This window comes from Pseudochaenichthys georgianus, unplaced genomic scaffold, assembly GCF_902827115.2.
Source record: "Pseudochaenichthys georgianus unplaced genomic scaffold, fPseGeo1.2 scaffold_308_arrow_ctg1, whole genome shotgun sequence".
Classification (NCBI taxonomy): domain Eukaryota; kingdom Metazoa; phylum Chordata; class Actinopteri; order Perciformes; family Channichthyidae; genus Pseudochaenichthys; species Pseudochaenichthys georgianus.
In genome coordinates this window covers 257,717-328,047 of record NW_027262958.1, presented here as the reverse complement: position 1 = coordinate 328,047, position 70,331 = coordinate 257,717, and the positions used below count along the sequence as shown (strand labels likewise).

General features: G+C 42.5%; 12 protein-coding genes across 12 annotated transcripts; 10 read left to right on the top strand and 2 right to left on the bottom strand.

Moving 5' to 3' along the window:
• The first annotated feature begins 21,012 nt into the window (after positions 1-21,012).
• LOC117442127 (histone H1-like) lies at positions 21,013-22,120 on the top strand. The gene has a single exon (XM_034078132.1). The coding sequence runs from the start codon at positions 21,336-21,338 to the stop codon at positions 22,008-22,010; it is 675 nt and encodes a 224-aa protein (XP_033934023.1). The 5' UTR covers positions 21,013-21,335; the 3' UTR covers positions 22,011-22,120.
• A 4,387-nt stretch (positions 22,121-26,507) lies between these two features.
• Positions 26,508-26,906, top strand: LOC117442148 (histone H2A-like). The gene has a single exon (XM_034078151.2). The coding sequence runs from the start codon at positions 26,514-26,516 to the stop codon at positions 26,895-26,897; it is 384 nt and encodes a 127-aa protein (XP_033934042.1). The 5' UTR covers positions 26,508-26,513; the 3' UTR covers positions 26,898-26,906.
• A 3,779-nt stretch (positions 26,907-30,685) lies between these two features.
• LOC117442188 (histone H4) lies at positions 30,686-31,015 on the top strand. The gene has a single exon (XM_034078189.2). The coding sequence runs from the start codon at positions 30,693-30,695 to the stop codon at positions 31,002-31,004; it is 312 nt and encodes a 103-aa protein (XP_033934080.1). The 5' UTR covers positions 30,686-30,692; the 3' UTR covers positions 31,005-31,015.
• Positions 31,016-33,806: 2,791 nt separating this feature from the next.
• On the top strand, positions 33,807-34,190 carry LOC117442160 (histone H2A-like). Its single transcript, XM_034078163.2, has one exon. It carries the CDS (start codon positions 33,807-33,809, stop codon positions 34,188-34,190), a length of 384 nt encoding a protein of 127 aa, XP_033934054.1.
• Positions 34,191-39,593: 5,403 nt separating this feature from the next.
• Positions 39,594-44,157, top strand: LOC117442125 (histone H1-like). Its single transcript, XM_034078129.2, has 2 exons — positions 39,594-40,659; positions 44,081-44,157. The coding sequence occupies exons 1-2, from the start codon at positions 40,007-40,009 to the stop codon at positions 44,121-44,123; spliced, it is 696 nt and encodes a 231-aa protein (XP_033934020.1). The 5' UTR covers positions 39,594-40,006; the 3' UTR covers positions 44,124-44,157.
• LOC117442156 (histone H2A-like) lies at positions 41,455-41,977 on the top strand. Its single transcript, XM_034078158.2, has one exon. It carries the CDS (start codon positions 41,513-41,515, stop codon positions 41,894-41,896), a length of 384 nt encoding a protein of 127 aa, XP_033934049.1. The 5' UTR covers positions 41,455-41,512; the 3' UTR covers positions 41,897-41,977.
• Positions 44,158-44,258: 101 nt separating the features above from the next.
• On the top strand, positions 44,259-44,611 carry LOC117442183 (histone H4). Its single transcript, XM_034078184.2, has one exon. The coding sequence runs from the start codon at positions 44,260-44,262 to the stop codon at positions 44,569-44,571; it is 312 nt and encodes a 103-aa protein (XP_033934075.1). The 5' UTR covers position 44,259; the 3' UTR covers positions 44,572-44,611.
• A 1,995-nt stretch (positions 44,612-46,606) lies between these two features.
• LOC117442164 (histone H2B 1.2-like) lies at positions 46,607-47,225 on the top strand. The gene has a single exon (XM_034078167.2). It carries the CDS (start codon positions 46,632-46,634, stop codon positions 47,007-47,009), a length of 378 nt encoding a protein of 125 aa, XP_033934058.1. The 5' UTR covers positions 46,607-46,631; the 3' UTR covers positions 47,010-47,225.
• An 872-nt stretch (positions 47,226-48,097) lies between these two features.
• On the top strand, positions 48,098-48,494 carry LOC117442147 (late histone H2A.L3). The gene has a single exon (XM_034078149.2). The coding sequence runs from the start codon at positions 48,111-48,113 to the stop codon at positions 48,492-48,494; it is 384 nt and encodes a 127-aa protein (XP_033934040.1). The 5' UTR covers positions 48,098-48,110.
• A 4,295-nt stretch (positions 48,495-52,789) lies between these two features.
• Positions 52,790-53,282, top strand: LOC117442142 (histone H3). The gene has a single exon (XM_034078146.2). The coding sequence runs from the start codon at positions 52,808-52,810 to the stop codon at positions 53,216-53,218; it is 411 nt and encodes a 136-aa protein (XP_033934037.1). The 5' UTR covers positions 52,790-52,807; the 3' UTR covers positions 53,219-53,282.
• A 3,013-nt stretch (positions 53,283-56,295) lies between these two features.
• LOC117442186 (histone H4) lies at positions 56,296-56,608 on the bottom strand. The gene has a single exon (XM_034078187.2). It carries the CDS (start codon positions 56,606-56,608, stop codon positions 56,297-56,299), a length of 312 nt encoding a protein of 103 aa, XP_033934078.1. The 3' UTR covers position 56,296.
• A 102-nt stretch (positions 56,609-56,710) lies between these two features.
• Positions 56,711-59,931, bottom strand: LOC117442124 (histone H1-like). Its single transcript, XM_034078128.2, has 2 exons — positions 58,984-59,931; positions 56,711-56,787 (listed from the first exon to the last, which is right to left on the bottom strand). The coding sequence occupies exons 1-2, from the start codon at positions 59,637-59,639 to the stop codon at positions 56,745-56,747; spliced, it is 699 nt and encodes a 232-aa protein (XP_033934019.1). The 5' UTR covers positions 59,640-59,931; the 3' UTR covers positions 56,711-56,744.
• Positions 59,932-70,331: the final 10,400 nt, after the last annotated feature.

The following is a 70,331-nucleotide window of genomic DNA, read 5'->3' as shown; positions in this document are numbered from 1 at the left end:
AAACATGTTTGCCTGCCATTATAGAGCTTTTTCGTTAGCGTTCTTGAGGGAAAGAGCTGCCGCAAAATCGGCGGGCGGTAAACTGGCCGTGGGTGTGTCACTGACACACCCCCAGCTCGCCGCGGGGTCACGAGCCTGATGACTAATCATAATTCTTTAAGGAAATCGTTTTTATTTTTTATTATAATTACTGTGAAATGTATTATGTTTTTGTCATTATTACAACAAATACACACTTGCAACTGATAAGACAATGGCAATGATTTTATATTTATTAGACTATTACAAAAAAGATCATGCTCCAAATAAGTGGGGGTACGGCGTACCCCCGCGTCCAACGCCCACTACACCACTGGTGCTGAGAATGAACGCACTTTTGAACGCCGTTATACAGCGCTGAGAATGAACGCGTTCTCAATTACGTTCATCTAGCGGAAATACAGTACGTTCAGTTCACGTTCGCACAAAATATGAACGCGTTCATGAACGATCGTTCATTGAACGCGTTCAGGTACATCACTGACCACTCTAGGGCCCTTTCTCATTTCTCTAACTCCCCTCCTCGACTCCTATCCTCGAGACTTAGTCCCACCAACAGGAGATGCGAGCGGAGGAGCCGAGGAGGGGAACCGAGGAGAGAGGAGGGGAAGCAGCAGGCGGTTAGAGAAATGAGAACTCCTCTCCTCTGAGCGGTCATCTTAAAGAGACGTCCAGTGATGATGACAGGAGGCACAGCAGCCTCTGTCTGATGGACAGATGTGTTCATGATTACTTATATATTTACTTTGATTCATTCACAGTGCGGTGTCATGAGACAATAACAGGCTGCAGATGCGGGGACACACACATATATATATAATATGTTTATCTCTGGTCGCTACAATGAGGAAAATAAATTACGGGCCAAAAGTTTTATTTACAAGTATTAAAAGTAAGCAGAGGACACCAAACCAACTGAGACCTGTCTGTCCACTGCATCTACGCACACACTGTACCACACACACACACACACACACACACACACACACACACACACACACACACACACACACACACACACACACACACACACACACACACACACACACACACACACACACACACACACACACACACACACACACACACACACACACACACACACACACACACACACACACACACACACACTGTACCACACACACCTACACATAATTAGGTTACAGCTGTTGTGTATTTTATTATGTGAAGCACTGGATGGTTTTAGAAAAATATTGACTCTTTGTTTGTAGATATCTACTAAACTAAAGCAAATAAAGAGAGTAGGCCTGTTATTCTGAGTGATATATATTATACACTCTGCTCTGCTTTCTGCACGGGCCTCACAGCTGTTCTCTCTGTAAACATCGCGTGGCGATGAGAGCAGTTACTAAAATAATATCCAGGGGATGCATGCAGAGCTGTCATTGGCCCTTTCTCATTTCATCAAATCCCCCTCCTCGACTCCTCGACTCCTCGGTCCTCCGGTAGTGACCCGGAAATGAATTTTAGTGCGCCATGTTGAAGGACATCTAATTTCTCTAAATGCACGTCGAGGACCGAGCGTCGAGGAGCTCTAACCGAGGATACACTGATGGGTCCTCCACGGCTCCTTCGCGAATTTATTTCCGGGAACAGAGATGTTTCAAAGAGTCGAGACGCATGGCCGGACTTATCTCAGCCAATGGCCCTTTCTCATTTCACGAACTCCCCTCCTCGACTCCTATCCTCGATACTTAGTCCCGCCCACAGGAGATGCGAGCGGAGGAGCCGAGGAGGGGAACCGAGGAGAGAGGAGGGGAAGCAGCAGGCGGTTAGAGAAATGAGAACTCCTCTCCTCTGAGCGGTCATTTTAAAGAGACGTCCATTAATGATGACAGGAGGCAGCAGCCTCTGTCTGATGGACAGATGTGTTCATGACCACTTATATATTTACTTTGATTCATTCACAGTGCGGTGTCATGAGACAATAATGGCTACAGATGCGGACACGCACACACACATATATATGTATATATTTATATAAATATATACAATTTCAGAATCAAACAGAGCACTCTCATAATAACGTAACACTATCAGAGACTGGATATCCCCCCCCCCCTCTCTGGTCGCTACAATGAGGAAAATAAATTACGGGCCAAAAGTAAGCAGAGGACACCAAACCAACAGAGACCTGTCTGTCCACTGCATCTACGCACACACTGTACCACACACACCTACAGCTCCTAAAACAGGCTACAGCCGTTGTGTATTTTATTGTTTATTTTATTGTACTAAATGGTTTTAGAAAAATATGCAAAAATAGCAAATAAAGAGAGTAGGCCTGTTATACTGAGTGATATATATTCTACACACTGCTCTGCTTTCTGCAAGGGCCTCACAGCTGTTCTCACTGTAAACATCGCGTCGCGATGAAAGCAGTTAATAAAATAATATCCAGGGGATGCATGCAGAGCTGTCATTGGCTGAGATAAGTCCGGCCGTGCGTCACGACTCTTTGAAACATCTCTGTTGCCGGAAATGCATCCACGAAGGAGCCGTGGAGGACCATGGAGGACCCATCAGTGTATCCTCGGTTATAGCCAGGCCCGCCTTAACCTGCCATCAGGCCCTGGGGCTAATGGTTTTGTAGGCCCCCTATTTAAACAACAAATCAAAGTCATTTATAGCCTCGGCAGGCTCTGTGATCGCACTTCTCCACTCTGCTCTACGCGCACCTGGTCCTCTCCTCCAGATGAGTGACGTATCGGGCCTCCCTCATGTATTTGTCCGGTTGCCGTTGGCTCCCCTCCACGTAGCAAGTCCTCGTCGTCTTCTCATCTCCTCCAACAGATAATGTCCCTCCTGTCTGTTTTTCCTCTCCCGCTACTCCATCGCTATCAGAACCAGACGGCCTACTTGGCTCCGAGGCCCCGCGGCCGGCACTGCTGCCGCTCGGTACAGAACTAATCTGTCCTTCCTCCTCATCCTGGTTTACAGGTTTAAAATAACCTGGAAGCTTCGGCATGTTTTGTAATAGCTGCTTGTCTCCAAACTCCTTTTCCCTCAACAATTTCCTTTCCCGAGCGCCACTCTCAAACTTTTTCTTCTCAAACTTTTTCTCCTAAACAACCTTCATCTGTCACTCAATCACTCGCAATTTGAATAAGTCACATGTGAAATATTCTCATTCTGATTGGCTGTTAAGTGGTGCCCACTGACTGTTTCGGAGTCATCATGTTTGAGAAAAATCTCTGGAATCCATCGATCTGATTGATTAGCGGAGCAAATGATCAAAATACTACGGAGGGAAGATATTTTCGTTTGGATTACTGGTCTGGGGGAAGCTCGCGAGTGTGTGTGTTTGTGTATTTTTGCGTTTGTGTGTATTGTGTTTGTTTCCCGGGGAACGAGAAACACAGGCTGTTGTTATGCCTGCTGTGAGGTCAAGTTACTCCGTTCTCCGCTTGTAATTATGCCGTTACAAACTTCAACGTTGTATTTATCATCTGAATTTGCCGAAACAATTTTAATATTCTGAAAGCCAAGACTTTGTTTATTTGAAACCAGATGAAAACAAACTGTAACGGACCCTGCCGTGTTATCTATGATTACTATACGCCTTACATTCATAATGTCAGCCGGAGGGAGGGGGAGTGAGTAGCAAGTGAGAGCTGTCATCTTCCCTTTACAAGCTTCAAAAATGTATTTATCGTGTGATTTTGGAAATAAAAGTTTCATATTCTGAAAGCCAAGACTTTGTTTATTTAAATGTTTTTTAAAAACATCCGAAATAAAAAACTTTTTTTTTTTAATTAATTTTTTTAAACTTTTTTATTGGCTCATGATAGGCCCCTGATCTCCGTAGGCCCCTGGGCTTCAGCCCACGTCAGCCCGTGCATTAAGGCGGCCCTGGTTATAGCTCCTCCAGAGAGACTCCTCGACACTCGGTCCTCGGTCCTCGAAGTGCATTTAGAGAAATGAGATGTCCTTCAACATGGCGCGCTACAATTCATTTCCGGGTCACTACCGGAGGACCGAGGAGTCGAGGAGTTGAGGAGGGGGATTTGATGAAATGAGAAAGGGCCAATGACAGCTCTGCATGCATCCCCTGGATATTATTTAGTAACTGCTTTCATAGCGAAGCAATGTTTACATTGAGAACAGCTGTGAGGTCCGTGCAGAAAGCAGAGCAGAGTGTAGAATATATATCACTCAGTATAACAGGCCTACTCTCTGTATTTGCTTTAGTTTAGTAGATATCTACAAACAAAGAGTCGATATTTTTCTAAAACCATTCAGTGCTTCACATAATAAAATACACAACAGCTGTAGCCTAATGATGTGTAGGTGTGTGTGGTACAGTGTGTGTGTGTGTGTGTGTGTGTGTGTGTGTGTGTGTGTGTGTGTGTGTGTGTGTGTGTGTGTGTGTGTGTGTGTGTGTGTGTGTGTGTGTGTGTGTGTGTGTGTGTGTGTGTGTGTGTGTGTGTGTGTGTGTGTGTGTGTGTGTGGTACAGTGTGTGTGTAGATGCAGCGGACAGACAGGTCTCAGTTGGTTTGGTGTCCTCTGCTTACTTGTAATACTTGTAAATAAAACTTTTGGCCCGTAATTTTTTTTTTTCATTGTAGCAACCAGAGGGGGGGGGGGGTATATCCAGTCCAATCTGATCTCACCAGAATGCGTGACTCAACCACGACTCCTTAACACCACATTGCGGAGTCACGCATTCTGCTACATTCACGTGTCAGCACCACGCAAACAACACCAATGTAAATGAGGCTCCTTTGTCGTGGTGCACACACGCATTTCCACAACGTCCCGCAGTGAGCTTGTATTCTATAAAACGTTTTTTAAATCTACTTTATAGCTTGTAGTAACTCACGGGAGGCTTCTTTTATTTTATTTGTATTCAGAATCATTTTATTTTTCGTCAGAATGTAAAAATTACATTTGTTACGAATTTTTGTTCTCAAAAAACAGTGCATTGTGTGTAATGCAATTGTGATTTTTATTAAATTAGTTAGTTTTTAAGGAAGGCCAGAGCTTCAGCTGTGTCAAATAGATTGTTCCCTTTAGTTAACGTTATTTAAAAGATAATTATCATATCCCCTGTATTGTATTACGAGCGTCCATTCCCATTGGATAGCGGAGGATTTTTCACCCGGAAGTAAGTATTCTCCTTGCTGTCGATTGATTTTACAGTGATATCTGCACTACTCATCGACTAAAAAACACCAGATTATCCTTGTTAATTACACAACATTGATTGGTTTAAATTGTGTACAATGCTTTTGTATTTTCCCCCTTCGATTCGGAGAAACGAATATTTTTTCGGAGTTTTTGGATGGCAGAAGACACTACACTACCCAGAATCCTCAGCTATCATTTGGGACTACACCATGTGCTTAGCTTGACAAACCCCGTGATCAGTCCTCAAGCTCTGTGATTGGATGATGGAGTGGCAGTGTGCAAAGTTTACACAGAGCGCCAAAAAGCACCTTGAAATGGAATGAAACCCATCGACGGCACACTATTCAAAACAGGAATCGAACGTGTCCTATCCCCCTCCCCCCTTTGGTCGCAGGGTCCTCCAGCAGTGCAACACAATAAAACAGATACACAGAAAAAATAGTGCAATAAGAGTCTATATACAAGTGATTGGAATCTTTTTTTATTTGTATTGAACCTTTATTTAACAAGATAAAAGCATTGAGATACAATCTCATTTTCAATGCTGACCTGGCCAAGAAGGCAGCAACGTTACACATAACACATAACACACACATATAAAAGAGAACATAACTAAGAAAACAAAAGACAAAAAAGCAGTCACTACATTGTGAATATGATATATTAGATAAATAATTTCTAAGTAGCAGCCAGATTAATGTTATGGATGTTGTTTCTAAGTGCAGGTGTTTAATAGTCTTCTGGCCTGTGGGATGAAGCTGTCTCTGTCTCTGGTGGTTTTAGTCCGGATGCTGCGGTACCGCCTGCCAGACTGCAGCAGACAGAACAGTTTGTGGCTGGGGTGATGGGGTCTTTTATAATCCTGAGGGCTTTCTTTAAGGTTAATGTGGTATTTTTACTCCACTACATTTATTTTAGTTACTTTACAGATTTGGATTAATGATGTGAAATATAAACAACCCTTAAATCAGACTTTAGTTACACCTGAGTGAAATTCAGGGAAGGTGATCGTCAAGTGCCAACAATCAGTAGAGATATTTGATAGTTGGTGCTTGAGAAGACTAAACATTTATCTGCAGATCCGTATAAAGCATATTCCTTACTTGTTATTCTCTAATCGTTCATTAAAGACTGTATATAATTGATATTTTGCACATCCCTTTCAAGATTTCAAGATTTTCTCAGGTTTATTGACATAATTATCATATACACAACTATGGTGTAGTTATGCAATGAATGTAAAACTTGGGTCACAGGTTCCTCAACAGTGCATTACAAGACATCTATCAATATGTGTGTACCTCCACCATTAAACTCTCATATTCTGCACATTTCTTATTCTATCTAACATCTTATAAGAGTATAATAAATATGTATAATATCTGTTAAAATAAGTTCTTCAACATAGTTAACATTGCAGGAAAGTTGATTGTCAAGTTCCAAAACAAACCATGCAATATATTAGATGTACTTTGTCAGGCTTAATATGTATCTGTAGATAGATACCCCCAAAGCTTTTCTCTTATTTAAAAGAAGACCTTAGCCTAAAGTATTCTTTAATGTTTAAATAAAGCCTTATTAGTTTGTCTGTTTTGCACATCCTCCTATCAGGCACTAAACTGTTGTAGATATTATTTACAGTATCTTCTTGATATTTTCTATTCTATATTTATATAATTGACCTTCTACTTTCCCACTATTTTGTATGTAATCTTAATATTATATATATATATATAATATATTATAAAACGGACTAGTCAAATCAAGCAATCTGATTGGTTCTTAGCCGTGATATACTGAGCGTATACCACGGGTAGAATTGTAAGTTACTTTTCACAACAAGTCAGTATCCCTTCGCGCCTGAGAAAAACAGTATACAGTTGGGCTGAAAAGCAAACTATAGGTTACTTACGTAACCCCAGTCCTCAGAGTAACATGAAGTGAGATGTCTCACTATGGGATGCGCCTCATCGCGGAGCAAACAGAAGCATCAATCTCATTACGCCAATCCTGATTGGCTGGTGATCTTGACGTCAACGTCAGGGGAAATCACCCCCTATAAGTAGCCTGCGCCACGACGCATGCGTCATTCAAAATAAGCACCTATTCTCGCTTCACCATAGCAAGGAGGGTCGTCTGGTGAGACATCTCACTTCATGTTACTCTGAGGACTGGGGTTACGTAAGTAACCTATAGTTCTCATTCATAACACTCTGTTCGATGTCTCACTATGGGATATTGTAGCTCCCGTATTGCCAGACGAGCTTATCTCGAAGATCACCGATCAACCAGAATTTAACAGGTGGAGTCCCGACTCAACAAGGTGCCCAGCACTGCTCGGGCCACGCTTGGAGCGGAGACGTCCAGTCTGTAAAAGCGGACAAAAGTGAGCGGCGAAGACCAGCTTGCCGCTGCACAGATATCCTGGATGGAAACACCCTTGAACAAAGCCCAGGATGTAGCCAGGCCCCGAGTCGAGTGAGCCCGCAGACCCGAAGGTGCTTGCAGATTCTGACTCATATAGGCCAAAGCAATCGCCTCCACGATCCAGTGGGATAGTCGTTGCTTAGTAACAGGCTTACCCTTGTGAGGTTTAGCCCAGGACACGAAGAGTTGGTCATTAAGACGAAGCTCTTTTGATCTGTCCATATATGTGTGCAAAGCCCGGACTGGACACAATAGATCCTGCTGCTGCTCCCCGGAGGAAACCAGCTGCGGAGGAAATGCCTCAATGTCAATCGGGGTACACGAACCAACCACCTTTGGTGTAAAGGCAGGGTTGGGCTTCAACAACACTCTTGTTTGCCCTGGGGCGAACTGAGTGCATGAGGGATGTACAGAGAGCGCATGGATATCACTGACCCGCTTGGCAGATGCCAGAGCCAGTAACAGCACTGTCTTGAGTGACAGATGTTTCATGTCAGCTCCCTCCAGGGGTTCAAATGGGGTCATTTTGAGCCCATTTAAAATCACTGCCAGGTCCCATAAGGGCACCAGCGACCTGGAGACAGGGAGGAGCCTGCGCGCTCCCTTCATAAAACGGCAAACCAAAGGATGTTGGCTAGCCGTCTTACCCTCAAAGCCCACATGGCATGCAGCAATAGCAGCCAGGTATACCTTGATCGTGGAGAAAGCTCTGTGTTTATCGATCAAGTTCTGTAGAAATGATAAAATCACCCCGACAGGACATTGAAAAGAGATGTGTCCTTCTTGAAGGCACCACTCCTCAAACACCCTCCACTTACAGTCATAGAGAGACCTGGTGGAGGAAGCTCTCGCACTCTGAATAGTGTTTATCACCTTCTGAGGGAGTCCCACTGTATTCAGATTGTACCACTCACGGGTCAGGCCCATAGTGCCCCGTGCTCTGGGCGTGGGTGAAGGATCGCCCCCCCCGCCTGAGATAATCTGTCCCTGCGTGGTGGGGGCTGCCATGGCTGCCCACACAACAGCCGATATATCTCTGCCAGCCCGTATATTGCGGGCTAGGGTGGAAACATCAGAGTAAGTGTGTGGCGTTGCTCTTTCACTCTGGCCGGAGTTAAGGGGGACAGAGCCAGGGGTGGGAACGTGTACAGAGGACCCGGAGGTCAATCGTGTACGAGTGGGTCCCCGCCTAACGGTGCGTTTAAATCGTGCATTAAAGAGAACAGCTGTCATTGAGCATTTTCTCCCCTTGCGAACAGACTTAACGCGGCTCCGCCGTAACGCACCCACAGCGGACTCTCGATCCTTGGATGAGGAGTCCAGTCTGCATAGAGTGGTGCACCCTTTGACAGTAATTCTGTCCCGAGGTGCATAACACCCGGTACTTGTGTCGTTCTCAGAGAGAGGAGACGTCTGCCGCTCCAAGGGATCAGTTTGTGTGCCAGTGTGTGTGACTGGAGACAACGCAATTTCCCCTGGCGGTTCATACACGATATCGTGTTGTCTATCCTCACAGGGACATGAAGTCCTCTGAGAGAAGGCAGGAAGCATTTTTGGGTGGGGAACACCGCTAAAAGCTCCGGGTAATTTACGCGTGCCCGCTGGAAGTCTCTGTTCTAGAGACCTCTCACCGGGCGACCTTCGTAAGTCCCCTGTCAGCCCGTCTGACCTGCGTCCGTGGTGACCACCTTCCGTGAAAGGACTGCACCCGTAGGCGCGTCCCGCACTGGAAAAGTCGGGTGTAGTGCCACTACGCATTTCATAATCACCAAAACTCTCCGTAAGCCGTGGCGTTCGGAGTTTAGTTTTATTATGAGGCCCATGTTGAGCGGGTGCTTTACGAGGACATTTTCCTCCGTAATCTGACTCCGCTCGGTGGGCTTTATAGATAAAACCCTTCTTTCTAGGAGAGAGAGAACCTTTCTCTCCAGAATGTGGGTTGACTCTCTCTGGGTTTGTGAAAACAGATAAATTATAACTGTTTTGAGAAGCCCAGGCAGACATCGTGAGTATCTCCTGCTGTATGCTCCTTAGAGCCAGCTGGGATGTCACTCTTGTGGCTCCGACCGGCACTGCGCATGTGCGTGACGGAGGTGCCTTTACAGCTCCAGCCGGTACTGCGCATGTGTGTGCCGGTGGTGCCCTCACGGCTCCAGTCGGCACTGCGCCTGCGCGTGCCGGTGGTGCCCTTAAAGCCCCGGCCGGCACTGCGCATGTGTGTGGCGGTGGCTTCACGGACCCGTCAATAATCCGTCCTTTGAGAGATGCCGTAGCTGCTCTTGAAAGGGGAAGGATTGACGGGCCATTCTTTACAGCTCTAGCCGGCACTGCGTACGCACGTGGCGGTAGTGCCCTTAAAGCCCCAACCGGCACTGCGCATGCGCGTGGCGCCTTCACAGACCCGTTTATTATCCGCCTTTTGAGAGAGGCCGTAGCTGCTCTCAGAAGGGGATTTATGGTTAACGGACTGTTTATTGTCTTTCTTTTCATTTTTTTTTGAGCTGCGCCCTTGGCCGGAGCCTGGATGCGTCAGCGGAAAATGTTTTATTCAGACAGAAAGATGTGACATGTGTTTTATGCGGACTTGAGGATGACGTTGAGGCATCTCTCGAGGCGGCGGGAACACATTTACGGAGGGGAGAAGGAGGGGCTGTCATGCCGCTCGCTTCTTCTTCCTCGACTGCTGGCCGAAATTCTGGGTTGGCTGAGCCTGAGTTGCAGCCGGAACCGGAGATTTTCTCGGCCAGCTTGCCCTCGTCTCCAGCCTGGGCTGGGGGCTCGGGATGGGCTGCAACCTCTGCGTCTTCGGTGTTTTAAACCGAGCAGAGTTCGAGGCAGCTTGGGTGTCGTGAGTATCTCCTGCTGCATGCTCCTTAGAGCCAGCTGAGATGTCACGCTGACAGCTCCAGCCGGCACTGCGCGTGGCGGTGGTGCCTTCACAGACCCGTCAATAATCCGCCTTTTGAGAGATGCCGTTGCTGCTCTCAAAAGGGGAGAAAATTGGTTTTATTGATTTTCTATTCATTTTTTTGAGCTGCGCCCTCGGCCCTCGGCCTGGATGCGTCAGTGGCAAATGTTTAATGACAGAGGAATCAACCAACGTGTGACATGTGTTTGTGCGGACTTGAGGATGGCGTTTAGGCATCTCTCGAGGCGGCGGGAACACATTCACGGAGGGGAGAAGGAGGGGCTGTCATGCCGCTCGCTTCTTCTTCCTCGACTGCTGGCCGAAATTCTTGGTTGGCTGAGCCTGAGCTGCAGCCGGAACCGGAGATTTTCTCGGCCAACTTGTCTAGTCTGGCCGCAGCACGCTGACACACGGCTTGTAGGTCCATACTGAGACAGGGCGAAGCTGGTGTGCTATCGCCGAGAGAGCAGCCATCGCTCCCGGCTTTGCAGCCTGAGCTGGTGACACGAAGACGTCGTCTTCTTGCTCATCCGAGTCAGACAGGAGGAACTCAGAGGTGTACTCTTCGTCCTCCATGTAGTCTAACTCCAGGACATCTTCCGCGGGTGAAACCATGGTGAGGTCCAGTCGGGAGCCCCAGCTTCGTGGGGCCCCGTTCCCGCGTTTCTTGCCGCCACCGGATCTCGGCCTGATATGGCGCGGGATTCCGGTTCTGCGGGTGCCGCTGTCGGTGAGCCCCAGACCGCAGTGAGGGGCTCCATCTCTGCGGCAGACGCCCCCGTGTCTTGATTGCCGGTCGGCAGATCAGTGGACATGAGGGGGGTCCCGTCCCGACAGGTTAGCTTGTTGCGCTAACCTTCGGTGGAGGCTCTTCACGGTGAGGCGGGCACAATGTCCGCACGAGCCGGGGTTGTCGGTGGCCTCCTGGGCGTGTTCCAGCCCGAGGCAGGACGAACAGATCTGGTGTGAGTCTGTGCCTGACACTTTCAACCCGCAACCGCAGCGCCGAGCCTCCGAGTTCCTGACTCCTCTGGTGTGAGGGGGAGAGGCATCCATCTCGTTCGCCGTGAGGCGTGGAGAGGGTCCGCTCATGACAGGTACGTTCGAGAAAAAAGTATTTACAGATCTGTCTTTAATCCGGGGGAAAAAAGGACAGCGTGGGTCTTTTTCTCTCAAGGATATTACCTGGTATGGTAATATTCCTGTAATCCTTTTCTCCTCCGTGGAAGAGAGAAGAAAAAAGTGTCCTCGCTACCGTGGTGTCGGTAGTGAGGGGAAAAAACACAAGTTAGCAACTGGTGTGTTGCTAACTTGAAGTCAAAACCTTACCTTACTCCAGAGGAAGAACGGCGAGGTTGACTATAATACTCCTTTGTGAGAGAATAGGGTAGCCAGCTAACGCCCGTCGACCGAAAATTAGCTTTGGGTTCAGTCTGTGGACTGTTAAGTAGTGATGGGTCGTTCGCGAACGATTCGTTCTTTTTGAACGAATCTTTGAAGTGAACGAGATTAACTGATTCCTCCCACAAAACGATTCGTTTGTTTGAGTCGCCGCTAAAGAGAAGCTGTTCGCGAACGACGAACTTAAAGAACTGGCGGAAACAGTTCAGAACTGTTTCCTACAGTGTAGCTACTGTAATCAGAGCCTGAGCTCCGACACACACACACACACACACACACACACACACACACACACACACACACACACACACACACACACACACACACACACACACACACAGAAGCGGGACATCCTCCTCAACCTGTCCGCAATAAAGAGGACGGATACCTGAACCGTAGCGTCCAGCTAGCTTAGCGATAAATACACACATCTTTGTATTCTCCTCCCCCTGTCGGCCCTAAAAGCTTCAGATGGTGGATACCTGAGCTCCATAGTGTCCCGCTAATGTGAAAAACACACCCAGCGTTAGCGGGACATTCTCCTCCCCCTGTCGGCACTAAAAGCTTCCGAGGGCGGATAGCTGGGCTCCGTAGTGTCCAGCTAGCTTAGCCGCTAGCTTAGCAATAAATACACACAGCGTTGTATTCTCCTCCCCCTGTCGGCCCTAAAAGCTTCAGATGGCGGATACCTGAGCTCCATAGCGTCCCGCTAATGTGAAACACACACACAGCGTTAGCGGGACATTCTCCTCCCCCTGTCGGCCCTAAAAGCTTCAGAGGGCGGATAGCTGGGCTCCGTAGCGTCCCACTAGCTTAGCCGCTAGCTAAAGGTAAACATAGATGGGTACATACTATAGAATATGAATAAATCGTCACCGATGTAGAGGATATATTTTTGTATTCACTTTGAACTCGCCCAAATGGAGTTTAATGCTTTGGGATTTAAGCACATAGTCTATGCATGGGTTTGAAAGTATAACGTGCTAGCCTGCTGTAATACATCGTATAGTCAGGCACACATTTATGAGAGATTTTAACAATGGCCAATTATATTTCTTAAATAATATGTAGCCTATTCCCAGAGCATAATTCATGGGGCAACAAGGTGAGGTGTAAAATGTGTTTTAATATCATAAATGTTACGCCAGCAAACTTCTTGTACGGACTTCGGCAGTAGTGAAGACTCACTGAACGAATTAAGTACAAAGACGAATCGTTCGCGAACGTGCAAATCACCAGAAGTCGTTCGCGAACCGGTGAACGAATCAGTGAACGAATCTTTCAAGTGAACTGAATCAAAAGATTCGTGTCCCCGAAGGGAATCGGAATTCCCATCACTACTGTTAAGCTAGCCCGGCTACTGTTCGAGATGTGCTCTGAAGCGAGAAGAGGTGTTTGAATGACGCATGCGTCGTGGCGCAGGCTACTTATAGGGGGTGATTTCCCCTGACGTTGACGTCAAGATCACCAGCCAATCAGGATTGGCGTAATGAGATTGATGCTTCTGTTTGCTCCGCGATGAGGCGCATCCCATAGTGAGACATCGAACGGAGTGTTATGAATGAGAACTGCAAACAGTTTGCTTTTCAAACTGGAACTAGAAAGCAGCGGAGAAGTAACGGGGCAGAAACCCTCCTTCTTACGCAGCGGTACAGACATACACATCAAACGGCAACACATATTCAGTGTGCAGTTCCTTTGGCATTAGGGCAGGGATATCTAGATACTTCCCAAGGTTTGACATAATGAATTGTTGCTACTTTTTAAGCAAGCAACGATGTTTTCAAATCTGTAATCAAAGAGGTCCGCAAAAAAACGCTATCGACCAATCAGATTGCTTGATTTGACTTGTCAGTTTTATAAATATATTTAAATTTCTTCCGTTACGAAACAAACTTACAAGGCATAAGATGGAAACATTTAAGATTAACTTTGACCTCCGGGGGGGGGGTCTCGCTATGGAGGAGTGGATTGAGGAGTGCCTATCTCCAGAACCTAAACGACGACATGCAGAGCTAAGTGAAGAGCAGGTAGACCAGCTGGAAAAGTACCACCATTCAAAAGCTTTCTGATGCAGGTCTTGAAACAAAGCAGAGAAATTATGACCGTTAATAGCCACAGGTGCGAAAGCTCTCTCCAGAGCTACTGGAAGCCCAATCTTGGGGACCGGAGAAAGTGGAGCAATATTCTCGCCACGCCAAGCAACAGCCTAGAACAACCTCAACAAGTAACCACGTAAGCCACACTGTAAAAAAAATCTGTAATCTAGGCAGTAAATTACTGTATTACCCACAGTAATTTACTTTGAATTTGTAATACAGTGTAATACTGTACATTATGCTGCATTGTGGGAATATTATCCTTAGGCGGGAAATGTATACAGCACTTTAAAACCATACTGTAATATTACTGCAATACTGTAATATTACTGTACAATGTACAGTGACATTACAGTATTGCAGCACTATGTACATAGTGCTGCTGCATTGTGGGAATATGATCCTTAGGCGGGAAATGTAGCAAAACCATACTATAATATTACAGCAATACTGTAATGTTACTGTAAAATGTACAACAACATTACAACAATACTGTAAATAGTGCTGTAATGTTACAGTAACTTTTGTTATTACTGTACAATACTTTGGGGTGTCATATCAGGAGCAAGAGGAGAGAACCGCTGTGTCCTTTAACGGATTATTTAGATCTATTCACGTTATTATTGCCGTTTTTTTCCCTCAAAAGTCCGTATTTTATTTCGAGATAGAGTTGTATCATTATTTGGCCAAACAGCTGTTGAGGTAAGTCCCATTCATGAATTAATTGTTTAGAGAGCAAGCCAACTGACTCTACAAAATGCACTGACTGTTTAGATTAGTAATGTAACGTTGGTGTCCGGTAGCCTATTGTTAATTATTTTGAAAACTGTGTCTGTTCAGCGGGGGATAATGTTACTGCACGCAGCGGGAGTGAATGATCGTTTAGCTGCAGATGAAGGCTCAGACCTCGGAATTGTTGTGATATTAGGGTAATGCAGAATCAGATCGCTATCCCTTTGAGAGAGAGAGAGAGAGAGAGAGAGAGAGAGAGAGAGAGAGAGAGAGAGAGAGAGAGTGTGTTTTCTGATTCGTTATTGCGTTATTTTACAAAAGTGGGTTAATGCATTGTGTACTTACAGTTCGTACTTTTAGATTTACTTTTGAGGTGTAAAGCTGAACATGTATTTTAATTCCACATTTTAAATTGTTCAGTTTTGAAGTAGCAAGCAGTTTTGCCTTTTCCATTTTGTCCACTTCTCTTGACCCCTTTTATTTTCAGGAGGGCTCAGCCTCTTTAATGTTCAGGAAATGTGACAAGATATTCAATATATTTCAGGAAATTCCATTTTGGGAACTTCGAAATGGATGGTGTCGCTTGAAGGTAGAGTAATCTGCACTCTGCCGAACGAGGCCAACTTTGTGGATGCATTCACGGTCTTCTTTGGGTTCTTCTTTGTACTCAACATCCAGGACCAAGAGGAGGCCTCAGCAATCCTGGAGTTCATTCAGAGGCAAGTTCTAAACTCACGATAACATGGAACTTAGGAACTGTCTTTCTCCAGTAATACTGGTAGTTGAAAGAATGAACTTGTTTAGGCTGATTCTGTGAGCTGCAGCTGACCACGCCCCCCTGCAGGAGAGGGGAGCGTGCTTTGAGATCAGCTGCTGGGCTGTCAGAAGAGGTGGAGGAAAAGAGATCTCCATCCTCCGTGTTTTATTCTTATATGATTAGAGTCATTATTCATTTGTTTTAAAGCTCAATAAATAACAAAGAAGACCTTTGACCGGCAGTTTTCTAATTTTGTCCGGAAGATTTAAACTTTAACGGACATGTTGACCAGGCGGAAAAAAATCGAACTGAAACTCTGCCGCACGGTCAGAGTTGGGTGTTACTGTAATAATATTACTTTATCGGTAACGGAGTAGTGTAACGCGCTACTTTTATAATTCAGTAATCACACTACAGTTACTAACATTGCCCCGACACGCGTTACTTCGTTACTTACTAAAATCAGTCATAATCAAACCTCAACAAACACCTGCAAAGAACACATGCTAAGGTGAAGCTAACGCACATAGCTGTTGTTTATTTATATCACACACGTAGTCTGTTCTTCTTCTCTGTTTTCCGGTTGTTGCCTGTTTTGAATGACGAATACACACTACCGCCGCCTGCTGGTAAGGAGAGTTATTGCCACTTACGCATGCGCAGTTCGTACGTGCTCGGCTGAAGTCTTTGCGGTGTGCTCCAGTCTGGTTCCAGTGCAACACATGGCCAACACGCAGGAGAACACGCTGACGCAACAGCGTGAGCAGAGATAGACTGCGCAAAATATACAGATAGCAGGAGACAGAGGACAGCCATGGTCAGATAGCAGGAGACATAGGACAGCCACGGTCAGATAGGAAAACATTCAGGAGCTATCTGGATCAGTCTTATGCGACAATGGAAACTGAACTAAAGAGAACATTTGAAACTTTAGCAGTCTGCGTGATCTGCCTGTAGGGAGGGGCGGGCCGGCCCTGCGAGTAAAGTAACGAGTAAAGTAACAAATTACTTTATGTAGAGAGTAACGAAGTAGTGTAATATATTACTTTTTTTTTAAAGTAATATGTAATATATTACTTTTTTTTAGTAACGACCCCATCTCTGCGCACGGTCCCCTCGTTCATAGAAGTGTTCAAATCTGGATCAGTCTGTATCAGATCCGTTGCAGCCCCGTTTTTAGAGATTTGGGTATGGAGGAAAAGAGAGAGGGTTGTTTTTTCTGAGACTTGGTGAGCTCCCCTTTAAATGAATAATTATAATTTGTTCACATTCATTTTATTAAGTATGCAAAAGTAAAAATGTCTTACAAAAACGACGCCAGATGTCACTGTAGCGTATATTTCTCTATATTTTTTTGAAAATCTAGTGTATACATAATTTTCACTGGGGTCTCTAACCTGCAAGTTGCTCTTTAAGTGGTCGTTTGGCTTTTCTTATTCATTTCTCACCAGGCCATCTGCATACAAGTACAGAATGCTGAAATCACTGGATGGGTTAACTAAATATAATTCAAATTTATCTACAGATTCCTGGATCTGACGGAGTTTGAATGGAAGACAACAAATTGAAATCCAGAATCTGCCAGAGAGAGAGAGAGAGAGAGAGAGAGAGAGAGAGAGACTACATAATGCATACTTCTTTTCTAAAGCACCTCGTTTAATGTTAAATGTTCTAACTAAAATATCGCCTCCAGGATCCGTTTTGTTTCTTTTACTTTCATATAATTACAGAAGATGTACTGTTGTGATTTTGTATTTGAATTGGTCTGTATTGGAATCTGTTAGGAACTGTTGTATATCTTTTATGAACTGTTGTATTGTAATCTGTTTTTTTATATTGAATTTAACATTGAAATCAAATCAATAAACATATTTTATTTAAATTGTATCCCGGTTTTTGTTTATCGTTTCAGGTACAGTAGCATGAGACAAGGATCTAAAAGTTTTCAAGTTTGTATCTTCCTGGTCGAATGCACTTATTGTAAGTCGCTTTGGATAAAAACGTCAGCTAAATGTAATGCAATGTAAAAGTGGGTAAAGATAAAACTGCAGTAAGATACTGTTTTAATGCATACACTACTGTAAAGTTATACTGTATAAACTACAGTAATGTATTTTTTTCACAATACAAGTATTGTATAATCACAGTAAAATATTGTTTTTGAGATTACAACAACCTACAAAATTACAGTAATATATAGTAAAAGAAAAATACAGCACTGATTTTATTACTGTAAAATAAAAATACAGTACTGATTTTATTACTGTAAACTAAATACAGGATCGTTACTGTAAAGTAAAAATACAGTAACTTGTTGGCAACTTTGCTGCCAGTAATTTACTGTAAAATCCCCTGTATTTTTTTTAACAGTGCATGCTACTGATGCTGGACAGGTTTCAGTGGGTGCACAATAAACGGCAACAAACAAATGAATGTAAATAAATAGCCAAATAATGGATCTACGCTCTCTGTCTAATATGTTCGCTAGCTGTTAGTGTTGTTGCATAGCAACCACCTCGCACTATGTTTCGCGTAGAAGGCAACGGAGGGACTATTTTATTTTGAACGTCATTATTTACTAATACAAACTATTTAAATTAGAGTGTGTATTTTTCTTTCATATTGCCACACTTGGTAACCGTTTTATAAAAGCAATAGCTCACTTCAGGCCGTGATATATGCTCATATATTGCTTAAATATATTTCTGTCACATCATTGTTAAGCCTCAACTCAGCTCCTATACGTCTCAAAGAAAACCCATCATTCAGGGCTCGTTACATTTATTTGTATTGTGAGAATAATCAATATACAGGACCCTATACCCTAAAGTGGACAGCAGTTCAGTCGTTTATTGTTAAGTTTATTGTTTATTGTTAAGTGGTGTGTGTTCAAATTCCAGGTTCCATGATATCATCATACAGAAAATTATTGTTGTAGTTTTCTTTAGCTGTATGACTTGTTAATTGTTCATCTGCAATGTTTAATAAATGGAAAATTGTTTGAATGTGTGTCCATGGTATGTTTAATTATGTTTCTAAACACAGGCAAATAGCTGCATACGTAAGGCAATACAATCAAACACTAGTATTTTATCATCCTCGCATTAACAGAACATTTGGAAATCAAACATTAATCAGAGGTTGTCGAAGTACTCAGATCTTGTACTTGAGTAAAAGTAGAAGTACTCAGATCTTGTACTTGAGTAAAAGTAGAAGTAATCAGATCTTGGACTTGAGTAAAAGTAGAAGTAATCAGATCTTGTACTTGAGTGAAAGTAGAAGTACTCAGATCTTGGACTTGAGTAAAAGTAGAAGTAATCAGATCTTGTACTTGAGTGAAAGTAGAAGTACTCAGATCTTGTAATTGAGTAAAAGTAGAACTACTCAGATCGTGTACTTGAGTAAAAGTACCAGAGTGTAGGAATACTCTGTTAGTAAAAGTCCTGCATTCAAAATGTTCCTCAAGTGAAAGTAGAAAGTATTCTCATCTAAATATAGTGAAAGACAGTGAAAGTAGTCGTTGTGCAGATTGGTCCATTTCAGAATAATATATATGATATGTTTTATAATGATTGATCATGAAAGTGTTCTCAGAGCTGGTGAAGGTGCAGCTAGTCTGAATGGCTTTGTATTCTGCAGGGTAGCTGGTGGATTTACTCCAGGTGGAACTAAAGTCTGATTTAAGTGTTGATTATATTTCACATAATTAATCCAAATCTGTAAAGTTACTAAAGGTTTTAAATATATGTTGTGGAGTAAAAGTGGCTACGCTTTAAACTCTAAAATATAGTTACAGAAAGACAGACAGACAGACATCGAGATAGAAAGACATCGAGACAGACATATACATAGAAAGACAGACATACGGACAGACTGTCTTCTGTACTTGTATGTATGGATATAATAATATACGTATATTTGTAACGCAGTCTAAAGGCAAAGACGTAGAACCTTTATTTTGAAGAGTACAGCGCAAGCATAGGGCACACTAGCCAATCAGAAGCAAGGAGACGCTGGAGACACACCCACTTATGGAAACGAAAGTGGTATACTTGTTTTAACAGTAACGGAGCGTCCACACTACAGCTCCAAAAATAGCTTGGAGCTGGGCGTGTCTGGAGCTTGGGGATTTTATTCAAGCAACACGACCAACAACCAATCACATGAATCTCCCGCCCCCGACATACAAAGCAAAAACCCCCGGGGATTTTATGCGAGCAATATATATATATATAAACTCCCCAAACAGGCGAAAACCTACCAGTTTCCCCACTGTCTCTGCCACCTCCCTCCATGCCTGGTTCCTCCGGTTTGTATCCCGGTAGGTGAAGAGGGTCTGGTCATACAAAACCGGGTGATTTGCTGCGGCGATAGTTAGTTTCTCCTCCGACTTTTTTTGAAATATAGAAATGAACGGCGGGATATCTCTCCCAGCTTAGACGCGGTTTGATTGGCTACGGCTTCAGCTGTCAGATTTTGGGAAACGGGATATGATTGGCTGGCGCTGGCTACTCCGGCGTCTCAGGTGACAGAAGTTGAACATTGTTCAACTTCTGTCGCCTGAGACGCCTGAGACGCCTCGCTCTGCTACCCACAATTCAGTTCGGCGAAAAAGCGCAGCTACGTGACGTCACCCCATTGAAAGTGAATGGGCAGATTGGAGCAGATTGGAGCTTTCGACGCTGTCGACGCTGTAGTGTAGACGGGCCGTAAGAACAGAAAAACGAAAAAACGAGCTGAATTTCCGTTTTTTCGTTTTGGGGCAAAATTGAAAAACAAAAAAACGACCCGTTAATTTTGTTTCAATTAGAACGAAAAAACAAACGGTTAAAACTTACCTTCGTTTAAAACCTATTCCCATTCGTATACATACACTGTACATACATTATTATATTTGCAGCACTTAAGATACAATATAGCTTTATTTGTTAAGCATTAAACCCTCCAGGTGGAAGTGATGTAGATAAACAGACATTGAAGTGATATTATTAATTTGATTTCATGATTCCCTGTGTTTGCCTCAAGTATAAATTAATTACTTTCCATTTTTCTCAGAATTAAAAAAAAACCAAGTTTGACAGTTAAAGGGAGTTCATATACTACCAGAGGGAGTGCGTGTCTGTATGAGAGCCTTTCTGTCATTACAGGGTTATATATATAATCTGTCTAACACATTTCAGATTGTTATTATAAATCATACTACTATATAAATATAGTTGTATTGTGATGTACATGAGAACAGCTGTGCTAAATGAAGGTCTCTCACTGTTGAGTACCAAAGACTGTATTTAGAACACAGCCAGGGCCTGTCCTGATGGGAGTGTGTTTGCAGACAGCAGAATTACCTCTGTTTAACAAAAAGGTGTTGACAAATGTGGAATTCTTTCATATTGAGTCTTTAATCCAACATTTCATTTCACTATATTACAAGTTTTAGGGGGATTATAATGTGTTTGAAATCCTTTAAGAGAGAGATTACAGAGAAAAGTCGCAGATCTGTACCACTCACGGCAGTAGTTTTAGGAGGTTTAAAGCCTTCCTAATGAAAACACAACCATATTTAAAGCTTTATTTCGCTTCTATATGAAGATAAAGTCATCCACTATCAATTCGATTAACCTTTGAAATTCAACTCGTTCTCTAAATGTGTATTTTGTACAGTTTTAGCTGAAGAGAAAGCACAAAGTGGCACAGTTTTTCTGCAGCTCCTGCGTGAGCCACTGAGTTGAGTCTCTACGGTTCTCATGGTGTGTTTAAGTTCCTCTCTTCGCTGGGATTTCTCTATCCTCTCATCAGACCGAGAATCCTCCCGACAGCATCATGGCCGCAGAAGAAGCTCCCACTGAAGTCGCAGTCGTCGTCGCCGCCGCCCCGGCAAAGGCACCAGCCAAGTCCCCGAAGAAGAAGGCAGCCAAGCCGGCCAAGAAGGTTGGTCCCGGAGCCTCTGAGCTCATCTTGAAGGCGGTCACCGCCTCCAAGGACCGTAAAGGGATCTCTTACATCGCGGTGAAGAAGGCGCTGGCCGCTCAGGGCTACGAACAGACCGCTCACATTAAACGCGCCGTGAAGAGGTTACTCGAGAATGGAGCCCTGGTGCAGGTCAAGGGAACCGGAGCCAGCGGCTCCTTCAAGGCAGCTAAGGCCGCCGAGAAGCCCAAGAAGGTAGCGAAGAAGCCCGCAGCCAAAGCCAAGAAGCCGGCAGCAGCAGCAGCGAAGAAACCCGCCGCTAAGAAGCCAGCAGCCAAGAAGGCAGTAACTCCCAAGAAGGTAGCGAAGAAGCCTGCTACTGCTGCCAAGAAAACCCCCGTGAAGAAGATCACTAAGAGCCCGAAGAAGAAGGTGGCGGCCAAGAAGGCAGCACCCAAGAAGGCAGCACCCAAGAAGGCAGCGACCCCCAAGAAGACAGTAACCCCCAAGAAAGCTGTGAAGAAGGCGGTTAAACCAGCTGTCAAAGCAGTGAAGAAGGCACCAGCCAGGAAATCATCGAGGAAGTAAACAGATCCTCTCCTTCATCTCCAAAAGGCTCTTTTAAGAGCCACCCACATAAACCAAAAGAGCACTCCTTTATAATATTATAATTTTGCATAAATACAAGTTTGTTTACATCTGCTGCATATTTATTTGCAAAAACCAGAAGACATAGTGGTTATTTATCATTATCGTATAAATTAGTTAATTTTACAACACATCTTATTATGTATGTAATATATGTATGTTGCTCCTCTGACAGTCACTCACAACATACATATGTTCCCATATCCTCCTGGGACCCAGCCCATTGAACATGTCCACTGTAGTGGACATTTTGTTAACATGAATCTCCCCTGATGTGCTGCACAGAGGACATCCTGGTCTTTCCAGTGAGATGTCATTGGTTAAAATTGCATGCTGGGAAGTTCCTCTTTCTTTTCATCCAAAATGGCTGGCATACCAAAAACAAAATGTTATAGAAGCAGGAGGAGAAGTCAAATATTGTTGAATAATTGTCATTTTTACCATGAAAATCATATATATTCTTGTTTATTAACATGTGAAGAACTATATAATTAGTTCTGAAAGCAATTAAATAATTCAAGTTTTCAAATAACAGCCCTTTTATAAATGTCCATCCTTGTGGACGTCAGGACCGTCTTCATGGACTTTATGACTCAATATTGTTGCAGGAGACGAAACTGAAGCAGACATTTTTTGCACCAGAAAGTTCAGGGAGATTCAGATGTTGAGCTCTCAGGTGATGAGAGAGGTGAGGCTTTCACACCTGGGATAGAAGAGGGTCAAGAAGAAGGGGGGGGGGGGTGCAGGAGGCTCCATGAGCGCACAGATAGAGAGACAGATAGGGACGAGCGGGGAAGACATGGCCCCCTGTGGGCCAAGAGTAGCACGTATGTCGTATTGTTGTTTCTATTTGAAGTGGAGCCATGATGGGAGTTGCCTCAGGCTGCGGCCCCACGAGGACGAATTCGGTCGTTTGCGTTACTGTTTAGTGTCATATAGACCGTTCGGCCACACGAGGACGACCGAATATGGCACTAAACGACTGAGGAAACGACAACGGGTCCCAAGGTGGATAGAAATGCATACGCCACTCTCTGGGGGGTCAAACAGCTCCGTGTGTGCGCCCTATACGGACATTTTCAGATCACTGATAGTGATTGCGCAATAGCCCCGCCTCTCCCCACCTCTTCTGCTCACCTCCGCTTACCCCGCGCCAGTGCTGAAGTGTTTCGCCACCAACAACAACAACAATGGCGGATCGCAGAGTTGCTATCGTGCTCCGGACGCTATTGACCATGCTACAGTTGTTTGTGCAACATCTACAGCAATAATGATGAGGCAATAGCCCCGCCTCTCCCCACCTCTGCTGCTCACCCCCACGTCAAAGTAAACTGCACCCTGAATTCAGATTATTTATCTTTCTCTCGCGAGTGAAGTCTAATCTGACAGGAGGGAGACACGCAGCTCTGCTCACCTGCAGCTCCTCCCGCTGCAGCAAAACACACACTTCAAGTCAGATCATCACCCTTAGCTATTTTAACTACCTCTCAAACTAAACTAGTTATAAATATGTTTATTTTTATAGTCGGCCGGGTCACTGATTACTGGATGAGCTGCTGCATGAGACAGACACTGGCGCTGTCCGAAGAGAGGGAGGAAAAAGAGAGGCTCCGTGTATTTTATCATTATATTATATAGAGTCGTTATTCATTTGTTTTAAAGCTCAATAAATAACAAAGAAGACCTTTGACCGGCACTTTTATAATTTTGTCCGGAAGATTTCAACTTTAATACACGCTGACTGGCGAAAAACTCTGCCCGGTTCCCTCGGCCCCCACCGCGGAGAATAAACAGAAGGGCAACCATGACAACCTTCTTCTTCGCTGCTTTTGTGGAGGAAGTTACAGCACCACCTACAGGCTCCTGCATATGTACTGCAGCTTCTCCAGCGGTTGGAGCTAAACGGAGCAGTCTCGTGTGGGCAGACACTATCCGGATAATTATTGCATGTGGACGGAAGCCGTTTGCGATTGCGTTTGCGTTAATCCTATGCGTTTAGCCGTTTTCGTCATCGTGGGGCCGCAGCCTCAGGAATGCAAGCTTTGTTTCTATGAGCAGGTCAAATGGAGACACATCCATAACACTAGTCAAGATGACCCTACAGCCCGTGCTGACTGGAGTCAGGGAGGTACTTTCCCACTACATCGACTGAAAAGTCTTTGAAGATCTGGAAAGATTCACCAAAAAACAAGCTAGTTTTGTATTGACCAAATAAACAGCAATGTCCACATCAATTACTTATTCATGTTTTAAATAAAGGTGAATGTATTCTTGTATTAATATCACTCTATAACCATAATACGTTACATAGTCCATATGTTAATTTTGGCTGTCTTTTCAAACTAATATGGTCCCGACGTCCTCTACAGTGGACAGACTGTAACATTTTAAAATAAAATAAAAAAAAGTCTAAATTGCAAGATGTTTTTTTAACCCTAAATAGGTAGGAAATCACCAAAAAAAGGAAATTGGAAGACACTTTTTTTCCTCGGGTCCCAGGAGGGTACTTGATAGTGTATAAACCCTATGTAAATATTTTGTACGCCTATAAAACTTCATATAAATGTACATCGAAACTTACTTAATGCTACATATAATTGTGACTATATTATTACACATTAATTCACTTTTACTTGAGGAGATCGGATTAGCTCCTGATTTTGATAATAAATAAATTATTTGACTTTATTTTGAATGTTTAATAATTAAATTAGATTATATTGGATATTCTTTAATGGTCGCATTGTTCATTTGTGTTGTCACTTCAGCATGCCAAACTATCTTATAGTGTGCTTCACTTTGATCCTTTAAAGCAGGGCTATTCAATTACACATTCAATTGGGCCAGATTTTATAACTACAAAATTCAGCTGGGCCAGACATTCAGCGGCCTGTAAAAAGCGGGTAATGACACATTTTAAACCAACACATATTACTGCGATGAAAAACATGCCATTTGTATTCATTGTTCATCTAACAAAAGTGCATAAAAACACAACAAATTAGCATTAATTTAACAGAATCTGAGGCATCAGTGCATACAAAAAAAAGTGCACAGTTGTAGCATTACATGTGTTCGCTTTAGAAGTAAAATATTCAGATAATTTTTTTCGACCCAGACACATTACAAAGTGCATTTAAATACAAAAATAACTGTCAAACCCTTCAGTGCACAAACCCATAACAAGGGATAAGGGTAACTAACATGAATGAATACTACACTACACGTCTACTATGGTAAACTAGGTGCTTACTATCACCGCATGTGTGATTTGTCATCGCTGACTTTCTCAATGGGAGAAGTGACATTTTTAGTTTTGAACAAGAGCAGTGATTTTTGGCTCATAGGATGTCAATGCAATCCTAAAACATTGGTGAAGAGTGCTGTCAGTCAGGGAGCAGCGAGTGCTACTTTTGATTGAGTTCATGTGTGAAAAGCTTGACTCACATTTGTATGTTGATCCAAACATACTGAGCACACAGATCGCTACTTTCTGAACGAAGGGAACTGCCGTTTGTTGACGTCACTCCAAAACTTCGCTGGCCCGTTAGTGCGCTGCGCTTGGGGCATCCGGTTACGGATGAATGCATGTCAATAAGTTTCAGTGTACATTTCCCCTCGTCGATGGAGGGGACCACTTCCTTTGCTCTGGTGGATACGCCCCCCTCCATTGCAACAGTGGAGGGGTCTCTGACAAAGCCCATCACCTCGGTGGGCAGAGCAAGTCCATCCAATTGACCAAAGTTCTCTTTCAACCTCGCAATGAAATCTGTCATCACATCCGTGATTTGTGCCGGGGATGTGATGTGTTTGTGGAGCGTCGGAAAATGCAGCATCCGACCCGTACTCAAGTCGGTCGCGAAAAGGTCCAGCTTGACTTGGGCAATGACTCGCGCATCTGCTCCACAAGATCAATGACCGTTTTGTCTTTGTTTACACTTCAGAGTTGAGAGAGACATGTTTTAGAGTTGCTATCATAGGACCATCGTTACTAGCACCACTAGATGCACTTTCAAAAAACGTGCTGCGTTGTGGTTTGGTGGTTTCTAGCAACGCGGAGTGTTGCGTTCATGGTCTGTACTAGTGTAGGAATTTGGCCACGAGAGGCTGGGCCACTCGGGAGTTGGCTCTGGGCCGCATCTGGCCCGCGGGCCGCCATTTGAATAGGCCTGCTTTAAAGTATACTTTATTTTAAAATATTTCTCTAAGAATACACTATATTGTTTGAGTATATGTGTATAGTCAGATCTATTTTATAGTATATGTTATTCGATGATTTAATTATGTGAGGTCTATTGTACTTGACACAGTGAATGGACTAACGCTTCTCTGATTGGTCGATGGTAGTACCACTCGACCTGACCAATCAGCGGCCAGATGTTCACTCTCTAGACCACCACCAAACGTTGAGGAAGTATTGTTTTCTGCTAACCTAAACAGAAAATGTCAGGAAGAGGCAAGACCGGAGGAAAGGCCAGAGCGAAGGCCAAGACCCGCTCATCCCGGGCCGGGCTCCAGTTCCCCGTCGGCCGTGTCCACAGGCATCTGAGGAAGGGTAACTACGCCCATCGTGTCGGTGCCGGAGCCCCGGTGTACCTGGCCGCTGTGCTGGAGTACCTGACCGCTGAGATCCTGGAGCTGGCTGGAAACGCCGCCCGGGACAACAAGAAGTCCCGCATCATCCCCCGCCATCTGCAGCTCGCCGTCCGCAACGACGAGGAGCTGAACAAGCTGCTGGGAGGAGTGACCATCGCTCAGGGAGGCGTGCTGCCCAACATCCAGGCTGTGCTGCTGCCCAAGAAGACCGAGAAGCCCGCCAAGAAGTGAACACCCTGATCCCGCTTCTACCATCACCCCAGAGGCTCTTTTAAGAGCCACCCACTTCCAACTAAAGAACATTCCTCTCTTCACTACACGAGTACCTAAACGCCCAGAACAGTGATCTCCCCCTGCTCTATATGTATTGAGGTGTACAACATGTCATACTGCAGAATCAACTGATCTGTGAAGGTCTTCATTGTCATTACCATGGGCATCACTTTGTTATAAACAGTGGTGGGGACAATTTCTCCCTATTTAACATCAGCATAGTAGAAGACAAAATATGCTGCCCCCCCCTTGGGTGTTGAACCTTGAGCACCTGCATGAATAACCAATGCATAGACCAGGGGTACTCAAACTTTTTTGTTAAAGGTTCACTTGTGAATTGTATACAAGGTCAATGGTCCGGATCAATGCCAGTAAAGTCCCCCCCCCCTACCCCCGGAGCAGAGCAACGAATTAAGAAGCGGTTTCGGCGCGCTATAAATGGGGCCCCCTTGAGGGGGTTTACCGACGTGTCGTTGCAGTACATTAAAGGGTGTTTCATGTTTTTGTTGCTGTGGACCTTCTCAATATTTAATTTTTATTTTGAAATGTTTACGTTTATTCTGGTTTGTTTTGTGTTTGTATCTTTTATTTTAAATGGATTTATTTATTTTATGTTTTGTGAGCTGAGCCATGTGATTTTATATTTTATGTATCTCTGTACAGCACTTTGGTCAGGAGGTTTTAAAGTGCTATATAAATAAAGTTGGATTGGATTAATCTACTTTATTTGGGGGCTCCCATCTGGTCCAAGCACTTGCCTGTAGGTAAACGGCGCCCCTGTATACACACACACATTCAATACATACATACAGTATGATGGCCCGAATTAGTGGGAGAAATGGCATTAGAAGTATTAGAAATTCAAGGTAAACTTGTGGTTAACTTAAATGCGTTTCATGCTCGCGTAAATATAGTAAATATATGCACGTTCATTCTCACAACGCGTCTGACACAAGAACATATACATTAAAGGGGAACTATCATGCAAAATGCACTTTGTGATGTCTTTTATACATAAATATGTGTCCCCGGTGTGTCGGGAAACTCACCCAGCGTCAGAAAATAAAACCCTCTCTCTTTTCCTCCGTACCCAAATATTTAAAAAAAACGAGCGGATACAGATTTCCTGCCGATCAGACGTCAAATCGGCGGCGGACCCACAGAAAATTGCTATCAGAAACAATGCCTGACGTGTTTTGGACGTAATCTCGTCTTTGTTTACATTAGCAAGCCTCGCTAACACTCAGAGCTAACCTGTACTGGAGAGCACATGTGTTTAAAAAGCAGGAAATAAAAAAAGGAACTCACCTTGTGAAAAACCCGCAAGAGAAAAAGCATTTGAGCTCCATACTGTTTCAGAAATAAACTTTGATGTGGTTTAAAACAGGATGGCATTTTATCACAGCAGAATTTAACTTTATCTCCGGTAGAATTCTGATCAGGCATTAGCTCCGCCTCCTCTTTTTTTTTTTTAAGCTAAGGACCCAAAACAAGACTGCAAAAAGAGGGGTATGAGCAGTCTGAGGCATGGCTACAATGGGTGAACTGTTTGTTATTTTAGCGAAAAAACTTCACAGACATGTTTTGTTTAGGTATGGCCCTACAACAGGGGTGGGGAACCTTTTTCCTCTCAAGGGCCATTTACATTTTGTCAACATCCTCCGAGGGCCGTACAAATGATTGACCTCTGCTTAAAAATACTAAAATCACAGCCCATTCATTTGGCCTTTCTTTCATGCTGTGCAAAGAAAAAGCAACCATCCAGATATCTCACCATGACTTTCCTATCAATGTAGACATGATTTAAGTGAGTGGGGGGGGGGGGGAGATTTTTTTTTTTTTTAAATGTTGAAGTTAAAAGCATCAATCTGGTGCACTTTGAGAGCAAAACTAAGAGATCTATGGATACATCTCTCAACACCCAGATGAAACAGAACTGGAAGCAGATTTCTTTTTCTTTATGGATATTTTACAAATCACTCCCCTTTCAAACTGTATTCTTGTTCATTTATAACAACTTTTTTTTACTGTCATATAGGATTTTATACCTGTTTTTCCTTTAGTCTCTTATTTTTTTAGAACTATACTGATCATATAAAGATGTGCCTTTACCTCACTGGTTGTAGGAAAAGCTTCTTATATTCGTTAGCATAGCTAGCTAACCAGATGCTAATAACAACAAAGTTATTGACTGTAGGCCTATGATCAGTATGACAGATGAACAGATCGCCACTGGGCTCTCAACTAAAGACACAGCCACGCAAAAACTGCGGCATGTGTACGGCTCCTTATGGGTACTGTGATTTGTGAAGTCCCGGCCCGGAGCCGTGTTCTGGTGCTCTCCGTCAGAACTGCATCCCTGTCAGACGAGACATATACCACGTGATGACACGTTATGCTCGTGTTGTGTTCAAGGACCCTGACCTTGGCCAGGAAAAACAGGTACTCGCTTGTTTAATTTGTTTGCGGTCTAGATTTCTTTAATTTTGTTCTTTTTTGCGTGTGTTTATAAATGACCTCGAGGGCCATACCAAAAGGTCTCGCGGGCCGTATACGGCCCGGGGGCCGGAGGTTCCCCACCCCTGCCCTACAATATATTGTTTCCAATACAGCATAATAGGTCCACTTTAATTTGCATCAGAATCAGATTTTATTTTTTTATTTTTTTTAATGGGACACAGGGTTCGGTTCGGAGTTTGAGAAGCCCTGGCATAGACCTTTGCTGAATTTGAACCTTTAGCACACAACGAGCACTGCAGCCAGGTATTGAGGACAGAACATGGCATAAGTAACATAAATAAATGCATAAATACATGTTAAAATAACAGAAATAAATACAGCAATAAATAAACACTAAATAAATAAATGTTTAACTAAAAATATATAAGTTGAGGATAAAACAGAACACATATCTTTATTTGTTTCACAATATGTGGTTTTGCCTGGTCGCCTTGTATTTTGTGGTCATGACAACATTTATAAGAAATGTACTTTCAATTGCTCTGAAAGTTTGACATGTCCTTAACAATATATTTGAGTTGCTATAATATTTGACAAAACTAACATGACACCAGTTTTAATAATACAATATCACTAACGTTAAGATCCATATACAATTTCTAACTATATCTTAATATATAAGTTTATGTTGTAGAGTCGATGAATAGGAGTCGGAGGCGGTGTGTTCAGTATGGAACTCCACACTTCATTATCAAAGAACATTCAGACAGGTTAAGACATTAGCTTATTACTTGTTGTGAAGCTAGCATGAATTAACCTAGCTTCCGGTGCCCTCTCTAACGGGTCCGTGTTGCAACACAATAACCAGAGGTGAATTATGTCCCATCACGTGGCACCACAATGTAAACATTACATTTAAATGTGAAATAATTATAGCCTATTAAAAAACGAAATAGCAGTTGGTTGCTATCATGCCTACAAAATGCAATATTGGAGGTTAATATGGTGTAATACACTCACTAAATAAATGAGATACAAATGACATTATTAGATGATTTTATTGCTTGTGTCAAAATGTGAAGTTGTGAAACCATTTGCTGGTTTTTATTTTGAAGGATGGTTGTCGTAACCGGAAACGCATCGGCTCACGGTGTGTGAAAGAACAGCAGAGAGGGAACAAAGGAACAGAACAAACTGGCGGGCTAGAATTAACCAGGGTGTCTTCAACCACGTCCGCATATCAGCTTTAAATATGGGTGATATCCAGAGTGAGCACATCTTAACTCTGCAATTATGTCTGGAAGAGGAAAGGGCGGTAAGGGACTCGGCAAAGGAGGCGCTAAGCGCCACCGCAAAGTGCTCCGTGATAACATCCAGGGCATCACCAAGCCCGCCATCCGCCGTCTGGCTCGCCGCGGCGGAGTGAAGCGTATCTCCGGTCTGATCTATGAGGAGACCCGCGGTGTGCTGAAGGTGTTCCTGGAGAACGTGATCCGTGATGCCGTCACCTACACCGAGCACGCCAAGAGGAAGACGGTGACCGCCATGGATGTGGTGTACGCTCTGAAGAGGCAGGGCCGCACCCTGTACGGCTTCGGGGGATAAACTCATCTGGCTGAAACACACAAAGGCTCTTTTAAGAGCCGCCCACCTCACTTTGAGAGCTCTGTCCTTGTGATTCACTGATTTATTAACACATTTTTGATTCTTTATTAATTCATCAAAATGCCTACTCTAAACATAGATAATACATTCAAATCCATGTTATTACCTGTTTATTACTAAAGGTAGAGTAAAGCAAAATTATTAAAAAAAAATATTATACTAGAATTTAAGTAAAGTGGTTTGTACTGCATTAATCGAGAGGATACACCAACTTTCACGCTTTCCTTTATTAAACATTATAACGAGGGGACTACTGGGTGATAGTGATGGGAATTCCGGCTCTTCTTGGTGAGCCGGATCATTTGGCTCGGCTCACCAAGAAAAGCCGGCTCTTCCGGCTCCCAAACGGCTCTTCAGTTTACCACATGTTATACCTTTTAATTAAATCAAATGTAGCCCTGTTTTCACTAATGATTTATATATCACTTAAATTATTCAATACATCCTTTGTACTGAAGTATTCAAAAGTAAAGATTCCATGTTTAATATAAATGATTTGCTGTGGCCAATTGTTTTCATTGCATTTACAGACCCGTGTAACTCTCTGATACCACCCAATGAATGCATTGACTTGCTTGTAGAACCACGCCACACAAAACAGATAGCAACACCTATAAAACCTATGTTGCAAATGTATTATATTTACACACGGCATCTATTGCACGTCTGTCCGTCCTGGGAGAGGGATCCATCCTCTGTTGCTCTCCCTTAGGTTTCTCCCATGTTCCCTTTAAACTGTGGGGTTTCTCCGGAAGTTTTTCCTTGTACGATGTGAGGGTCTAAGGACAGAGGGTGTCGTATTGTCATACTGATATTCTGTACACACTGTGAAGACCACTGAGACAAATGTAACATTTGTGATATTGGGCTATATAAATAAACATTGATTGATTGATAAAAAACTATTTAAAAAAAAGGGGCTACTGTATCGACCTATATAAAGTATATACATATAGGTTTTTTTTCAAAATACCAAAAAGATCCTGCATTTTAGCCATGCCTCATTTCGCTCTATTCGCTCTTTCCAGCGCTGTTTTTGCATGGTCAGCGTGGTCAGCTGCAGGGGGGCGTGGTCAGCTGCAGCTCACAGAATCAGCCCCCCTGCAGCTGACCACGCCCCCCTGCAGGAGAGGGGAGCTCTGAGATCAGCTGCTGGGCTGCAGCGGGGAGAAGAGGGGGACAAAAAGAGATCTCCGTCCTCCGTGTTTTATTCTTATAGAAGTAAGAAGAGAAGTAACGGGCAGAAACCCTCCTTTTTACGCAGTGGTCCAGACATAGACATCAAACGGCAACACATTTTCAGTTGCCAGTTCCTTTGGCATTAGGGCAGGATATCTAGATACTTCCCAAGGTTTGACATAATGAATTGTGCTACTTTTAAAGCAAGCAATGATGTTTTCAAATCTTTAATCAAAAAGCTCCTCAAAAACGCTATCGAAGCAGTTCCTGCCGTTGCTACCTTAGTTCAAACAGTAACAACGGACTACTTTTCTTAGCGGATGCATGTCAATTTAAATCAATACATAAAACTATTTTTTAAATCAATAAAATCATTTTCTAAATCCATAAAAGCATTTCAATTAATATTGGGAGTCATGTCGTTACTTTGTTGAGAATATGGCCATGTAATAAGCGGGATAAGTTGCACATTGCACAATGTGCCTTCATGCCGATTTAGATCCCTCCGCAAAAAAAAAAAAAACCCGGCGCGTTCGCGGGCGAGAGCCGGCTCCCGTCGTTCACTTAAAAGAGCCGGCTCCTTCGCGACCGGCACATCACTACTGGGTAAACACTGGCTGCGAGACGCTGTGTCACAGGCGTATGTCTCTGGGATGCATCCACCGGGATCAGTGGGCTCTCCACCAGAGGGATTTCATCCTCTACGCCGGCTTTGCACGGAGGAATGACGGTGGAAGACATTTGCAGTGCTGCATCTTGGTCTTCCCCCTGTTCGTTTATTCAATTGTATTTGAGGGACTATCCAGTATATCACACAATACCTTTGTTACAAAATACTTTTGAACACTTTCAGGTATTTGTTCTTTATTTTAATTCTATAATCTTGTAAGTATAACAGAAATCTAAATATCAACATGTCCTGAACAGATAACTTGTCAGATATCACACTTTATCGCTTTAGATAACAGGACTGATTTACATATGATGCGTTTAAGGCTAAACAGTTCATCATGGAAATAAGTAGGTCTGTATTATCTTCCCTGAATTTGAGGATGAACACCTAACTCAATAATGGGCCTGTGAACTTCCACAACATTACACACATTAAAATCTACACAAATAAGTTAAAACTGATGATCATTTTTTTCCCGTTAAATGTTTAGCCCACGTTACAGCTGCATGTATTTAGGTGGGTGTGTCATTTGAGTTATAATACGGAATATATTCTTTAATAAGTTAATTACACACTGTAAATAAACATTAACTATGACACCTTTATGAATGTCTTAATGTTCTCCACACATTGAGACTTTCGCTTCTTAAATACAGGAGTTTATATTCATCTTTGAACGGGTGAAAACTATTTCAGAAAATACAAATGTAAACTTTAACGTCTCATTCTGAAAAGAATTCAGGCGGCAGACCGAGCTGTTTTCTGATTGGACGATCACAGTTACGGGTCAATCTGACCAATGAGCGTACGGCTGCGCTCCCATATATACTCCCGTGAGTACTGTGACCGAGTTACTTTCTTCTTAACGTTGAAGAATAATTACATAGATAATGTGTGGTCGCGGAAAAAGTGCAGGAAAGGTCAGGGCGAAGGCCAAGACCCGCTCTTCCCGGGCCGGCCTCCAGTTCCCCGTTGGCTGTGTCCACAGGCATCTGAGGAAGGGTAACTACGCCCATCGTGTCGGTGCCGGAGCCCCGGTGTACCTGGCCGCTGTGCTGGAGTACCTGACCGCTGAGATCCTGGAGCTGGCTGGAAACGCCGCCCGGGACAACAAGAAGATCCGCATCATCCCCCGCCATCTGCAGCTCGCCGTCCGCAACGACGAGGAGCTGAACAAGTTGTTGGGAGGAGTGACCATCGCTCAGGGAGGCGTGCTGCCCAACATCCAGGCTGTGCTGCTGCCCAAGAAGACCGAGAAGGCCGCCAAGAAGTGAGCACCCTGAACCCGCTTCTACCAACACCCCAAAGGCTCTTTTAAGAGCCACCCACTTCCAACTAAAAGAGATTACTCCTTTACTTACTGTTGTTAACCCTTGTATTGTACAGCAGGCTGAATACTTTTCACTAGTGATGTGCAAATGAAGCATCGACAGGGAAGGTGATGGGAATTCCGGCTCTTCCGGCTCCCAAACGGCTCTTCAGTTTACCACATATTATACCTTTTAATTAAATCAAATGTAGCCCTGTTTTGACTAATGATTTATATATCACTTAAATTATTCAATGCATCCTTTGTACTGAAGTATTCACAAGTAAAAATTACATGTTTAATATAAATGATTTGCTGTGGCCAACTGTTTTCATTGCATTTACAGACCCGTGTAACTCTCTGATACCACCCAATGAATGCATTGACTTGTCGAACCACGCCACACAAAACAGATAGCAACACCTATAAAAACTATTTAAAAAAAAGGGGCTACTGTATCGACCTATATAAAGTATATAAATATTAGGGCTGTCAGTCGATTAAAATAGTTAATCGCAAATTAATCGCACATTTTTGATCTGTTCTAAATTTACCTTAGAGACTAAGACTAAGACAGAGACTGTTTACCTGTTTATCAAAAGAGTGTTTTAAGCTATTTGTGAAGAAGGAAGATGCAGAATTAATGGTGATTTCTGTTTTGAGTGTAAAGATTATCCCTGAGAATGTTTTCTGGGTTAAACCATCGATAGGCTTTGCAAATAGGGAGGGGCATTTCCCCTGATTTTTAATGAGGTGCATCCTGCAGGCCTTCCCAACACCTGTGGCTTTCAAAGCTGCCCGCGATAATTCCCTGTGAGACAGCGTGTTGGTATCTCCCAAATGAAACTCCACCCCTTTGTTGGTTTTGGGACGTGCAACTGGTTGCTTCGTTCTCTCTTCACGCGCGGCCCGGACTGGGAGGTCGGGGCAGCCTGTGAACAAGGCCAGGAGTAGGCATACTCCTGACATTACTCATATGATATGGCTTCGTATGGTAATGTATTATATGTATTGCATTATTACCGTTAACGATTAAAACGTCCTGGTTGTTTTGAGTGTTTCTTCTTTTAAAGCAAGCTCATTAGGAACGGCGCGGAGAAAAGTAGACCCAAAACTCCTTCAAAAGTCAATGAGAAATGGGGTTAAAAAACCCATCACTGCCGTGAAACGCCAGGGCTTATATCCCCCTGACGACCCTGCCCCGCTTCTTTTTGCCTCCTTCTCCCTAGCTTTCTCCTTCCGGAACCTGTCCCTCAGAGACTTCCACCTTGTCACGTCTTTCCTCTAATGAAATGAAATAATAAAGTTAATTTGTTGAACTACTTGAAGAATTGACTAAATTATGCCTACATTAATGAAAAGCAAATCCCTTTATCACTGTCATTTGCATAAAAGGTTTTACATTCACACTTTATATGATGAACATTAATGACATTAATGTCTATGGTGCTATTTTATGCTACATTCCATGCTGGCTAAATATACTGTCTATGCCTGCAAGCTGTCCATTCAATGTTAAAATTAAGGACACTGGATATATCAAATCAAGTTTTATTTATATAGCACATTTATAAACATTTATAAACGATTTTTGGTCGAGCCAAAGTCCTGTACATATAATAAAACTAGCCTACAGTAGAGACACGTTACAGCTAATACAACAGCACAGTTTGTTCAGAATATCATATAATATAAACTCCCCAAACTGGCGAACACCTACCAGTTCCACCCACTGTCTCTGCCACCTCCCTCCATGCCTGGCTCCTCCGGTTTGTATCCCGGTAGATGAACAGAGACTGATCATACAGCACCGGGTGATTCACTACTGCTATAATTAATTTCTCCTCCATTTTTTGGAATATGAGGAAAGACCTGCGTAGTCTCTCCCAGCATACACCCGGTTTGATTGGCTAGCGCTGTACTGGCATATTTGCATAAACGGGATTTCATTGGCTGACGCCTCCGTCGAGGCATCAAAAGTTGAACATTGCTCAACTTTTGACGCCAGCTACGCCAGCAACACTCCACGTCGCTTCCCAAAATGCAGTTCGGCTAAAAGTGACGTCACCCCATTCAAAGTGAATGGGCAGAAGCGTTGGAAGCCTCAACGCACGCCGCTTGCCAGCGGGCGTGTCTGAAACTCGACCAACAACCAATCACATGAATCTCCCGCCCCTGACACACAAGCAGCGGTTTGATTGGCTAGAGCTTGTACTGGCATATGATTCGATTGGCTGACGCCTCTGCCGAGGCGTCAAAAGTTGAACATTGCCGTTACGTCGAGGCGTGCAGGAAACTACACCCACCTCCCCTGGACATGGGTCGACTGTCATGCCTGCCTACAAGCAGTAGTGCCTATAAACACACTTTATAAAGTCAGGCAGCACTAACCAGGCTTCGTGTGATTCTGTTTATTTGTGCCTTACTTTGACCATCCGTTCACTGTTATCGATCATTGTGGAGAGAGGCAGACGTGTTGTTTTGTATTATTGCAGCTATCGGATGCAAGTAGTCAGTTTAGCTTCGGTTGCTATGGTAACATCACCCGTTTGATACCAGAGAAACTTTCATAACAGCGTTGTGATGCCAAACAGTGTCAATTCAGACTGACACACATTCACTTAGGCTAAGGGGAACTGGGGATATGCATCAGCTGCTTGTGTGAGTCGGACAGTGAATACTTTAGAGCGGCCGCTGCAGTGTGAGCTAACCGGGAGCTAACGGGAGAATAAACTCCCGTGGAAGAGCAGCCAGCACTGCAGCGGTCGGTAAATGCTGCAGAAACACATTAATAAACAATGAACCACGGCACTCTGGAGAAAAGCATAAGGTTGGAGAAGTCGTTATTCAATTTATTCTGGCTTCGTGTGATTAAAAGCAACACGATCATCGACCCGACGCTGTTGTTGTTGTTGTTGTGAGCGCCGTAATGGCTGCCGTTGGGGAGCAAATCAGCGATGTACACGGTGACGTAGCGAGGGTGCAGCGAGTCGTTTGGCTGATGCAGAGCGTAGAGCACTCGCTGGGGTGTACGGTTTAACCATGTCCTGGATGTAGGAAGGGCCAGATCCATTCGCAGCATGGTACGCAAGTACCAGTGTCTTGAAGTGGATTCTAGCAGTTACCGGAAGCCAGTGGAGGGAGCGGAGGAGCGGCGTGGTGTGGGAACATTTAGCAAGGTTGAAGACCAGACGAGCCGCTGCATTCTGGATGAGCTGCAGAGGTCGGAGGGCACATGCAGGTAGACCAGCCAGGAGGGAGTTGCAGTAGTCTAGGCGTGAGGTGACGAGAGCCTGGACCAGAACCTGCGTGGCTTTCTGGGTCAGCTGGGGACGCATCCTCCTGATGCTGTAGAGCGTGTATCTGCAGCAGCGGGTTGTAGCAGCGATGTTTGCAGTGAAGGACAGGTTGTTATCTAGGGTCACACCCAGATTCCTTGCAGTCTGAGTCGGGGAGACAGCAGAGGTGCCGATGTTGATGGTCAGGTCAAGAGTGGGACAATCTTTTCCCGAAAGGAAAAGCAGTTCAGTTTTGTCAAAGTTGAGCTTGAGATGATGAGCAGACATCCACTGAGAGATGTCAGCTAGACAAGCAGAGATGCGTGCGACGACCTGGGTCTCTGAGCGGGGGAAGGACAGGATTAATTGGGTGTCGTCAGCGTAGCAGTGGTATGAAAAACCATGCGGGCTAATGACTGATCCGAGCGAGTTTGTGTACAGGGAGAAGAGGAGGGGACCAAGAACAGAGCCCTGAGGGACCCCTGTAGTTAATTGACAAGGGTCGGACTCGGACCCTCTCCAAGTTACCCTGTAGGTGCGGTCTTTGAGGTGTGAGGTGAGGAGGGAAAGTGCAGAGCCTGAAACTCCAAGTTCTTGGAGAGTGCGAAGGAGGATCTGATGGTTCACCGTGTCGAATGCAGCAGACAGGTCCAACAGGATGATGACAGAGGAGAGGGAGGCTGCTTTAGCCGTTTGCATTTCCTCAGAGACAGCAATGAGAGCAGTTTCTGTGGAGTGACCTGCCTTGAAACCAGACTGGTATAACATACCATTTCAGCTCATGAGAAATGGTGGCAAAAATAAAAGTGTTGTGTTAATATTTTTGTTCAGTGTTTTAAAAAAGAAAAAATGTTTGGCTTGTGGCTTATTTTAGAAGAGAAGCATTTTCTCCTCGTGATTGTCCGACACGTTATGGCCTTAATGTCACCATGAAGTATACGCTATAAGCAGTTTGAACAAAAGAGAATGTAATTTAACATTTAAGTCAGCAAACACATTTGTATATGCTTTTATATGAACCTATAAAACAGTGACATGTATTTGTGTATTAGGAATCCACCTGAATAATATGTATAGGCTTTTTGGGAGGGTTTAGCTATATCTAGTGAAGCATTTTGTGATTAATAGTTGTTTTTCTAACAGTAATTATATCGACAAGGTCCCATGATAAACCGAACACAAATACAAACTACATGTTTGTTTTGTTTTTAATTAGTCCTTAAATTGGTTGTTTTGTGTCAATGCTGAAAATTAAGCTGAACACATTTATAATTCCTTACATTTTGTTTGTATTTTATCAAGGTAATGTTGGGTTTCTACATTTGGCTTCTTGTTTTGTCTTGTCTGCCAAATGCAACTTAATTGATTTCCCTTAAATAAATTAAACTTAACACAAAAAGTAAAGACATTTGTGTTATGTAGATTATTTCTTTGCTGTACATGTTCTACTTTCTTGTTTAGTTCTTGTCTTTTAATTGTTTTTGTACAATGCCATGTCTTTTATGCTGCTGCAACACAAACATTTCCCAACTTGGGATCAATCAAGTACTTCTTATCTTATCTTCTTAATATTAAGAACCTGAAATGCAATATTTTAAAGGAACCGCTCAACACGTATGTCTACTCTTTCTGTAACAAATTGCAAAACTGACCGGATGGCATCCTGCATTCGACATAAACTGTATTGGGACATACCAAATATGTAATGGCATAATACAGAGTGATGTTTGCAGGAATTCAGTGTTTCAACACATGGTTCCTCTTTAAAAGGGAGTTCATATACTACCAGAGGGAGTACATGTCTGCATGAGAGCCTTTCTGTCATTACAGGGTTAGATATATAATCTGTCTAACACATTTCAGATTGTTATTATAAATCATACTACTATATAAATATAGTTGTATTGTGATGTACATGAGAACAGCTGTGCTAAATGAAGGTCTCTCACTGTTGGGTAACAAAGACTGTATTTAGAACACAGCCAGGGCCTGTCCTGATGGGAGTGTGTTTGCAGACAGCAGAATTACCTCTGTTTAACAAACAATTGTTTACAACTACTGCGTTCTTTCACCTTGAGTCTTTAAAACCACATCTCGCCTAACTATATTACTAGTTTTATTGAGAATATGAAGCATTTTAAGTTGTTCAGGAGATCATTTATAGGAAAAAGTCGCAGATTAGTCCTTCTCACGGCAGTAGTTTTAGGAGGTTTAAAGGCTTCCCAATTAAAACACAACAATATTTAAAGCTTTATTTGGTTTCTATATGTAGATTAAGTAATCCGCTATCAATTCGATTAACTTTTGAAATTCAACTCGTTCTCTAAATGTGTATTTTGTACAGTTTTAGCTGAAGAGAAAGCACAAAGTGGCACAGTTTTTCTGCAGCTCCTGCGTGAGCTACTGAGTTGAGTCTCTACGGTTCTCATGGTGTGTTTAAGTTCCTCTCTTCGCTGGGATTTCTCTATCCTCTCATCAGACCGAGAATCCTCCCGACAGCATCATGGCCGCAGAACAAGCTCCCACTGAAGTCGCCGCCGCCCCGGCAAAGGCACCAGCAAAGGCACCGGCAAAGGCACCAGCCAAGTCTCCGAAGAAGAAGGCAGCCAAGCCGGCCAAGAAGGTTGGTCCCGGAGCCTCTGAGCTCATCTTGAAAGAGGTCACCGCCTCCAAGGACCGTAAAGGGATCTCTTACCAGGCTCTGAAGAAGGCGCTGGCCGCTCAGGGCTACGAACACACCGCTCACATTAAACGCGCCGTGAAGAGGTTACTCGAGAATGGAGCCCTGGTGCAGGTCAAGGGAACCGGAGCCAGCGGCTCCTTCAAGGCCGCCGAGAAGCCCAAGAAGGCAGCGAAGAAGCCCGCAGCCAAAGCGAAGAAGCCGGCAGCAGCAGCAGCGAAGAAACCCGCCGCTAAGAAGCCAGCAGCCAAGAAGGCAGTAACTCCCAAGAAGGTAGCGAAGAAGCCTGCTACTGCTGCCAAGAAAACCCCCGTGAAGAAGATCACTAAGAGCCCGAAGAAGGTGGCGGCCAAGAAGGCAGCCCCCAAGAAGGCAGCACCCAAGAAGACAGTAACCCCCAAGAAAGCTGTGAAGAAGGCGGTTAAACCAGCTGTCAAGGCAGCGAAGAAGGCACCAGCCAGGAAATCATCGAGGAAGTAAACAGATCCTCTCCTTCATCTCCAAAAGGCTCTTTTAAGAGCCACCCACACACACACCAAAAGAGCACATCTCCTGTTTTAATATTATAATTTTGCATACAGTTTGTTTCCATCTGCTGCATATTCATTTGCAAAAACCAGAAGACATTGTGGTTATTTATCATTATCGTATAAGTTAGTTAATTTTACAACACATTTTATTATGTTGCTATATTAGTAGACATTCACTTCACAGAAGGCTCCTCTGACAGTCACTCACAACATACACATTTTCCCATATCCTTGATAGTGTAAACCCTATGTACATATTGTGTAGGCCTATACAACTTCATATAAATGTACATCGAAACTTACTTAATGCTACATATAATTGTGACTATATTATTACACATTAATTCACTTTTACTTGAGGAGATCGGATTAGCTCCTGATTTTGATAATACATTAATTATTTTACTTTATTTTGTATGTTTAATAATTAAATTAGATTATATTGGATATTCTTTAATGGTCACATTGTTAAATTTGTTTTGTCACTTCAGCATGCCAAACTATCTTATAGTGTGCTTCACTTTGATCCTTTAAAGTATACTTTATTTTAAAATATTTCTCTAAGAATACACTATATTGTTTGAGTATATGTGTATAGTCAGATCTATTTTATAGTATATGCTATTCGATGATTTAATTATGTGAGGTCTATTGTACTTGACACAGTGAATGGACTAACGCTTCTCTGATTGGTCGATGGTAGTACCACTCGACCTGACCAATCAGCGGTCAGATGTTCACTATATAGCCCACCACCAAACGTTGAGGAAGTATTGTTTTCTGCTAACCTAAACAGAAAATGTCAGGAAGAGGCAAGACCGGAGGAAAGGCCAGAGCGAAGGCCAAGACCCGCTCATCCCGGGCCGGGCTCCAGTTCCCCGTCGGCCGTGTCCACAGGCATCTGAGGAAGGGTAACTACGCCCATCGTGTCGGTGCCGGAGCCCCGGTGTACTTGGCCGCTGTGCTGGAGTACCTGACCGCTGAGATCCTGGAGCTTGCTGGAAACGCCGCCCGGGACAACAAGAAGTCCCGTATCATCCCCCGCCATCTGCAGCTCGCCGTCCGCAACGACGAGGAGCTGAACAAGCTGCTGGGAGGAGTGACCATCGCTCAGGGAGGCGTGCTGCCCAACATCCAGGCTGTGCTGCTGCCCAAGAAGACCGAGAAGCCCGCCAAGAAGTGAACACCCTGAACCCGCTTCTACCAACACCCCAAAGGCTCTTTTAAGAGCCACCCACATCCAACTAAAGAACATTCCTCTCTTCACTACACGAGTACTCAAAGGCCCAGAACAGTGATCTCCCCCCCTGCTCTATATGTATTGAGGTGTACAACATGTCATACTGCAGAATCAACTGATCTGTGAAGGTCTTCGTTGTTATTACCATGGGCATCACTTTGTTATAAACAGTGGTGGGGACAATTTCTCCCTATTTAACATCAGCATAGTAGAAGACAAAATATGCCCCCCCCCCTTGGGTGTTGAACCTTGAGCACCTGCATGAATAACCAATTCATAGACCAGGGGTACTCAAACTTTTGTGTTAAAGGGGAAAGGAAACACCAATTACAGTTATAATATTCCGGTAGTTTATTCATTTTACAATGGATATTGATCGTAATATTTATTGTATATGATATTACTCGCCAAAAGAAAATTAATTATCCGCCGGCCGGGTGGGGAATTCCGGGACCAGGCCGCTGCCATTAGGGGAGTCCTAAATGGTGACGTCACTGGATGGATCTTCGCTCCAGGTATCCATACACAACGTAGCAGATATGGCAGCGATGGAGGAATTTTGCAATGAGATCGACGTTTTGAACGATGAATTTGACTATTCGTCGGGAGATGACATTGATGTGGAAGCATGTACAGTTACCAGGCATCCCATGGCCTATGCTTATGAACCGATTCGGTCGAATAGAGTGGCATACGATCCGGAATAAAAAAATTAAAAAAACACAATGCTAACAGTGAGCCTCTGAATTAGCCCCGAGCGAAAAATGCTAACCAACACATCGTTTATGATCGCAAGGAGACACAGAATCTAACGGTGCCCACCTCAACACTGAAAGATACAAACTCGCGAGGTTATCAACAAAAACGTACATCAAAACAAGTGGCGCTAGGTACTAACATACGCCAGGCTAACGGCTTACCTTCCTCATTGTCTGGTCTAAACTGGTCTTCAATGGCATTACAACGATAAAATCGATGATGTAGTTAATCCATAGGTTAATATCCAATGGGGCTGTGTCCCCTTTGAAATGTTCTGATAATCTATAAGCAATACAACTGCAATTCCGTTATCTGCTGTCCGCTCTGTGCTCCGTGCGCTCTGGGTCCTGCAATTCCATCCATTGAACACCTAGTCCAGCAATACTAGCCTTTTTAGGGCTGTTTTCGACAGATGAGCGTGTGTATGCCAGTTTAATTAGTTGAGCTATAGAACACCCCCAATTCTCTATTGTACGTCATAATAATAGCTACCATTTAGTTTGGACACGATTGCGTTAATTAATAAGGTCACACTGTGTCAGTAAATACATGTGTGAGCTAGTAATCTGGTAGTGCTGCAATATGTACCTCTCTCTCGGCAGCTGAAGCAGCTCGTTTGGTGGCTCGAACTTCACGTTTGTTGACACTGTCATTGTCTTGCGCGGCCGACGTGCTGGGACGGTCGGTGTTCCCGACTGCATACGTTGAGAAATCGAATATTGTGGGAACAGATCCTGGCTTCAAATCCGATGTTTTGTATTGAACCAGGCATCCAGACTGGACTTTGAGCAGCTTCTCATCCTTTAGTGGCAGCCTATGCTGGAAATGTACTTCTTCCTTCTTCGTATAAAATCCATTTGTGCAGCCTGGGGCAATACAATAAACTCCTGACGACGACCGTTTTCTTGTAATGTAAACTACTGGTGCATTGCACGCCATGTTGTTTGTTATTGAGCTTTGGCCCAGGAAGCCGTACCCACTCAGTGACGTCACTGGAAAAGTCCCGGAGCAATGGAAGCGCCCATGGTCCTTAACAATATCTTTGAGTTGCTATAATATTTTACAAAACTACACACCCTAACTCCGTCTCTGAGGAATTATTTGAGAAACATGCAAACCAGTTTTAATAATACAATATCACTAACTTTAAGATACATATACAATTTCTAACTATATCTTAATATATAAGTTTATGTAAACATTACATTTAAATGTGAAATAATTATATAAAAATACTAAATAGCAGTTGGTTGGCATCAGGCCCATAAAATGCAATATTGGAGGTTAAAATGGTGTAATACACGCACTAAATAAATGAGATACAAATGACATTATTAGATTAACCATTTGCTGGTTTTTATTTTGAAGGATGGTTGTCGTAACCGGAAACGCATCGGCTCACGGTGTGTGAAAAGAGCAGCAGAGAGGGAACAAAGGAACGGAACAAACTGGCGGGCTAGAATTAACCAGGGTGTCTTCAACTACGTCCGCATATCAGCTTTAAATATGGCCGATATCCATAGTGAGTACATCATAGCTCTGCAATTATGTCTGGAAGAGGAAAGGGCGGAAAGGGACTCGGCAAAGGAGGCGCTAAGCGCCACCGCAAAGTGCTCCGTGATAACATCCAGGGCATCACCAAGCCCGCCATCCGCCGTCTGGCTCGCCGCGGCGGAGTGAAGCGTATCTCCGGTCTGATCTACGAGGAGACCCGCGGTGTGCTGAAGGTGTTCCTGGAGAACGTGATCCGTGATGCCGTCACCTACACCGAGCACGCCAAGAGGAAGACGGTGACCGCCATGGATGTGGTGTACGCGCTGAAGAGGCAGGGCCGCACCCTGTACGGCTTCGGGGGATAAACTCATCTGACTGAAACACACAAAGGCTCTTTTAAGAGCCGCCCACCTCACTTTGAGAGCTCTGTCCTTGTGATTCACTGATTTATTAACACATTTTTGATCCTTTACTAATTCATCAAAATGCCTACTCTGAAAATAGATAAATTATTAAAATCCATGTTATTACCCGTTTATTACTAAAGGTAGAATAATGCAATATGATGTTTTAAAAAATTATACTAGAATTTAAGTGAAGTGTTTTGTATTAATCACATGAACAGAGTGGATAAACCAACTTTCACGCTTTCCTTTATTTAACATTATAACGAGGGGACTACTGGGTAAACACTGGCTGCGAGAGGCTGTGTCGCAGGCGTATGTCTCTGGGATGCATCCACCGGGATCAGTGGGCTCTCCACCAGAGGAATTTCATCCTCTACGCCGGCTTTGCACGGAGGAATGACTGGAAGACATTTGCAGTGCTGCATCTTGGTCTTCCCCCTGTTCGGTTATTCAATTGTATTTGAGGGACTATCCAGCATATCACACAATACCTGTGTTACAAAATACTTTTGAACACTTTCAGGTATTTGTTCTATTTTAATTCTATAATCTTGTGAGTATAACAGAAATCTAAATATCAACTTGTCCTGAACAGATAACTTGTCAGATATCACACTTTATCACTTTAGATAACAGGACTGATTTACATATGAAATGACAACGGTGTTTTAGGCACCAACATGTATGCGTTTAAGGCTAAACATTTCATCATGGAAATAAGTAGGTCTGTATTATCTTCCCTGAATTTGAGGATGAACACCTAACTCAATGATGGGCCTGTGAACTTCCAGTCATACCTGTGGAGGAAATGAATTACAAGCATTTCATCAAGAAACCACACCAACCAGCTCCAACAAGCTGATGTCCAGCAGTAATAGTAAAAGACAGCTCATATAATTATTACAACCAAAAACATGTATGGCTTATATTAAACCAATTTCATTCACATTAAAAAGCCCTTTTAACCTGAACTAATTCATCACCAAACAAGTCTTACCCCTTTTTCCCTTTCCACGTTCATTCTTTCTATTCTTACACTGAATCTTCTAAACCATAGCCATACATTATCAACTAATTATGTTTCCCACATTCTTTAAGTCTCACATTTCATGTGATGTAATATGGTGTCATTGAGTCCTGATCTACAACATTCTACATTCACCTATATTATTTGACATTGACAGATTTAAATGATGTTATTATCTCTCCACTCAGTTACTCCAGATGTCCTGCCAGGTCGTCATCATGCCATGCTCTATTAGTGATTAGACTTCAGACATCCAAAAACAAATGTCTCAAATATTGTTAGCATTGTTGTCCACTCTCACCTCTTTTCTGTTGTTTCAATATTTACATTAGGTTTTGGAAATGTCTAAGGGTATGTATGATCTAATGTGTACTTTTCCCTAGCCTATTGATTACGTTTAAAGCCCTTCTCTCCACATGGAATCATTAGCTTACTGCATCAACCACATATATAAATACAAGAAAGCCCTTCACTTACAAACATTTGCATTCATGCACACACTCGATTCAATTCAGACATTTACAGGTTTGTTAGAAAGGCATCAGGGAAGCCTTCATGTCATCTCTAGAAATACTATGACATGCTTTCTTTGTTGCCCAGTTTGAATGGCTTGCACTAGATTGCGTTGGGTAATATAGTATCTGATTGTTTATGTATGATATCATATTTCTTGATTTAGGTTATCATTTTCAGTTTTTAAAAGACCAAGTTCTTCAACCATTTTATATTTTATCTTAATCTGAACAAACAATATACTGTAACGTATCAAGTCTTTTTGGTTTTATTTCATTATTTAGATTTCAATTAAAAAACATGTTTCTCTTCTGTTCTCGAAAACTATGCTCAAAGGGTGATTTGTTTTGCGCATGCTCAGTACTCAACCAATCCCGTGCGAGCAACAGCACAGTATCATTTGCATCGTATGAATATAAATAGACCTCGCTGTCTCTCGGTGAGTCCATTCTACTTTGTGAACCCTCAACCGTTGATCATGCCTGAAGCAGCCAGCGTGAAAGCGCCCAAGAAGGGCTCCAAGAAGGCGGTCATCAAGACCGCCAGCAAGACCGGCAAGAAGAGGAGGAAGTCCAGGAAGGAGAGCTACGCCATCTACGTGTACAAAGTGATGAAGCAGGTGCACCCCGACACCGGCATCTCCTCCAAGGCCATGGGCATCATGAACTGCTTCGTGAGCGACATCTTTGAGCGCATCGCCGGGGAGGCCTCCCGTCTGGCTCACTACAACAAGCGCTCCACCATCACCTCCAGGGAGATCCAGACCGCCGTCCGCCTGCTGCTGCCCGGAGAGCTGGCCAAGCACGCCGTGTCTGAGGGCACCAAGGCCGTGACCAAGTACACGAGCTCCAAGTAACCTGTTGCCGCTGCTGCTATAACCCAACGGCTCTTTTAAGAGCCACCCACTCCATCTACTGCTGCTTTCCTCTTTCAAAGTGTCCCGATATACGTCAACATAGTTGCCTTTTTAATAGAACTAAAATTATACATGGTACAAATTAACACCATTTATTTAATACTTTGCTCTGAACTTGTTGTATATCACTTCAATTTCTGTCTATCTACATGGTTTAATGCTGAACAAATAAAGCTATATTGTATCTTAAGTGCTGCAAATATAATTTCATTTTCATTTCAAACCATTATTTAACCAGATTGGTCCCATTGAGATCATATATCTCTTTTTCAAGGGAGACCTGCAGCATATAGGTTCCACATGAAACATAAAACAATAAAGGACATTATACATTATATTTACAGGATAAATAATAATAATGTATGTGTAGGAATGAGAATAGGTTGTATTACCGAGTAGGTTAACACATACAAGGTATTTGCTTTGGTATATTTGGTGCATACAAAGACACAGAATGAAGAATAACTAGCAACATAATCAAAATCAAATAGAACTATATACATTTTGAGAAGGCATACGTTATAGATCTGTATGAATACACATATGAAATAAGAGATGTCCTCAAAATATTAAAGATAACAAAAGTAGACATTACACAAATTACAATCTACACAAATAAGTTTTCCCGTTAAATGGTTAGCCCACGTTACAGCTGCATGTATTTAGGTGGGTGTGTCATTTGAGTTATAATACGGAATATATTATTTAATAAGTTAATTACACACTGTAAATAAACATGAAGTATTACACCTTTATGAATGTCTTAATGTTCTCCACACATTGAGACTTTCGCTTCTTAAATTACAGGAGTTTATATTCATCTTTGAACGGGTGAAAACTATTTCAGAAAATTCAAATGTAAACTTTAACGTCTCATTCTGAAAAGAATTCAGGCGGCAGACCGAGCTGTTTTCTGATTGGACGATCACAGTTACGGGTCAATCTGACCAATGAGCGTACAGCTGCGCTCCTATATATACTCTGGTGAGAACTGTGACCGAGTTACTTTCTTCTTAACGTCGAAGAATAATCACGTAGAAAATGTCTGGTCGCGGAAAAGGTGCAGGAAAGGTTAGGGCGAAGGCCAAGACCCGCTCTTCCCGGGCCGGGCTCCAGTTCCCCGTCGGCCGTGTCCACAGGCATCTGAGGAAGGGTAACTACGCCCATCGTGTCGGTGCCGGAGCCCCGGTGTACCTGGCCGCTGTGCTGGAGTACCTGACCGCTGAGATCCTGGAGCTGGCTGGAAACGCCGCCCGGGACAACAAGAAGACCCGCATCATCCCCCGCCATCTGCAGCTCGCCGTCCGCAACGACGAGGAGCTGAACAAGCTGCTGGGAGGAGTGACCATCGCTCAGGGAGGCGTGCTGCCCAACATCCAGGCTGTGCTGCTGCCCAAGAAGACCGAGAAGGCTGCCAAGAAGTGAGCACCCTGAACCCGCTTCTACCATCACCCCAAAGGCTCTTTTAAGAGCCACCCACTTCCAACTAAAGAACATTCCTCTCTTCACTACACAACTACGTAAAGGCCCAGAACAGTAATCTCCCCCCTTGCACTATTAACAGAGTTCGTAAGGTCATTGAAAACCTGGACAATTCAAAATGTAAATTGCAGGCCCTGTAAAAGTTATGGAAAAAAAACGTTTTGGAAAAGTCATGAAAATGTAACTAAAGTTGCGTCAAATATAATTTAAATGTTATCTAATTTCCGAAATAATCTGCGGTCGTGAGCTGTTCTGTGCCATCATGACGCGCATGGTGTTATTTTTTAATATATGAAGCGCGAGCTGTGTGCTCGAGTCGAACTCTGCTGCTCGGGATGAGGGTCAGCTACATTATCTACGGTGCGTTCGTTAGCTGCGGAGTCACTGGACAGACTGAGCCGCTAGAACGGGCCGCTCAGGTGTTCAGAGCGTGATGTGAACTGAAACGCTTTTCTGTCCTAATATTATTTAAGGAATCGATATTGTAGGCTACTTGAGTAAAAGTAGAAGTACTCAGATCTTGTACTTGAGTAGAAGTATCAGAGTGTAGGAATACTTTGTTTCAGTAAAAGTCCTGCATTCAAAATGTTCCTCAAGTGAAAGTAGAAAGTATTCTCATCTAAATATAGTGAAAGACAGTGAAAGTAGTCGTTGTGCAGATTGGTCCATTTCAGAATAATATATATATGTTTTATAATGATTGATCATGAAAGTGTTCTCAGAGCTGGTGAAGGTGCAGCTAGTCTGAAGTACTTTGTAGACTGCAGGGTAGCTGGTGAAGGTGCAGCTAGTCTGAAGTACTTTGTAGACTGCAGGGTAGCTGGTGAAGGTGCAGCTAGTCTGAAGTACTTTGTAGACTGCAGGGTAGCTGGTGAAGGTGCAGCTAGTCTGAAGTACTTTGTAGACTGCAGGGTAGCTGGTGGAGGTGCAGCTAGTCTGAAGTACTTTGTAGACTGCAGGGTAGCTGGTGAAGGAGCAGCTAGTCTGAAGTACTTTGTAGACTGCAGGGTAGCTGGTGAAGGTGCAGCTAGTCTGAAGTACTTTGTAGACTGCAGGGTAGCTGGTGGATTTACTCCAGGTGGAACTAAAGTCTGATTCAACACTTGATTATATTTCACATCATTCATCCAGATCTGTGAAGTAACTAAAGGTATTAATACATGTAGTGGAGGAAAAGTACACCCTGTGCCTCTGAACTGTAGAGGAGTAGAAGAACAAAGTAGCTAAACATTGAAATACTTAAACAAGTATCTCAAAATTGTACCCAAGTAGTACTTGAGTTTATGAACTTAGTTACTTCACACCAGTGGCTATAAAGATAGAAAGACTAAGCCTTGCAGAGAGGCATGAAAATACATTTTCAAAATGCTCAACAGTGCTGCCAAAATTATAAACTGACTGCTCCACAATTAAAAGAAATGCTTTTATATATTTATATTAGATGTGACTCTTTGGCGTTTATGTTATCATTAACTGCTTTAGTTGTTCTGACTGCTAACATCCTCTGTTATTCCTAATTTTAAAGCCGATATTCCGTGGGGTCGGGGCTCGGGTCCTTGTCTCCTTTTTCATACCTGATGAGTTTGCATCCCTGGCTGCAGTCGGATAGTTTAAAAATCAGCTCCTAAGTTCTAACCCTATCGTTTATTCCTTGACCTCTGAGTGAAAGGTCACGGGGTTAAGGGATAGTGGACAGGAGAATTCAAAAGGACTTAGGAGAAGAGACTGCGGTGCTTTAGAGAATCCGAATGCACTTTCACTATCTGACGTGTTTATGATGCGCCAGCGGACGTCCTGAATGTGCGCATGTGCTGTGGGGTAACTATGGAAACTACAGTTTTCTATACAGCGGACTACAACATGGATGTTCAATAAGAACGAGGGACTGCTGTGAACTCATCTGGAGACTCTGCACCGTGCTCTGATGCTGCTGCTTTGCTTTATGAACGTGGACAACAGAGAAACATATTCTTCAGGACCAAAGTTGGAATTGAAATAAAAAAGGAAAGTGAAACTTCTGCTCGTCACCCTCTCCCTCCGGTCCACATTAATACAAATGATCCCAATACGTATGATTGTATGAACTAAAGATCTTAAATCAATACAGATGTATTTATTATAAACGTTAGTCCTTAACATCTATCACTGTGTATATCACCATTCAAACATCTTTTAGAAGTTGAACAAACTCCACACAGCTCAGTGAAGACTGAGATGTTGACTTTATTTGATCATTTCAGTAAAAACTAACATTCATATTTCTCTTTTTGATTATAATACTGATGAACGTTCAAAACAAAGCACTTTGGCAACTTACCACCTATGTTTTAAAAAGCTTAATAAGCACCGTAACTTTCATGATATCATTTCTCGGTCATAATCGGTTGTTTCCGTGAACGGCCGACTGTTGAGTGACGGCAAATGCTGCGGCTGCAATGCATTGTGGGGCAGCATTTTCGCTTCTCCTGTCGGTTAGGGAGGTCCAGTGGTTCCTAAGCTAAATGGACTATTCGACTTCAGCCCCTGACTGCAGTTGCTTCGGCGTGTAGAAGCTAGTAAGCCTACTATTGGATTTGTTTTAGATAGGCACAACATGTTTCATATGCAGACCTTATTTTCCTGTTCCATTTTAAAATAAACCATTTTCAGTGGTAATTTTTTTTTGGTCATGGAAAATTAGGTAAAGGTCATTGAGAGGTCATTGGTGAAAAAGTGTATGAACCCTGACTATATGTATTGAGGTGTACAACATATACAACATGTCCTATATTACACCAGGTCACTCAAAATAAAAACACCCAGATTATATAGCTATACACACTTAAAACGTAACTCTAAAATACTATTAATGATTGTATCTGTATTTCGGGGTGTAGCCTCGAAAGCAAAGCAAACTCCTCTTCACAATGTCCTTCGTACATCCAGCAGGTTAATCACCACACTCTCAAATGAATAGTGGTTTGGTTTCTACATCCGTCAGAAACAGCCCGAGTGAGCGAGAATTTGAAAATCTGCATCTGGAGTCCAATGAGGTGCTTTCAGTACTTTGACTCCAGGTCTTTGAAGATCTGGAAAGATTCACCAAAAACCAAATAAACAGCAATGTTCAGATCAATTACTTATTTATGTTTTAAATAAAGCTGAATGTATTCTAGTATTAATATCACTCTATAACCATAATACTTTACATAGTCTATCTGTTAATTGTGGCTGTCTTTTCAAACTAAAATGTCCCTGACTTCCTCTACAGTGGACATACTGTAACATTTAAAAATACAATTAAATTAAAAAAGGCTAAATTGCAAGATGTTTTTCTTTTAACCCTAAATAGGAAGGAAATCAAAAATAAAGAAGATTGGAAAACCTTTGTTTCCTGAGTTCCCAGGAGGAGAAAGCCCCTTTTGCTGGATGTCACGTGGTTTCCTCTCTTCAATAAGGCTTCTGTATTAATGTTGCTGAATTCTACTTCACCCAAGTAGCATTCAGTACATTCTCTGTCTACCTGAGCCACGCAGTGCGCCATGCTATATTTCCATTGTGAATGATGCGAGCCAGTCAGCAGTGAATATCAGGACCAAGTAAGATGTTCATGTATTGAATTGATGTGTATTTCCAAGATGCATTCAAGTCATTTCTTCATCTTTCATTGCCAAAAAGTTATAATCAAATTAATGCTCAAATTTCACACCAGCTGTGACTGAAAGTGTATTTGATTCAGGTCATCGCTTTGCTTATAAATAGCTGACTCCATAGTAGGAAACACAGATAACATATACTTTATTTTCTCCATTTAAAGACATTATTTTGTTATTAGAGAATCAGAAATCATAACGGGTTTGTTGCCAAGTAACACATACTTAAAATTTGTCTTGGTGTTTTATTCGCATACATAATAAAAACTATTTTAAGAATGCTATAATAACATTAGAAATATAGTGATATTTACGTCAAAATATTATTATTATAAAATTATTCTATACATAAGAATAATTGTTTCATCATTGCTGGACTTTTGTATCATAGACAAAGTGTTAAAAAAGCTGTATGTCACACATGGATGTATAATAAGAAAAGTTTAACAAATGAGCGCGACATTTGAATTTTCCAATCTCTACCAACCAATAGTTGAGCTGCAGTGTCACGTGTATACATTCGACCAATCAGCGTCGTTGCCGCGCCTGCTCTGGCTATATAAGAGACACAGACAAGTCTTCCACATTACTACTTTCCAACAGAGAAGCAGACTCCAGCTAGCCATGGCAAGAACCAAGCAGACCGCCCGTAAATCCACCGGAGGAAAGGCTCCCAGGAAGCAGCTGGCCACCAAGGCTGCTCGTAAGAGCGCCCCGGCCACCGGCGGCGTGAAGAAGCCCCACCGTTACAGGCCTGGTACCGTGGCTCTGAGGGAGATCCGCCGCTACCAGAAGTCCACCGAGCTGCTGATCCGCAAGCTGCCCTTCCAGCGCCTGGTGAGGGAGATTGCTCAGGACTTCAAGACCGACCTGCGCTTCCAGAGCTCCGCCGTCATGGCTCTGCAGGAGTCCAGCGAGGCCTACCTGGTCGGCCTGTTCGAGGACACCAACCTGTGCGCCATCCATGCCAAGAGGGTGACCATCATGCCCAAGGACATCCAGCTGGCCCGCCGCATCCGCGGGGAGAGGGCTTAGACTGACCTGAGACCAGAACACCGAAACACAACGGCTCTTTTAAGAGCCACACACACACACTTACAGAGCAACCAGTCCTGAAACACATGTGTGCATATACTTTATAAACACGTTGTCCCCTTTGATTATTAACTCATGGTCCATATTAACACATTATGATAGTATAGTATATAATGCTGATCCAAATTGCACCTACCACTAGGTTGTAATGCAGGCTCTCATTTATGGCTCGACACTGACCTCTAGTGGTGTCTTTAGATAAAGCTCATACTAACAACGTAACTGAATACATAATGTTGTTCTTTAAACATGTTAATATAATTACTAGTCCTGAGATATATGTCTGGGCCATTCTGCCGAAATTGACCAAAGTCAGGTTGGAAATGTTTTGAAATTGTGTTTTTTCCCCAAAACTTTGTCCATATATATTTTGTACCATATCTAAATTACACACATCTAGTAAAATAACTACATTTTTATATCGTGTTTTCAGACTGTTGGAATCTTCTTCCTCTACCAAAAATGTTCAGTATGGAAACATAGTACATACACTATAGTAAAACGTATTATATTAGCCTGTTAAGATTGTGTTACCTTCCCTTATCGAAATAGTATTTTAACAAATAGTTCTTGAGGGTTTTCACAAATAAATCAATAAAAGTGAATTTTTAATCAAAGTTCAATTTATACAATTCATAGAAACCATAATGAAAACTTTCTTTGGAAAATGCGTAATACTGATCATATTGATTCCAGAGTTGATGATTGTTGAAATTGAACTTACATTAAACTAATCGGTATCATATCATTTTAGTTGATAACTCAATATACTTATTTTTTTACAAATCATCCAGTGTTTCGGTAGTGACCACAGTATTTAGTTCTCAAGGTTGTTTCATATTCCCTCAACCTTATTGCTTAAAGGGCCCATGGCATGCTTCTCCGGTTATCACCTTTAGCTTTAAAGTAACACACTGATTTTCAGACTTTAACACACATTTATTTCAGGACTATGGGATGTACCTGCTTACCTTTCCATTTGTCACTACCGAAACGATCACGTCAATTACTGAAACTGAACCAAATGTTTCGGTCGTGACGATTCTATCTCAACTGGAGCATAACTAAAGAATGCTAGCAAGTACATGGCTAGCATTCACGTTGTTGAAGAGGTTTGCACATAAAGATCTGATACTTTGCATAACATGCAGTGCGTCACTTGCATCTAACTGTGTGTGGGCTGGGTATAACATACAGTTTAGTTTAAACAATATCATTTAAGATGTTACTGATTTATTTAATGTTGAAATAGTGCTGTATAATAGTTTGTACCATGTTTGTTTTAGAGCTACTAAACTAACTCCTAACGGTATAGATATACAAAGGTCACATTAAAGAACTGCTAATTGGAGATGATAACTTCACTAATATATTATGTACCTAGATATACCTAATTTCTTAAAATAACACATAAATAAAGAACTGTTAGAAAGACACGTGCTAATATTTAATCCACTACAATAGAGCCACTATTTTCGTCCTAATCCAAACAGTTGTTGGTGAACTGCAGACACCTGGGGGAGAAAGGCCCCAGGCTTTGTTTTCACTTCAAAGTGCATGAGGGCAAAAGATACGATCGAGTGCTTAAATGTTACGGTTTAGTGTTGATACTGCAAGGAGACGTATTGTGTGAAGAGAAATTGAAGATGTTTTTTAATTGTTGATATATTTATGATTTATTCAGTTTTGGCGGCATTTCTTCAGTTTTTCCAAAGGTCTTCTCATCAGGGCTCTAAATAAAGAACTACGGCAGATCTGTAATATGTAATGCAGCCGAACCGTGTATTACAATGCCGTTATGTGATGACTTTCAAAGAGAAAAGCAAGAGCACTCGGAATTATTTATTATTTTATTCTTTTAAAATGTTTTCCGGATTTCATATAATATAAACACCAAATCCCAGCATGCATTGCGGCTAAAACATCCAATCAGCGTAGCTGAGGATCTTGGGTAATCGCTCGAAATGCCTACGTCTGTTTCCGGTTATTTTTATTTTGAAATTCAATTCCTGACGGATGCCAAAAAAGCCCGAGATTATGGAATTAAACCAATAAATAAAAGCAAGGATAATTGTGTGTTATTGGTGAGTAAATAAAAGTGTGTTATTTTTAAAAAGAATAACAAATTAGAAGGAAAAAAAGATTTTAAAAATACGAGGCTCTGAGCCCCATGTATTTTCCTCACAGACGGCAACACTAAAGGTCTAACATAAAGACCTAAATGAATATTTGGGATGTTCTTGCCTTTAGATTCTCCCAATAAGTCCAAGTCCAGAGGGTGACTTTGCTGTGAAAAAACACATTTCCACCAAAAAAACGTTAGCAACCATGTGTACACATTCATGAAGTAATCTTCGTCATAACTAGCAAACTAAACAACATGTACTGCACAAATAATCAGAAATAAAAACTCATTACTCGCATGAATTGACATCAAAACGCATTTGAATGGCCATCGTTGTTGATCACGTGGTCTATGAAGGTCTATGGGACGCCCTGCCGGTAGAAGCCTGACGGTCAAGGGTCCGCAATGAAGGTCGTGTGTGTGTGTGTGTGTGTGTGTGTGTGTGTGTGTGTGTGTGTGTGTGTGTGTGTGTGTGTGTGTGTGTGTGTGTGTGTGTGTGTGTGTGTGTGTGTGTGTGTGTGTGTGTGTGTGTGTGTATTTCTGACCCCTTTTAGCTTCCACTTCACTGCCTGGTGAGATTGACCCGAATACCATCTCTGTGATATACACATGTAGGGGGTGGTTCTTGAAAATACTACTTGAAATGATTTTTCGTAGATTTTCAAACGGGTCAAGTTGACCCTGAATGTAACAGGAGGGCACATATTTTGCATTATTCTACCTTTAGTAATAAACAGGTAATAACATAGATAGTATGCATTATCTTTTAGAGTAGGCATTTTGATGAATTAGCAAAGGATCATGTGTTAATAAATCAGTGAATCACAGGACAGAGGCTCTCAAAGTGAGGTGGGCGGCTCTTAAAAGAGCCTTTGTGTTTCAGTCAGATGAGTTTATCCCCCGAAGCCGTACAGGGTGCGGCCCTGCCTCTTCAGAGCGTACACCACATCCATGGCGGTCACCGTCTTCCTCTTGGCGTGCTCGGTGTAGGTGACGGCATCACGGATCACGTTCTCCAGGAACACCTTCAGCACACCGCGGGTCTCCTCATAGATCAGACCGGAGATACGCTTCACTCCGCCGCGGCGAGCCAGACGGCGGATGGCGGGCTTGGTGATGCCTTGGATGTTATCACGGAGCACTTTGCGGTGGCGCTTAGCGCCTCCTTTGCCGAGTCCCTTTCCGCCCTTTCCTCTTCCAGACATAATTGCAGAGTTATGATGTACTCACTATGGATATCGGCCATATTTAAAGCTGATATGCGGACGTTGTTGAAGACACCCTGGTTAATTCTAGCCCGCCATTTTGTTCCGTTCCTTTGTTCCCTCTCTGCTGCTCTTTTCACACACCGTGAGCCGATGCGTTTCCGGTTACGACAACCATCCTTCAAAATAAAAACGAGCAAATGGTTTCACAACTTCACATTTTGACACAAGCAATAAAATCATCTAATAATGTCATCTGTATCTCATTTATTTAGTGCGTGTATTACACCATATTAACCTCCAACATTGCATTTTGTGGGCCTGATGCCAATCAACTGCTATTTAGATTTTTAATATAATTATTTCACATTTAAATGTAATGTTTACATAAACTTATATATTAAGATATAATTAGAAATTGTATATGTATCTTAAAGTTAGTGATATTGTATTATTAAAACTGGTTTGCATGTTTCTCAAATACTTCCTCAGAGACCGAGTTAGGGTGTGTAGTTTTGTAAAATATTATAACAACTCAAAGATATTGTTAAGGACATGTCAAACTTTCAGAGCAATTGAAAGTACATTTCTTATAAATGTTGTCATGACCACAAAATACAAGGCGACCAGGCAAAACCACATATTGTGAAACACGCCCAGACACAGAAATGTAAGTGAAAATAAATGCAGAAATACATTAAAGACATATAATAATGTGTGTTCTGTATTATCCTCAAATGTTATTCATGTATTTATATTCCTGTTTTTATTTATTCCTGTATTTCTGCATTCCATGTATTTGTTTACTCGTGTCACGTCTTTCCTCCATAGCTGTGTACTCGTTGTGTGCGTAAAGGTACACTTTCACTCAAAATCACAGCAGGAACTTTAGTTGGGCGTTCGTTGTTTTGGGCTCAACACAAACCATATTCTGGTTTCAAACCCTGCTTTAGTTTTGCACCAAATGACACATCCCCATTGTAGCCACCACAGACAGATGGGAGCCGAGAGGGAGAACATGGAAAGCAGGAAGTGTTGATTGGCCAAGAAAAGACAGACAAAGTGAATGAAGAGTGATGGCAGTGTGTCCAGGTGGGATCAGCATGTGGGCCGTGGCTCAGGTGAAGGCAGCTGACTTCCAGCTACATGTCATCATGTAGTTAATACATGTGTACGTTGATGTTGTTGAGCCTTTCTGAGGCTATAACTTCGTTAAGTTGAAACATAATATTCAGGAATAGAAATCCCTCTTTACAAAAGTGTCTGTTTGCAGTGTTTGCCAGCCTCCTCAGGCTTTGCAATCGCTACACTTGAATAAATACAATATTGATGACATGAAAATATGATTGAATCTTCATGGTTCAGTTATTCTCAGGCTTTACTCTTTGGGAACGGAAAAAGAAAGGTCACCCTGTTGAGATGTCTCATCTCAGAGGCAGAATAGTATAGTCATAACAATACTTATAATAATTGTATTTACATTCAATACAAACTAAATATTTAGGATTAAAAACTCACTTAATAAAATGCACCAAACATCATTATTCATGTATGAATTATATTCTTTAAATACTGTTTATAGCTCTACTATTTTCTGCTTGACTACATTATTGTTAGATACATTTCCATTATGCGTTGACTTCATTTGAATATAAAATGTACCCAAAATACATTTAGATTAATAAGGTCAAGTTTCATTAATTATTTATTCATGTTATTTAATTAATAAATGAAACCCTAAAATAACACGTTGATATTGGTCCTGCTTTTCTACTGGCCGGACTTTCATGTAACTATTTACTAACCTGCTATATATCATTTAAAATGAGCATATTTAGTAGTTTCACTGATTGTGAGGAAGATACAGTATTACTTCAAACTAGTAGTCGCGTGTAAAAACACTATGGTCGATTTCAAAGTGCTTATGTACCAATGTATATGGAAATGTCTATAATAATTATAATATACTTTGTATTAGCTAACATCTAACTTATACTTTAGTCCAAATCAACTGAAAATAAGAGCAGAAACCCTATGTATGTTTGTACACATACCTTTATATGCAGATTGTATTGTTAAATAAAGCAAACTATATAAATGTTATCCAGGTCAGGTACTAGTACAATGTACTTCAGATAATATTGGAATATTGAGGTAAATTCCATGTGGTATGAAAGCACAACATGGAATATTAGAATATAACATGGACGCGGATATATAAATAGTGTGTCATGTGGTTATGTACACAAAACATGTATGTTTTGTTCAAGTTGTATTTATGCTACATTATATATTATTATAAAGGAGTGCTCTTTTGGTTTATGTGAGTGGCTCTTAAAAGAGCCTTTTGGAGATGAAGTAGAGGATCTGTTTACTTCCTCGATGATTTCCTGGCTGGTGCCTTCTTCGCTGACTTGACAGCTGGTTTAACCGCCTTCTTCACAGCTTTCTTGGGGGTCGCTGCCTTCTTGGGGGTCGCTGCCTTCTTGGCCGCCACCTTCTTCTTCGGGCTCTTAGTGATCTTCTTCACGGGGGTTTTCTTGGCAGCAGTAGCAGGCTTTTTCGCTACCTTCTTGGGAGTTACTGCCTTCTTGGGAGTTACTGCCTTCTTAGCGGCGGGTTTCTTTGCTGCTGCCGGCTTCTTGGCTTTGGCTGCGGGCTTCTTCGCTGCCTTCTTGGGCTTCTCGGCGGCCTTGAAGGAGCCGGTGGCTCCGGTTCCCTTGACCTGCACCAGGGCTCCATTCTCGAGTAACCTCTTCACCGCGCGTTTAATGTGAGCGGTGTGTTCGTAGCCCTGAGCGGCCAGCGCCTTCTTCACCGCGATGTAAGAGATCCCTTTACGGTCCTTGGAGGCGGTGACCGCCTTCAAGATGAGCTCAGCGGCTCCGGGACCAACCTTCTTGGCCGGCTTGGCTGCCTTCTTCTTCGGGGACTTTGCCGGTGCCTTTGCTGGTGCCTTTGCTGGTGCCTTTGCCGGGGCGGCGGCGGCGACGACGACGGCGACTTCAGTGGGAGCTTCTTCTGCGGCCATGATGCTGTCGGGAGGATTCTCGGTCTGATGAGAGGAGAGAGAAATCCCAGCGAAGAGAGGAACTTAAACACACCATGAGAACCGTAGAGACTCAATTCAGTGGCTCACGCAGGAGCTGCAGAAAAACTGTGCCACTTTGTGCTTTCTCTTCAGCTAAAACTGTACAAAATACACATTTAGAGAACGAGTTGAATTTCAAAAGTTAATCGAATTGATAGCGGATGACTTAATCTTCATATAGAAGCGAAATAAAGCTTTAAATATTGTTGTGTTTTTATTGGGAAGGCTTTAAACCTCCTAAAACTGCTGCCGTGAGTGATTCAGATCTGCGACTTTTCTCTGTAATCTCTCTCTTAAAGGATTTAAAATACATTATAATCCCCCTAAAACTTGTAATATAGTGAAATTAAATGTTGGATTAAAGACTCAATGTGAAAAAAATTCAAATATGTCAACACCTTTTGGTTAAACAGAGGTAATTCTGCTGTCTGCAAACACACTCCCATCAGGACAGGTCCTGGCGGTGTTCTAAATACAGTCTTTGTTACCCAACAGTGAGAGACCTTCATTTAGCACAGCTGTTCTCATGTACATCACAATACAACTATATTTATATAGTATGAGTATTATCATATATTTTTACGTTCTGAAATGTGTTAGACAGATAGATCTAAACCTGTAAGGTCACAAAGGCTCTCAAACAGACACAGACTCTTGGTAGCAGAACTCCCACTGACTGTGAACATCAGACAAGTATTATCACTTTATTAATTGTAGAAAATCAGAGAAACAGAAGCTTAAGTGAAGGAATTAGAACCATACACCAGCACAAAGGCTTGGAATTAGCTATGAAATGATATTATTCATTAACAAAGACTGTTAAATCTCAATCTAATCCCAAAAGGATTATTAGAATCTCAAAGAATTTCCTAAATGTGAGGCAAACAAAATGTAATATAAACATAATGGTTTATGCAACTTATCCTGTTTAACAAATCATTTTTTTAACCACATTTTCGAATAAATAACATGACCTCTTAAGCTTCTCATAATATTATCTGTATCTGCATCCCTCACAACGGAAGGTGTTTTAAATTAATACAAATGAAAGGAATAAATATAGGATATTTTAATAAAAAAAAAGTAAATCAAACAATCAAATGTCCATAGGATATATCAGGGTTTTTTGTTATGTGACACAAAATAAAGTGTATTTATTATAAACGTTAGTCCTTACCACCTATCACTGTGTATATCAGCATTCAAACATCTTTTAGAAGTTGAACAAACTCCACACAGCTCAGTAAAGACTGTGAAATGTTGACTTTATTTGATCATTTCAGTAAAAAGTAACGTTCATATTTCTCTCTTTGATTATAATACTGATGAACGTTCAGAACAAAGTACTTTGGTAACTTACCACCTATGTTTTAAAAAGCTTAATAAGCACCGTAACTTTCATGATATCATTTCTCGGTGTTTCCGTGAACGGCCGACTGCTGAGTGACGGCAAAAGCTGCGGCTGCAATGCATTTTGGGGCAGCATTTTCTCCTCTCCTTTCGGTGAGGGAGGTCCAGTGGTTCCTAAGCTAAAGGAGGTTATAAAGGAAGTTTGAAACCTCCTTTCCTATCATCTAGCAGGGGTGTCAAACTCAATTTCATCGCGGGCCACATTAGCATTATGGTTGCACTCAAAGGGCCGGTTGTAACTATATAAATATAAATATACATAAAATAATGTATTATATTACATTACTGCCTCTGAATTGGATTATTATCGGATAGGGTAATAACTTCGTAATTAACTACGTCTGAAAGCAGAAGTCTAGGGCAAATAATTGCAAGTCTCTTCAGTGTGCATGTCACAACATGAGATGCTTTGTGGGACATGTAGTTTATGGGCAACCTGCTTCTGTAAAGTGGCACGTAACTGTATAATAAACGTATTATAGTCTTTGCAAGCTCTTGCGGGCCACATAAAATGAGGTCGCGGGCCGGATTTGGCACCCGGGCCTTGAGTTTGACACCCCTGAGAATTCAAACGGCACTTACTGTATCATGGCTGCCACTGAGGGACTTCCGGGTCATTTAAATCCGTTAGGAAAGGTTCCTAAGCTAAATTGACTATTCGACTGCAGCCCTGGAGTACTCGTCGGACTCGAGTGCTGATTTTCGGGATAAATGCAGCACTGAAGACCACTGAGACAAATGTAACATTTGTGATATTGGGCTATATAAATAAACATTGATTGATTGATTGATTGAAATGCGCCACACCTAATCGCTGGCCATTCAGCCACAGAGCTCCCTCTATACAAATCAAACTGTAGACGGTGTGAAAGCACCTATTGTTTTAAATAATGGTCGGAATGTGAGCTGTGAGCCTCTGAATTACCGTGGGACAGCACATTCTAAACTAAAATGTTCAATCAATAAAGTAACATCTTATCTTAATAATATCTTCATATTAATAATAATAATAAATCATACAGTATGTGTCCGAAAGGGAGCAGGAGGAAGCAAACACAACAATATACAAATTATTACATTATTATTATGATTATTTAATATATAAAGACTATATATTATTGAATTACAAGATTAGATATACTTTAGTTGATCTAAAATATTGATGTGTTCAAATTTCAAATGCTCTTCAAAACACAACTGAAAGTTGTCTTTCTGTATTTGTGAATGAAGCGCCATCTCCTGGTTAAAACCTGAAATTGGAAATCTGGCAACAAATATTTATTATTACATCAAAACCATCTCTCCTGATTGAAATATTGAAAGATTATTTCTCTGCTACTAGTTAATTCCTCGCAGATTCTTCCATCAGTGCAGTCATTGCATGTTAGTCAATAGAGTTTCGAAAATGTGTCCAATTCAACAAAATGTTTTTTTGTGAGTGAAGGCCAGAGCTACATTATAGATTGTTTGATTACAAGGTGAGAGAACATAATGCCAATGTGTAAAGCGCGCTGTGTCCTCGTAGATCTGACGAAACTGGCACCTCTCTCGCTCAATTGTGTCACAAAACTCGTTCACCCTTGTCAGACAGAATTGTACATCCAATGTTTGTTTCTGTAGTATTCCAAAAGAGCACATCTGAATGCTTAAAAATCCCATTGAATGTTTCAAGCAAAAAACAAAACTCAAAATCATCCAGACGTGCATTAAATCCATCAGCGCTAAGCATAGTATCCCCATCATACTCCTCATGATGTTCCAGTATGTGGTCAAACACCTCCTTTAGGGAAACTCTCTTCTCAAAGACTGCATTGACCAATCTCCATGTATATTGCCACCGCGTTGGTGCAACATTAGGAAGACGACGCTTGCAAATGTCATCCAGCAGTTGCGTGCGCTTAGGGGATCTGGAGGAAAATGCTGCAAGGCCATTGAGGCTGGCAAAAAAGACCTTGCATTCTTTAAGCTTTGAGGCCCCTTGAGTCAGTACTACATTTAGTCCATGTGCATAGCAGTGAATGAATAAGGCCATAGGTGCCCTCTCCTTAACTTTAGCCTGCACCCCATTTAGTCCAGATGCCATGACCGCTGCGCCATCATAACACTGTGCCACAACTTTATCCAGACTACATTCATATTCCTCCATGAAACGGAAAATGAGAGCGGCAATGTCATCAGCTCGCTTGCCGCTTGTAACATCTTCAAATCTGACAAACCGCTCCTTGACACCTGTGTCCGTCACATAACGCAGGACAAGTGCCAGCTGTGCTACATGACCCACGTCTGTCGTCTCGTCCACCCCCCAGTGAGATGATAGTGAACTGTTCATGAACTTGTCATGAAAAGTTCATGAAATATCAGTGAACCATATTCATGAACAGCTCATAAACAGCTCATAACAAAGTTGATGAACTGTTCATGAAAGTGTCATGAACATTAAATGGCACTAGGGCAGTTCATGAACTACTCATGAAACTCCTGTGCTGGAATGGTTCATGAACAATTCATGGAATATGGTTTTAGGCAGGTTCATGAACAATTCATGAAATGGAGTTTTCAGTGAGTGTGTAGGGATATTCAGTTTTCAACCAAGAACATATCAAGAATTGTTCATGAACATATCAAGAACTGTTCATAACAACTTCATGAACCGTTCATGAACAGTTCATACCCAGTCACTGGATATAATTCAATGGCTGGCTATGAACCATTGACTGTGGGTCAATTGGCAACCATAGAAAACAACAATTATGTCAATCACAATGGAACTTTACTCAAATTAACATACATGTATACAGGTGGAGCACTACAATTAATCCTATCACTATTTGAAGCAGTTCTTGACACTCAGCTGCACAACAAATGTTGTTACGGGTCCCAAAAGCTTGGGTACCACAGCAACAATAAATGATTTCTGTAGAAAACAGAAAAGTGCAGCAGCAATAATTATACACAGGATCCGGTTGATCGTCTGGAATGCTTCTTATTCAAGTACACAGTTACATTCAAATAGCTGAACTTTACAAACATCAAATTTCTCCATTTAAGTTATCCGTCTGTCAGTCAATTACTGTATCTCAAGGAGAAATTCAACATAGTCAATATAAATTATTACATTACATTGCATTTAGCTGCTTTTATCCAAAGCGACTTACAATAAGTGCGTTCGACCAACAAAATACAAACTTGAAGAAAACAGAATCATAAAGTACATCAGGTTTCATAGAGCAAAAACATTTCAAGTGCTACTCAACTGGCTTTAGATAAGCCAGTCCATAAGTGCTTTGTTAGTAGTTCTATCGCTCGAAGTGGAGTCGAAAGAGATGAGTTTTCAGTCTGCGCCGGAAGGTGTGTAAGCTATCTGCTGTCCTGATGTCAATGGGGAGCTCATTCCACCATTTTGGAGCCAGGATAGCAAACCCACGTGTTTTTGCTGATGGGAACTTGGGTCCCCCTCGCAGCGAGGGTGCAGCGAGCTGTTTGGTTGATGCAGAGCGGAGTGCACGTGCTGGGGTGTACGGTTTAACCATGTCCTGGATGTAGGAAGGGCCAGATCCATTCGCAGCATGGTACGCAAGCACCAGGGTCTTGAAGTGGATTCTAGCAGTTACCGGAAGCCAGTGGAGGGAGCGGAGGAGCGGAGTGTTGTGGGAGAATTTAGGAAGGTTGAAGACCAGGCGAGCAGCTGCATTCTGGATGAGCTGCAGAGGTCGGATGGCACATGCAGGTAGACCAGCCAGGAGGGAGTTGCAGTAGTCTAGGCGTGAGATGATGAGAGCCTGGACCAGAACCTGCGTCGCTTTCTGGGTCAGCTGGGGACGCATCCTCCTGATGTTGTAAAGCGTGTATCTGCAGCAGCGGGTTGTAGCAGCTATGTTTGCAGTGAAGGACAGGTTGTTATCTATAAACACATAACGCTATCAAATAATACTTTCTATCAATATATCTATCTTTAACAAATATAACATATTATGGAGATCACAAAAATACACTGTTAATGTTAATAAACAAAAAACAAGGCAATGTGCCTGCAAGACTGCACTCAGGTAAACAAAACATATTACCCGTGCGCAGCAGCTAACCTGCCTGCGAGCCTTCGCTCAGGTCACATTTACCCAGGCGCGGCTGAAGCCCGCGAAAATGGCATCTATTGTTGCCGACAGTTTAGTATTTTTAAAATACCGTTACTATGTCAAACATGCTCAAAACCTTCTGACACACTCTCCTAAACATCTCCAACATCATATCTAATTCACACAAGTTAACATCGATCATTTTCATCATGTACTGACCTGTAGAAAACAGAAAAGTGGAGCAGCAGTAATTATACACAGGATCCGGTTGATCGTCTGGATTGCTTCTGAGGAGGGGGCGGAAGTGTCCCCCCTAAGGTAACCCAGATGTCACCGCTCACCTGCCAAAGGTTCCACCTTGGCGCTACTTACTCGTACTGCTTCTCAAACAGATAAACCATAAAATGATATGAATGTCACCAAAATAAATACAGATCATGTTCAGTTTCAAATTCACTATTGTTTTGTTTTAAGATTAAAAGTTTAAAAAAAGAAAGAAATGTTCAAATAGTAGATGAATATTCAAGAGGTCTTTTAAAAACTCACTGATCATCAAAAGTTCATAAAATTCTCATGAATATTCCAAAATATTCTGAACTTGCCACAATCATCCAAAATTCATGAAATGCTCATAGTCATGAAAAGTTCATGAAATACTCATGCACACTTTTTGGGGTTTTAATTATAATGTTGTGATTGGCTGGATCATGAACAGTTCATAAATTGCTCATAAAAGTCTGTCATGAGCAAAACAGGAACTTTATGTGAATGAACAATGTTCATAAAAATGTCATGAACTGCTCTTTAAAATGGTTCATGAGCATTTTAAGAATGTTGGTTCATGAACATGACAAGTGAACATATAATGAGTTGTTCATGAATGTTTCATGAGTGCTCATGAACAGCTCATAAAGTCATGAACTCCATCTCGCAGGGGCCATAACAGCGACAGAGGGTGCTTTTTTAATCTCCATGTTGATCTCTTCTCCCATCACTTCAGCAATAGCATAAATCAGGTCGTTTTGTATTTTGCCTGACGTCCCAGTAAACACTTTGTTTGTGGACAGGTGGTAATGCAAGTCTGTGTTGTTCTCAGCAAGCAAAGAAAGAAGCTCCACGTAGTTTCCTCTGTTTCTGGACTCGGCGCTTTCATCATGTCCCCTAAATGAAAGTTCCTGTTTACCCAAAAACAGGACACAATCAATCAGTCTTTTCAATATTTCCCTATTTTTGTTCACCCTTTCGTTGTGGAGCTCCGTTTCCCGGCGCACTTGTTCGTTGAGCTGTAGATCCACTCGGGTGTCCCCAAAGGTTTTCAAAAGCACCATTGCTTGTAAGTGCCCAGCCGTGCTTTGGTGTCTCGTTGCTGCCTTGGTTAGACAACTCAAGTTTGCAAATCCAGTGTGGCTCCAAACACCAAATCGATCATTTGCAAATAGCAGGCATTCCCAGCAGTACCATGTGCAGCGCCTCTCGGAGGCCGTGAGCCAGGGGTACCGCTCGTAGTTAGTGATTTGAAAGTGGCGGACAAACCCTTTTCCCCGCTGTGATAGGCTCGCTAGCGTCGGGGTTGGCCGTTCTCTTCTCACAATCTCTAGCTTTTCTTGAAAAGTTCGTCTTGAAAATGGCGTTGTAATGATATCTGCGACCAAATCGATCTCTTCTCCTCCTTCAGCCATTGTGGGTTGAAAAAAAACAGCTTGTAGAAATCTACACAAATTAGCTTGTTCAAATTCACGTTCAGTTTGCTAGCTCTACATAGCTCTGCCTCTCAATAGTGCGTATCCAATCAAAAGACGTGCACGTGCTGACGTCATCGTACGCCTGCTAGCTGGCCCGTTGTCGCCAACTCAAAATCTGATTGGTTAACGCCACAGTTTTGTTTCCGTTCACTTTAAGCTACAGGCGCCCGCTCTGTTGATTCTGAAGGCCTAAGGGCAGATCTCTTGGACCCTGGCAACACATTATGGCTGAAGTATGATTGGATAAAAGCTCTAACATAAAGGCCAGCCCTCCAAATCTTGTTCTGAGGCTGGAAGCAGCGCAACCAAGAGGAAAGCTATGAAATGAAAAGCATAGACTATGGGGAATAATTTAATACATATTTGTGGAAAAAATATATCAAAATTAAATTTATATTCTGATGATGTTTAGGCCAGCAGAGAAGGCCTTGCTGGCCCTGACGGCCCACCACTGTACAAATACCTTGGTATCTGGCTTGATGATTGTCTCTCTTTTAAACTTCATGTCAATAACCTGCTTAAAAAACTGAGGGTTAGGCTAGGTTTCTTCTACAGAAACAAGTCCTGTTTCTCGCTTGAGGCCAGGAAGAGGCTCTGTGACCTTTGACCTGTGCTGGACTATGGGGATCTGGTCTATATGAATGCACCTGCCAATTACCTGAGCAAATTGGATGCTGCGTATCACAGTGCTCTGAGATTTGTCACAAATTGTAAAGCGCTTACACATCACTGTACACTGTATACCAAGGCAGGTTTACCATCACTCTCTGTACGGAGGCTCAGTCACTGGTACACGTTTATCTATAAAGCTTTGTTGGGTAAACTCCCGTATTATATCTGCTCTCTGATAACACAGAGAGTTGCAAGCAGCTATTGTCTGAGGTCACATGATGTAGTCTTGTTAGATGTGCCAAGAGCAAGAACTGTCTCAGGTAAGACAGCTTTTATGTGCGCAGCTCCACTTGCTGGAACAATCTTCAGCAGGAATTGAAACTGAGCAATCTCATTCCTCTGCATATTTTTAAAGCTAGGCTAAATGAAATGCTTGCCGATACAATGGGCACTTGTAAATGTCTATAACTATGTATCCTGTAAATATAATGTATAATGTCCTTTATTGTTTTATGTTTCATGTGGAACCTATATGCTGCAGGTCTGCCTTGAAAAAGAGATCTATGATCTCAATGGGACCAATCTGGTTAAATAAAGGTTTGAAATTAAATGAAATGTCATTCAACACAATGCTGCTCACCTCCTTCAGTTGGGAGAAAAGCTGGTTCAGGTTCAGCCTTATGGGGGGACAAGGCTGCTGAGCCTAAAGATGGATCTGTTGGACCTGGCACCAGGGGGAGGGACAACTGATTTAGTATGAATAGGCGCTAAAAATGTGCCTGCATTTATTAAAGGTAGGGAGGTAAGAATGGAGAAACCAGCTCGAGTGCGCTAGAATTTGAAAGTACACAACCGAAAAAAATCTGCCCCTTCCTTCAGAGTTCCTTAGAGAGCCCCTCCTCCAACGAACGCGCACATGACCAATGAGGGCACGAGATAAGCTTGTGCACAGATGGAAGGCTGACAGGCAGGTAGGCCATCCAGTTACTTTAGCCGGCTCAGATGATTGGTCGTGCTTTTTACAGCGCCACGGCTTACACAGATGACATGTTTGTATGTATTTATTGTCAAATCATTTAATATATTCATTGCTATCGGGATGTTAAGAGCATTCCATGGAATATAACAAGTGTTTCTGAAGTGAATTACCTACCATACCTTTAAATGTCAGCTAAAAGAGCAGTAAAATGAAAAACCTCTAAATGTTCTGTAAAGATATTAACAGTACTTAATGTCAGCTTAGTAAACACATAAACATTAGCTAACAGACTAATTTCCACCACTCATGGACCACACCCACCTTTTCTTGTGAAAAACTGGGTACTGGGTACTGTCGCCCTTTAGTCGCTCTCTCTTGTCTTTCTCTCCTTTCTCTTCTTAGAGCCTGACTTTGTTGGTCGTTGAAACATGGTACAACACACGTATGTAGGCTAAGTACTAGCATCCCTCCTCACATGCTTTCACTGTTGCCGGTGCAACAACGCGTTTGGAGGCAGGACCAAATCATTACATGTAAATAGAAGGGGGTGTACAGAGGCTTTGGGTAATTAACTTTTGGAAGAAAATAAGTTAAATGAATCGTAAGTTTAGTGAGTAATTTATCAATATAATCTATTAATGTCAATTATTGAGAATTGATGAAAAGTTACTTACATTTGTTGTCTTAATGTTCTAAACATTTTGGGGCCCCTGTCAGTCACGGGCCCTTAGAATCGTCCTAACTTTTCACCCCCTTACGGCGCCCCTGACCCCACCCCTTTCACGTGAACGCGCTCTCAGCTGGTGAGAGAAGCCCTGGCTTGATTTACCGAGTTGATATTAACCAGCGTCGAGATCTCGTTTGTTAGGGTTAGTGAAGATAACTCAAACATATCCAGGGTTTGAACTGGCTTCGTAGTACAGGGCACAGGTGGCTGCATAGCAGCGCTAATGTTAAAGACACAAACATTAAACATTATATTTTTATTTTACCAGGATGCAGTGACACAAATAGTTGGGAAGGCTTAGCCTTCCCTAGCCTACAGCACCCGCCGCCCCTGCCTAAACGGCTTGTTGGAGCTCCTGCCCCCCCCTCCCTGTGAGCCCACTGTGCTCTGATTGGTCAGCTCGCCCACTCTGTTCCAATGAGTCTACCACTATGGTCTACCAACGTTCAGTGTTGTAGTCAAGTCACCAATTCATGAGTCCAAGTCACTCTCGAGTCACCACTCTTCGAGTCCGAGTCCAAGTCCGAGTCACCAAGGGAGAGTCGTAGTCGAGTCCGAGTCCAAGTCCGAGTCACCCAAGGAGTGTCCGAGTCGAGTCAGAGTCATCATTACCTGTGTTTGAGTTTGAGTCCCCGAGTCTCAAGTCTTCATGTATTAACCTTCGTGGATATATGTGTTGAAATGTAGCTGCTGCTCTACATTGCTGTTATCCTGTCATGTTATACTAATCTGTCTATTGAACTGCTGTGAAGCAAGTTTGGCTACAATTCTTGTAGTAGGTGCTATACAAATATAAAGCTTATTACTAATATTAATATTATTATTATTATATATCAATAAACTATATTTAAAATGAGTTATTGTTATTGAGTGATAGTTGATTAGATCACATTACTCTGATGATAGTGTTCAAGACAGCCTCTATGTCTGAACTCGATCCTTAGAGTAATGTGTTACGGAGCCTTCTCTTCAATATTGTTTCCACAAAACGAGCATTTTGCTCTTTTCCAATGTGGAAGCAGAAAGTGTGAAAATATACAGCACGATGCGGGGTGTGTCTCTAGACATCTTTAGACTGGAATAGCGGGG

Excerpts from the sequence above, each read along its gene's own strand:
- LOC117442127 (XM_034078132.1), top strand. The coding sequence starts at position 21,336 with ATGGCCGCAGAAGAAGCTCCCACTGAAGTCGCAGTCGTCGTCGCCGCC.
- LOC117442148 (XM_034078151.2), top strand. The coding sequence starts at position 26,514 with ATGTCAGGAAGAGGCAAGACCGGAGGAAAGGCCAGAGCGAAGGCCAAG.
- LOC117442188 (XM_034078189.2), top strand. The coding sequence starts at position 30,693 with ATGTCTGGAAGAGGAAAGGGCGGTAAGGGACTCGGCAAAGGAGGCGCT.
- LOC117442160 (XM_034078163.2), top strand. The coding sequence starts at position 33,807 with ATGTGTGGTCGCGGAAAAAGTGCAGGAAAGGTCAGGGCGAAGGCCAAG.
- LOC117442125 (XM_034078129.2), top strand. The coding sequence starts at position 40,007 with ATGGCCGCAGAACAAGCTCCCACTGAAGTCGCCGCCGCCCCGGCAAAG. Across the intron at positions 40,660-44,080 it reads GCCAGGAAATCATCGAGGAA|GATGGTTGTCGTAACCGGAA; the intron begins GTAAACAGATCC and ends TTTATTTTGAAG.
- LOC117442156 (XM_034078158.2), top strand. The coding sequence starts at position 41,513 with ATGTCAGGAAGAGGCAAGACCGGAGGAAAGGCCAGAGCGAAGGCCAAG.
- LOC117442183 (XM_034078184.2), top strand. The coding sequence starts at position 44,260 with ATGTCTGGAAGAGGAAAGGGCGGAAAGGGACTCGGCAAAGGAGGCGCT.
- LOC117442164 (XM_034078167.2), top strand. The coding sequence starts at position 46,632 with ATGCCTGAAGCAGCCAGCGTGAAAGCGCCCAAGAAGGGCTCCAAGAAG.
- LOC117442147 (XM_034078149.2), top strand. The coding sequence starts at position 48,111 with ATGTCTGGTCGCGGAAAAGGTGCAGGAAAGGTTAGGGCGAAGGCCAAG.
- LOC117442142 (XM_034078146.2), top strand. The coding sequence starts at position 52,808 with ATGGCAAGAACCAAGCAGACCGCCCGTAAATCCACCGGAGGAAAGGCT.
- LOC117442186 (XM_034078187.2), bottom strand. The coding sequence starts at position 56,608 with ATGTCTGGAAGAGGAAAGGGCGGAAAGGGACTCGGCAAAGGAGGCGCT.
- LOC117442124 (XM_034078128.2), bottom strand. The coding sequence starts at position 59,639 with ATGGCCGCAGAAGAAGCTCCCACTGAAGTCGCCGTCGTCGTCGCCGCC. Across the intron at positions 56,788-58,983 it reads GCCAGGAAATCATCGAGGAA|GATGGTTGTCGTAACCGGAA; the intron begins GTAAACAGATCC and ends TTTATTTTGAAG.